We start from the raw sequence: 70650 nt of genomic DNA on the forward strand, positions 1-70650 counted from the left end.
TCGAATTCATTCATTGTATTTATATAGGGTCAAGGAGTGCAGCTGTACAAAATCATCAAAATAAGAGTTAAAATAACCGTTAAATCGTGATTTTTTGTTTGTAACCATTGAAAAGTTTTGTCCTGTTACTTGATCTCTGAATGTTTGTTTTTTGCAATTTTTTGCGTATGCAATCTCGAAGTATATACAAATATGTTTGACGGTTGGATCATTGAAACTAGTTTCGTAGAATGCGTATCACATCAAAACAATAGATTCGCTAACACTTAAGAGTTTATTCATACTTTCATTAATTATAATATAAGAGTGTAAATATTTTAAATTGAAGATCGAGCTCATTCATTGTATTCATATAGGGTCAAGGAGTATAGCTGTAAAAAATCATCAAAATCGAAGTTAAAATAACCGTTAAATCGTGATTTTTTGTTGATAACCGTCGAAAAGTTTTGTCCTGTTACTTGATCTCTGAATGTTTTTTTTTTTGCTGATGTGATATGGAAGCATATACAAACAAGTTTGACGGTTGGATCGTTGAAATTAGTTTCGTAGAATTCGTATCCCATCAAGTTCAATGGTGTGTGTGTATATATATATATATTTATTTATTTATTTATTCAGTAGATTTAAATTTATTTAGTTTGCACGTGTAACACTTAAGAAATTGAATGGTATGTATATTTAAGCCGATCCAATGGTCACTAATTTTTAATATTTAGTTTAATATATATATATATATATATAATTATTATAGTTTTTAGGGGTATAAAATTGTTAAATTAATATATATAATTATTATAGTATTTTTTTAGGATTATAAATTTATAAAATTAATATTTTGCTTATCATGTATCGTGTTACCACATGTATACTTGAACCAACCCGTTATCTTAACAGGTGCTTATCGGATTACCCGATAACGACCAGATTCATTATCGTGTCGACCCAAACACCTGTTAATTTCATGTCGTGTTGTGTCGAGTTGTCGGATCGTGTTGGAAATTGCCAGGCGTACTAAGTCCTGTATCTTTGGACCACTCCACAGGGACTGTTTGCAAACGCATCAGTTAGAAATTTGGCTTCTTTTATTTTGTCCATCTCAATGAGACTGCTTGATGTGATCTTACCCATCCCCACCCATTCGTGCTAGTTGCTACCTATTTTCCATCTTTTTCCTCCTCCCTCTAGTAAATAAAATGCACAAGATATTTTGGATCTTAGTTTCAAGAGTACTTAGTTAATCTTCCCAACTTAAATAATTATCTAGATAAAGTGCTGAATTTAGATGTTTAATCATAGAACTAGCTGACTCCACAAGATCACAACCACTTCAAGGTTTATATATATATATATATATATTATTCTAGTTTAAGTAAGAATTTGTATTGTTGCTAAATTGTATTATACGGTCTAGTGATATTCTTTAAACTTGTAAGTTAGAAATCTTAAGTTCAACTTAGATGGATGATAGCTCGATAACTAACTGTGAATGCCTAATTTTGTAACTTAACCCAAATTTACACTCTCAATATTGTTGTATAGAAAGGAGAGTAAGATTTTCAAATTATCTATCTACTTTAACTCTCTCTCTCTCTAGTGGTAAAGATCACATGCATGCTTGTTGATGTGACTTGTTGGTTGGGTTGATCACTTGGAGTAGATAGATGTGTAAATGTAAAATTGTAATGTAATGTGAAATCCACATATTTACAACTCTGGATTCGACTTTTCCAGTACATGCATGGATGGTGGCCATGTTCACGTTATCTAATGGACTTTGACCTGAAAAAAGGTGGTCGATCGAGCAAAGACGCTTTGTGCTCCTACCTTAAATATTGTAGTATAAGAGAAAAAGGCCAGTTCCATAGCTTAGTTTAGTCCTTTATTTGTTTATTTTATCAACTGACCTAAAACAACTTCCTTTCATCACTACTCAATTAGCCAAGACAAGGTTCAAACCCTAGCTCCTAATAGCTTATTACTACATTCTTAATTATAATAATAATGTAAAATTTGGATGGCTTCAGCGCATGATCAAATGTATTAGGACTAGCTAATTAGCTAAACAATTATCTAACAGAATCTTATTTGTCAACTAAAGAGGGTACACTCCACTTCAATTAAGGAAAATTCAGCATGTGGCTTAATTATACGCTTCTAGTATTCAACAAGTTTGCTCCCTTGATCATATATAGTTGTCCACCATGTTTTTTGTGAAGCCAACTTTCAATATTACTGAAAGGAAAAATTAGTATCCCCTAACTACAAATGTTCATTGACTGAAACCTTATTAGTTTTCAGACTTTGATCGCAGTCCCTAGCATTAATGTATTAAGGAATTTACATTTTTTTTTAGTACATCGATATTTTTACACTAAGGAGAGGAAGAGTTCGGCAAAGCCACACAATGGGCAAACTAATTTAGTATCAAATTCGCCATCCACGAGATTCGAACCTAAGATCTCTCACTTCCAAGTGAAGATGAATATCACCAGATCATAGTACTGACTGACAGGAATTTACATGTTAGTTCCATAATTTTTTAAAATCAAAATGAGTAATTTATTTAGGGTTTTAATACTCACACCTTTATTAAACTTCTAATTAATTTTCAATTCAAAACATTTTCAAAATAAAATACAAATAAGTTTGTACCCATTAATTTTCTATAAAAGATTTTCAATTTTTTAATCTTAAATGTACCATTTCATCTAATTTTTTAATTCTTTTAATCAAAAATTTAACCATTCTTAAAATATCAATTTGTTATATGTAAAATGTACTTTCTTTAGTATAAAATGCACCCTTTTTTTTTATGTATAATCCATTCAATTTTTTCTTCTAATTCATTTTTAAAATTTATATGGGTACATCCTTTTTTGTTGATTTGAGAATGTATCAATGTCAAGTTTAATCGAAAAAAATTTACCAATGTTATTGAGCCTAATATCTATTTCTTTTTGTAGTTTTGAAGAATGTACCACAATTGTAGTTTTGAAGAATGTACCACATTTTGGTGCAATAATTTTTTGGTTAATTTTGATGAATGTACCCACGTTTATATATGTGTGTGTGTGTGTGTGTGTGTACAATATATTTGAGAGTATAATGTATCCTTTAATATAAATAACTAAATTTCAATTTTTAATTTTAAAAATATAATAACCTACATAGAAACACATTATTACATTAACGTCAGAGACTTCAATAAAAAACTGAAAACCAATAAGGTTTCAATCAAATAACATTGATAACTAGAAAGCGCATCCAAAGTCTCTCTTATTGAAATATAAGATGGATGAAGTCCAAATGTGGTTTTATATTCTCCCTCCAAAAGCGGTGTTGAGAAATAAATTCCACATTAAAAAAAGAACCCTAGCACGTGCTTATAAGTAATGGACTACTCTATACATTGCCAATTGGTTTTATGGTATAACCTCAACTTCTTCATGATAACAAAGCAGGTTGTTCATGTGTCAAGCCTAATGCCCACACATGCTCAACATCAACCGATTGGTGTGTCCACATGTCAGGGTTGAAAAATTCACCTTGCGTAAGGGGGTATGTTGAGAAATGAATCCGACACCGGAAAAAAGATAAACCTTGCACGTATTTATAAGTAATTGAATTATTTACCATATTACCAATTGCTCTTACGTGGAACCTCAACTTCTTCATGCTGTTCGCACATGCTCTTGATAACTTTACGCGCCTTAGGAGTTTTTAGTTTTTGTTTATTTTCTTTGCCAACACAACCTACTTTGCAATTAATCTGCCGCGAGAATATTTTAGTGGTCTGACTCAAATCTTTGGTACTAGCAAAAAGACGTAACCATCACAACAGCATATATATGTATTGCAATATTTTAAAAACTGTGTGTTTTGTGAGAAATGGGAAATGATAAAACTGGGAAAATAAGCTGGATTTGTTGATATATGGGTCCCAAATAACTTATCCTGATTAAATAAAGTGTATTGTCACCACTGTTTAATTATTCTTTATTGTTTGCAGTTCCAACTATTACTTTAGTTGAAATAAAAAACTATTATTTTAGTTGTAGATATCTTTCAGTGATCGATTAATAGTAGCTTATGCTAATTACGTGTTTAAAATGACATTAGTATTCTGAGAAATGTTAAGGGGATTTTCTCAAAAAGAGTTTTTTATGAACTTTTTGTCACCTCGCACTTTAACGTCAATTTTCGTGTCAACATTATAAAATATTGTGTCAAATATCATTTTCTCTAGTATTCTAGTCTAGTCATATGAGATATAGCGAGTTGAAGAAAAAGCTTAACCAAGTACTACTTGCAAATTCAATACTTAATTATTAATGAATCATTGTGTGACTTAACTAAATCTCTACTCAAATATAGTTGGATAAAAAAATTATTAAAAAAATTTATAAATCAAAGAATCTATTGGAAAAGGAAAAAGAAAATCAATCTAAATTGCCGGCACGGGACTAGGATGTGATTCATGGGACATTGGTTTGGTATACTTCATAGTCTTTGGTTCAAATTCAAAAAGTAATATTCAAAAAAGAGTGAAATTTGAAAAGAAAAAAGATTATGTAGATTAGGAAAAATTTAGGGTTGGCTTGAAAATGGTTAGACAATTTATAATGTATGTCTTTAGCTTTAACTTGTAATAACCAGGCACGAAAGGTGAAGCACATATAAATCATTGTTTATACTTTGCCTCACCCCTTACGCAAAACCTTTGCTTGCTTCACCTACCTTATTTTCCTTTTTTGATCCAGTCCAGACGTCCTCTCCTTAAAGCCTAGAAATTGCGGAAGATTTTCACATGCTTCTTCTGTTCCATGGAGTCAAATTTTCAATATATATATATACATGCCTTTGTCAATCGGCTCAGTCCCGTTCTCCTGGACTCTATGGCCAAGAAAATTGATGTCATCTACTGTACAATCTAATTAACCGGTTCCGAAAAAAGTAAAACAACAAAAGTTAAATGATCTCATTCATTGGATTAGATCAAATAATAAGTGACCTTAATTTTCTTAAACCATAAGATTCAGGAGAACGAGATTGATATGTGATGTCCTTGTTACATTGGTCAAAAGAAGGTAGAACACTCAAACCCCAAATATTCCAGGGTTAATACGGCTTGTCTATCCCATAAAAATTGTTTCAAACGTTTACGTGTTTGTCTTTAGTTAAATAGAGATATTTAGTACAAACATTTTATTTAGCAAGTGTGCAAAACTCCATCAAATCACACCTTATTAATTAATTAGTACAAAGCATACTCAAAACCCAGGTGTAAGGCCAAGTAGAATCATCGTGTTATCGGAGTAATGTTGTGTTCCATGCATGTCTAGGCAGTTTAGGCAATAATGAAAGAAGAACCCTAAACAAAACATGTTTTAATTTGTACGGACATGCATGGACCTGAAATAGAGCATGCCTTCCATGGCATCATTCGTAAATTTGAGCTCATTAGATTCGATATATATATATATATATATATATATAACATATAGAACATGTTTTTTATTTTTGTTTTTTCCTTAATCTGAATGATAAAATCAAAAATCAGATTTTCACCTCTGCATTTTCTAATAAGGATGCAGACAAAAATATTGGTTAGGTTTGTTTATTTCTTTTTATTTTCTGTTTGCTAGGCAAGGTTTGGGTTTAAGATTTTCCTCATTCTCTCAATAAGTCCTATTTTTATGATGCTTTGGAAAATATGATTTAAAAACTGGCAAACCCAAAATTGAATCTCTAGATGTTCAAGCAGACCTACCAATTGATTAAAAACTAGCTGCCATTTAAAATTGTACAAAAATAATGGAGTAATTTTGGCAATTGAAAAACTAAGACAAACACATCCTAAAATTGTATAACATTAATATCAATTATCAAGTACATTTAGGGCCTGTTTGGTGTTTTTTTTTTATTTACCCAACACTATTTTACTTTAATGTTAAGCAAGTGCTTGGTACGTAATGTTTATTTTAAAAGCAATGATCTTCAGACAATCATCTTTTAAAGCAACCTACATGTTGCTTTTAAAAGTTGTTTTGATAAAAAATGGAGCTAAGCCTTTCTAAATACTTTCAATTCTTATAATACTGTTCATTTTTGAAAATGACATTGTGTAATTTTCTACATACATTTTCCCTCTTGTAGAACAATGTGACCGTCGCTATTTACCACTATAACCACTAACCTTACATCAACATTGCCATTACCACCACCATCATTGCCGCTACTACTACCACCACAATCGTCACCACCACCACCACTAGCACCACAACCATAACTTCCATTACCACCACCATCATTGTTGTCACTGTCCCCAACCACAGCCACCACCACCACCACTACCGCAACCACAACCACAATTGCCACCACTGTCAACTTAACCACAACTACCATTGACACCATCTGCACCCCAATCACCACACGCCACTATTCGCATCACTATTGTACCCTTACTATTGTTGCTGTCACCACCATCACCATCTCTGGCCCCACAGCCACAGCCACAGCTGTCGCCACCACCTATGACTGCAACCACCAACCTTACACCACTGTTTCCATCACCATCACCATCATTGCCACTGCCACCACCAACAACGCTGCAATCGCCACCACTACTGCTGCCACAACCGTTACCTTTGCACCCAACCACCACACCCTATTAGTGGCACCACCACCACATATTCACCATTGACGTTGCCATCACCGCCACTACCCCTACGACTATTGTCGTTGCCGCCACCCCTAATATGTCTATTTTTTGTTATTATATACAATTATACCACTTTTACATCATGATATACCAAATGTTTTTGCACTGTTTTTCATACTTATAACACTTTTAAGAATACAGTTTATCAAACTCTCAACTACTTTATTTTACAGCTGATTATTCTTAAAATACAACATAAGTAGTTTTTTGAAAAGAAAAAAAACACAACAATACCAAACCAACTTTAAGCTACCGACTAATCAAATGTACTTAATTTTACAAGTTATCTTTTTTACACAAACAATGGGATCTTTACCTTCCAAAAACAATGGGATCTTTACAAAATAAATTTACAACTAGTTTCAACACCCACACTAAAATTACATACGTTGTCACAATTGAACTTGTCATAATTAAAACTTCAACTGATAAACATTATATGGTTCTCGTATCTACGAAGCCTATCGCCCTTGTATCTATGAAGTTAAACTTAAGATTAACTCGAACAAAATAAAGACAACTACCAATAAATCTACCGTGTATATCGCCCTTGTATCTACAAAGGTGAATGAGGGCAATGGGGTGTGGACAAAATGAAGGGTATTACGGTAAAAATGGGGGAACATACGAAGGCTCGCCTTCTTAAGGTTAGGTCACATGATTGCTCGTGGCCAAAAATGGTCAGGTGGATATCAGACGTTGTTGACTTAATATTTCGACACGTAGCGTTTTTCGGGTCCTCTGCATTGAGTGCCCCAGTTTGCCAGCCATTTTAAGGTTTTCTCCCATTTCGCTCGCTTTTCTCCTATTGGTCTGTCTCTCTCCCAGTCACCACCTCCCCTCTCACGTGCCAAAATCCTCCTCCCTCTTAATACGTATTTTAAGTGTAAACTTAATATAAGTTTAATTTTGTGAATTATTATTGCATTTAGTTGGGCTACTTAATATTATGGTCTAATAGTATTCCTCTTCATTTGTTAGTGAAAGGTCTTAGGTTCGATTCTCGTCAAAAGAGAAATTGAACCGCATTATTGATACCTCATTGTAAGACTTAGCCCACTTTTCCACCTCCTTAGTGTAAATAATATCGTTTGTTCAAAAAAAAAAAAAACACATCAACTGTTTTTTATTATCTTTTTATTAGATTGTTTTTTTCTAGCTTTTTATTAGATTGTGATAAATGTCATTGAACTATTTTCATGGATGATAGGTAGATTAATTTTTATTTATTTTTGTAGATACCTTTATCACATGTTAAATGTATTTTATCAACATATTGTATATGTATCATATATGTCATATGAATTTTCTTTTAACTATTTTCATGAAAGTGGTTATATCTAAACTACATATTAACAGAACCCTCTTTATCAACCAAAAGATGATGAAAAAACTATTTTATCTTCTATCATAACAAAAAAGTTAAGAACAGTAACGTAATTTCACAAAGCAAAATTTTGTTGTTCTTTATTTAAGCCTCATCTACATGCGATTTCTCATATTTAAAAAATAAAAAATAAAAAAAAATAAACTTCTCTCTCTCTCTTCCACTCTCACGTTCTCTCTCACTCTCTTCCTCTCTCATTCAATTGTATGCGGACATATACTAGTTTAAATTTTGAGTAAAGATGCATAAATCAAGAAATTTAATTAAATTTAAAAAATAGAAAAACTGGACTAAATCTAACAACATCTCAAATTTTTGGTCTTGAATCAAAGTACCCATTCTAAATTATAACACTTGTGATTTTTTTTAATTAAATAAACTTTAAAAATCGGACATACCAATATTGCAAAAGGAGAACATATAAAGGATGAGTTCATTACCATGATGACGTTCTAATCCAATATTGTGTAAGTTTATCTTCACATACATGACATTCCATTATTAAAACTAGATGTTACATAAATAGCGGTGAATTCATTTCATGTTAATTGTTCTCATATCGTACGTAGTAATATAATGTTTCGGTGTACATAAAAATTTATACACTTAATCGTCGGATTCCACCTCTCTCTCAGAGTCACCATTTAATTAGTTGAACTATTAATTTGATTCCTTCTGCTCAATTACTGTCTTATCATTGTTAACCCAATTAGAGTGAGAAATAGAAGGCGAGAGAGAGCGAGAGACTGAGATTATTGAAGATGGTAATAAGTTGAGCTCATAACTATGAAAATACATAGAATTATGTAGAAATAGGAAAATTAGAAAAATAAAACTATATATAAAAAGCAAAAGAGGAAGCTTTTTGCACCCATTGTTGTTGTAGTTGTTTTTGCTAGAGAGAGAGAGAGTCAGATAATTTGATTGGGGAATAGATAAGGAATTCTAGAGAGAGAGAGAGAGAGAGAGAGAGAGAGAAGGAGAGATGGGAAGAGGGAGGGTGGAATTGAAGAGGATAGAGAACAAGATCAACAGACAGGTGACCTTTGCGAAGAGAAGGAACGGACTTTTGAAGAAAGCCTACGAGCTTTCCGTTCTTTGCGATGCCGAGGTTGCTCTCATCATCTTCTCCAATAGAGGAAAGCTGTACGAGTTTTGCAGTAGTTCAAGGTTCTCTCTCTTTTTTTTTTTTAGTTATTTCACCGAAACAACTAAACCCCCGCTTTTTCCCTCCCTCCATTTCTATACCATTTCGGCTATCGCAATTTCTCCCACACGCATACATATATACACTCTCTTTCTCTCTTATTCCTACAAAACTTATTAATTAACTATTTATTTATTTGATTTAATTTCAATTGCTTGTTTTTTTGTTTGTTTCTTCTTCTATGATTTCTGGAGTGCTTTTTTGGATCTCCAAGGCGTTTGCTTGTGTGAACATTTTTTGCTGTTTTCAGTTTTCTCTTGCTGAATCATGAATCTTCATCATCAGGAGCAGCGCTTTGACAAAAGCTCCCTCGTGAAGTTTTTTTTTTTTGGTTTAAAAATTTAAAAATGTCGCCTTTTGTGTTAAATTGTTGAAATTTGATGACTTTTAGCGGCGGTTTTTTTGTTGCCGTTTTGGTGAATGTCTCGGTGTTTTTAGCAGGTTGAGTGTTTCTGCTTCGGCATTGCTGTTAGATCTGCAACAGGAAATAAAGATAAACCCCATCAAAAGAAGATCTCTCATTTCTCATCACTCACTGTTTTTTTTTCACTGCTCTCCATCGATTAAATCCTAGCTAGCTCTCTCTATGCTTTAACCTCTGTGAACTGGGTTTTCCCGAAGCCCTTGCCTATTTCCTTTTCTTAATTCTCTCTCTCTCTCTCTCTCTCTCTCTCTCTCTCTCTCTCTCTCTCTATATGTGCCTTAACTTCTGTGAACTGGGTTTTCCCGAAGCCCTTGCCTTTTTCCTCTTCTTAATTTGCTCACCCTAGCTTTAGCTTCACTCAATCATCCCATTTTTCTTTTATTTTTTTCGTGATTTTTTTTTTTTTATCATAAGAGCCATCTGATCGATCCAAAAGCCTTTGGATCAGCATTTGAAGCTTTCTGATCAGCCAGTTTAGTTAATTAGTATCAGGTTTTCGACTCCGTTTTGTTCTTCACCAGGCCCTCTCTTCTCTCTCCAAAAACCTAGCTGCTTAATGCCTAGCTAGGGTTTTGTTTTACCAAATTCCCTTCTTTTTTTTTCTATTAACAAATTGTTATACTTTGGGGAATTTTCAACTTAATTAACTATTCTATTTCAGGTCTCAGCTGGTTCTCATCTCTGTTCTTACACTGAAAATTTAGGGCGAGAAATCTTTCTATTTAAAAAAAATTAAATTGAGTTTCCTGGAAATATTAATCCAAAAGCAAGAACTTAATTACCCGGTTTTTCCAGTTCCTCATTTGGGTACATTAAATATACAAGATTTCCCTTGTTTTCCACTGGATTAATTTCTTCCTCTCTCTGAAAGACAGATGGTTTTCAATCACATTTTGACATCGGGTAATTAGTACTAAATATCTGCAATTTCTGCCTTGGATCTGACTTTACGTCAAAACTAACTTCTGAATTTTCGACTTGCTTAATTATTACCAGTGCTCTATCTTATCTCAGTAAAATATCTCTTTGTACTTGCACGTATTTTTAGGGCTTAATATTTTCTCGTATACTGTATTAATTATAAGTTCATTATTTAAGTTTAATTTCTATGAGATTGGCTTGATTTTGTCCCTTTTTTCAATTTTTGATTTTTGTTTTTTGGTTTCTCAAATGCATGGTAATGTAAAACCTTCTTAGATCTTGTAGTACCAACTAAATAATAAAGTGTTTGTCTTAATTACGTAATTATTGAAATGTTTTAAGTAAATTTGTACATTATGTTAGATAATATGAAATATGTAAGCTTGAGAAGTAGAGCTTTATAAGCAATATTTACTTATTTATTGTATAAGGTTTAAAGGTATTAAAAGTAGGCTCTCCATAAACATTCATCTTATTCAGCTAACGATAAATTTTCAGGGTAAGACTAAATTCACATCTTAATCTTTTGAATAATCCTATAGAGTCTTGTATATGGGCGAGGAATTTCCCACTTGCTTTTGCTAATTATATGTTTTCCTACACAAAGTGAAGTAGTGACGTTCTAGGATTCATGCAACCGACCCTACTTAGTTGAATGAGGCATTGTTGTTGGTGTTATATGTTTTCCTACACGCATACAAATATAATTACCTGGCTTGTGGTCCATCAATTCATATTTTGTTTGATTTATGCCCTTCAAATAATGTATCAAGGAAAGGCTAATTTGCATGTGTGTTTATGTTGTTGTACAGCATGCTCAAAACTCTTGACAGGTACCAGAAGTGCAACTATGGAGTACCGGAGACAAATGTATCTACAAGGGAGGCCTTGGTAATACATTCAACTCAGTTAATTAGTTTAGATGAAGTTTCTTGCTTGTTACCCTACGTAACAAGGAATATTGAGGGGATACAAAAGAAACCAAACTACTGGCAAGAGAACATTGCATCATGACAAGGATTAATTTCAAACCTATGGATATATAGAATGTTATCAAGAGAGTACAAATGAAAATTGATACTATTTATTAGTGGTTTTTTACTTTTCAAGTAAGATCTTATTGGTACTAACTGTATATGCGTTGTTGGCCTATTGACTAATAACAGCTTGGGAGTTGTTTGATAATCATTTCATTTATAGGTTTTAGTTTTCAAAAATTGAAAACGAAATGATTATCATACGACCCTTAGTTTTTGAAGTCTAGTAATATTGTCTAACATGAATTTTGAGTTATAAATGGTTCTATGGAGTCCATATTGAGTTCGAAACTTCTAAACGGCACCCATCCCAGACCTCAGTACTTTGTTAACCGATAAGGTGGCACTGCACTTATATGTTATTTACATTTGTCTACCTCTTCTCATGTAAGATAGATGCACGTAAAGGAGGGTGTTAATTGATATACATAGTTGACTCATTTTCTAATTAGGGGTTTGGTTATTTTCTAACTACTACTTGTTTCTCTCTCCCTATCTTATTGTTATTTCATAGCTTGATGTTAGTAAAAGACAGTCCCAACATTTTTCTCTGTATCAATGTATTTACTTATACAAATACTTCACTGTTTGCGATTCAAAGAAGCTTAACTTTTTTTCTTGCTATTAAAGAATCTTAGTGTAGGTATTAGACCAAAAATCTGATTAAGGTATGTTGTAGGAGAGGTTTTAGATCAAATATATGTATGACAACCTCCTAATTCATATATCTGTATATCTTTATATTGTTTATCTTTGACCTGAATACATCCTACTTCTCCTGGACCATATGCAGGAATTGAGTAGCCAGCAGGAGTATTTGAAGCTCAAGGCACATTTTGAAGCCCTACAACGAAACCAAAGGTTATTGTCTTTCCGACCTTCAGTTATATAAACGTTAAAGGCTAAAAATTAGGTTTACTAAGTACTAACTTTCTTGTTACTACCTTAGGAATCTCCTTGGAGAAGATCTTGGCCATTTAAGCAGCAAAGAGCTTGAATCACTTGAAAGGCAGCTGGACATATCGCTGAAGCAGATCAGATCGACACGGGTACCTTACCTCATCACCACCTTACAGTTTAAACTGATTTAACATATAGTCTTTTTCTCAATGATTCCTTGAACATTTGGCTGTTTCAAGGTTTTTATTATTGTGCGCTAGATTTTCATGTATTGTCAGGTACTCCATAAATTACTGTTCTAACTTTTTGTGATATGTGACACTGCTTGCATCATGTTGTATTTTGAAAACTATGAAGTGAATGAGACGTGTGCATAAAATCCATGAAAAATCATCCTTTATTGCTAAAAAAAAGAAAGAAAAAAAAAAAGTTACCTAGTGTATATAGAGACTGGGAATCCAAAACCAAGAACACGAAACAGATTTTCCGATTTGGCTCCAAGTGAAGCATGAATGACTTAAACTGATATATCTTGGTATTCTTATGTTACAGACCCAATGCATGCTGGATAAGCTCACAGACCTTCAGCGAAATGTATGAGAACACATATATCCTTATGTATATTCATTTGAGTTTACTCTTCCCATCTTAGCCAACTGAAAGTTTTTGTGCTTTTCGCAATGCATATTCTCCTCATCCTGTACATTTATTTATTTATGGTTTTGATTTTTGCACAGGAACACGTGCTAAACGAAGCAAACAAGACACTGAAACAAAGGGTAGGCAAACGACAATAATTTTCAGCAATTTGGTTTTGAAAGATTATGAATAACTTTCAGCAATTCCGAGTTGCAGGGCGGGGTAATTAAGTTGATTTTGTTTTCAGACGTTGCATGTACCTGACTTTTTGGGTGATCATGCTTTGCAGTTGTTTGAGGGATACCATGTAAATTCACTGCAACTGAATGCAAATGCCGACGAGTACGGCCACCAACAAGCTGCCGACGAGTACGGCCGCCAACAAGCTCAGGCGGCGCAGGGCGATGGCTTCTTCCATCCCTTAGACTGCGAGCCCACTTTACAGATTGGGTATGTACTTGTACTGCATTTTTATAATATAAATAAACTCCCTAAGTTACATAATTAAGGAAACCATTTTGGCCTCCAAACCTGATTAAGTTTATAAAAATCTCCTCTTGTATGAACCAAGAAGGTGGATGCCAAGAAAATACAAGTATTTTTTTAATTATTATATATGCAGGTCTGGGTTTTTTGGATTTAATTAGCGTCTACGCTAAACCCAGTTAATTAGCATTGTAGTTAAGGTGAACATGACTACAACTGGGGGTTTAGGGTTTGAATTAGGCAACTAATGGACCTTTTACACACCTAATTTTGTACAACTAATGTCAGCGACTATTGTACATTTAAGATCCAGATTATGGATAATATTCTCTCTCTGGGGTTTAGGGTTTGAATTAGGCAACTAATGGGCCTTTTACGCACCCAATTTTGTACAACTAATGTCAATGACTATTGTACGTTTAAGATCCAAATTATGGATAATATATTCTCTCTCTCTCTCTCTCTCTCTCTCTCTCTTTGTGGGTTGGGTTGAGTCATCTTTCTAATTGAATTAATATATCTGTAAAATTTTTGCAGATATCAGAATGATCCAATATCCGTGGTGACAGCAGGTCCAAGCGTGAGTAATTACATGGGAGGATGGTTGCCATGATAATAAGTGTATGCATGCATGCATGGTCATCAACAACAGCAGCAGCACCTAGCCATGCATGGTATTTACAATTAATATTGATAAGCAAGATACAATTTATGCATGTCTGTTTTTTATGTTTGACTTTTATTTGACCAAAACGGATCAACGATGATGATCAATTCTCTGTAATTGTATGGATTTATGCCATAATTAACTCTGGACCTTTAAGAGTTGCCAACAATTGTGCGCGCGTGCCTTTTTTTCTTAGCTTGACTTCCTTTGGAATAATCACTACATATAAAAGTATATCGCTTTGCATATGACAATGAGGTTTCTGTTTGTGTCATATCGTCTGGGCATTTTTTTTTAAGTTGTGCAAGGTTGTCTAACCAATTTGTTCTAGGGGTGTAATCTCGGTCTTTCGGCCGAGTTTTGTTGGTCTTAGCCCTGTTTTTTGGCTCCATAGAGAGAGAAATTTTTAATTGTGATGGGAAGACGAGCGGTAAGTTATTAACTTTTTAACACATATATTTCATCATTTATATAATGACACGTGATGTACCACATCATGTGACGGTTACATAGAAAAATCTCTCCCATAAAGATCGGATCTGCCTCAAATACTTTGGGGCAATCTGCCGATGCTTGGTTTTTTATTCGGTCATTACTGTTGCACGTTGAGGACGCTCAGATATCAAAGATTTGTTACTTTTGGAGGAATTTGACTCTATTAGTATTTATGAGGTAGAAGCGTAGAAGCACAAGAGTTAACTGCGGCCCGGACTGACTGGGCTGGAGAGCCTGACCAAATTTGAGTCCCATGCAGTAGAGCGGCCTCGTACTTCCGCAACGTTTGGGAAAATAGGATTTGGATTTTTTTTTCAAGAAAACGAATGAAAATGGTTTGAAAATTTTTTAGTTTTAATGATAAGGACAAAATAAAGGGTAAAATGAATAGTACCAAAATTGACTTTTTAGTTTTTAGTGTAAAAATATGGTTTTTCGTTAAAGTAAATAGTACCGTTGGCTTTTCGTTAAAACTCCCTTTTTTTTTTTTTTTCAAACTTGAAAAAGATGACGACGTTGCGTGTCAATTTTCTTGGCACGATACAAGGCAAAAAAGATCCAGATTCGAGAGCACAGATTTGGATCCTCGCCGGATCCCCTCTCTTGGGATCCTAGGGATCAAGGAATACGGATGGTTGATCAAAAATCGTGTAGTCATAATTTTTTCCTTTTTTATATTTTTCACGTAAAATGAGGCTTCTTTACTTTTAAAAATATAAAACATTTAATTAGAGCTGCACAATTTTTTATCAACAGTCCGTGTGCTTTGATCCTTAGGATCCCCAGGGAGGGGATCACGCGAGGATCCAAATTCCGAGAGCACAACTTTATGGAAAGGGATTCTCTCTTGGTCCTTTCTTTCTAATTCATCAAATTAGAAAATTTGTACCATTGAAATTTGATCTAATAGTTACAAACAGGAATCCACTTTAAAAGTTATAATAACTTCAGCCGTTTGATCAAATTTCAATGGCACGAATTCTTTAATTTGGTAGATTAAGAAAAAGGGATTCGGAAATGATCTTTTTCCCAACTTTATAGCCACAAATGTCAATCGTTGTATTGACAAAAGGGATATAATTCATAAACAATGGGAAGGTGGATATTGGGAATCTAAGACATAAGGAAGACGTTTCATATCATATCCATATCGAAGATTTGTGAATATATGTGTAGCCAAAGCAAGCGACCATGAAATCTTATCACTTAATCATTGATGTTAATTTAACAATATATGTCTGTTCAGCTAAACAAGAAAAGTTTTAGAAACTATAACTGGTGAAGGGTGGTTCATATTAGCCACCAAATTCACGTGGAAGAAGGAAATAGAACCAAACTCACTCAAAAATTACACTAGAATTTTCTCCTTCAATTATAGATATCGTCGTTGCACCAGGTGAGCCGCTTGAGGCCTCCCACGGCCAAATATGAATCAGGTTCGCTAAACCAACTCTTGGTGGTATCAATTCTACATCAGAAAAATAACGGACTTTGCATGTGTTTATAATAGGTGGACTATTCTCTATATTATCAATTGATTTTATATTAGAAACCCTGCCAACTAATCACATGCAACTATATTTTAGTTATTTTTTATGTTTGGCAAACAATAGGTTTTCGTGTTTATTAATCTATTAGTTTCAATGAATTTTTTAGTTGGAGTTTACTAATTTAAGCAAGCATTGTAATAGTTCTCGTTTTGAGTCTTGACCAAAGAAAAAGGCATTTGCTAGTTGGTAGGTCGTCTAATCTTCTAGGCAATTAGATGATAATTAGGGCAACAATCAAAGTTAATTAAACTACAAGATAAATGCTAAGAAAAATCTTTTAACGTGGAACCCTCTATGAATTTTCTATCATTTTACAATTTAATGTTACTTTTCGTACCAACATTAGAAAACATTTTGCTAAAAGTATGCGGCGGTAGAAAATTAATAGTGAGGCTCATTTTTGAGAAAAAAGAAATGCTAAGAAAATTAAATTTGTAAAAAAATAACGTGAAAATTGATTATTGAATTATTACATAAACGCTCTCGTTTTGTTACCATTTGTCAAACTGCAACTTTTGCCGTCGCTGGACTTTTAATAAAAAGTTTTAAAAAATATTAAAATAATTAATTTGAGATCAGCTACATTCTATGCACTATCTAAATAAATTATTAAGATATTGTATATTAATATAAGCCACCCTTATCATGTGAACGCATTCAAACAAGCTGCTTCTTCTTTTTTGTTTTGTTTAAAATGTATTCAAACGTGACAACCCGAATGATTTCACAGATTCTTGTATTGTGCACATTCTAGTACGATATAAGCTAAAATAATGAATTAGAACAAGCAACATTAGGTAACCACTGCCGGTTATATATATTATTAATATGTATTTTATATATTCATTTACATATAGAATCTTTGAGGGATATGAAATGCCACGTGTATGGGACTGAGGCCTCAATAATGAGAAATTTTTAGTTGTAAGGAGAACACTGATGGTACACTTCGTGTTTTTATGTAAGTGGTGGGAAATTTTATTTTTTAAGTTATTAATCTTTTAACACATATATCCTACAATTTATATAAGGACACGTGATGTATCACCTCGTGTGACAGTCACGTTGAAAAATCTCTCCTCAACAATGGCATCCAATTTTTAAGAGTTTAATAATTTTGTGGATCAACTTCAATGATCTGCCTTCAACCACCACGCAACCCAAATTTGGCACCATTTGGTTTACTAGATTTCTCAAATCATAAGCCAAACACACAAAAATGATAACTCACTCCGAATTCAATTATCGGTTTAGTGATATTCATTTTCACTTATAAGTGAGAGGTATCAAATTCAATTCTTGTAAAAGAAGAATTCAAACCACATTATTACTAGCCCGTTCTGTGGTTAGGTCCACCCCTAAATTCTTTTAGTATAGATAATAGTATTTATTCAAAAAAAAATATATTGTCTCCCTTTCGTGCGCACATTTAATATAAAAATTATGATTTCTACTAAAAAATAAATACGAAAAATAAGTAAACCTTACAAGTTGTTTCATTAGCTCCATGATAAAGTATTATGAGTAAATATTATTCTTTTAATGTAGATAATATCATTTGTTCAAAAAAATATATATCGTCTCCCTTTCGTGCGCACATTAAATATAAAAAATTATGATTTATACTAAAAAATAAATACAAAAAATAAGTAAACCTTACAAGTTGTTTCATTAGCTCCATGATAAAGTATTACCAGTAGATATTAGTGGCGAATTTATAAATTTTTCTTAATACCAAATACCAAAATAAAGCATGTACGTTATCTGCACACCATATCTCAATTTCTTTCCAAGCATTTTGTCCAACCCCGAAATGAACATCAAATAAACATTTCGTATTTTTATACATTTAATGTAAAATTATATTCTTATATTAAATGTATACATTAGAAAGAGAGAGAAGAGTTTGAACGCAGAAATGTAGTGAGGTTTTTTTTGTGTGTTTGGCTTATGATTTGGGAAATAGAATCAAACTCACTTAGAAATTACACAACAGTTTTCTCCATCAACTATATTAGTGCTCGTGAGTATTCTTATTTGAATCCACTCTATATATTATTTGAATCTACTCTATGTATTAATCATGGAATGTTAGTAATTTAATTCATCTATTGTTTAAAATGAGTTTAAGGCCTCGTGCTAGGTAAGGATGAGAATATACATTTAAGGATCACCCCTGGGCGATGTGGGATGTTACAATCCACCCCCCTTAGGGGCCCGACGTCCTCGTCGGCACACACGCAACCAGGGTTAGGCTCTGATACCAAATTGTCACATCCCGACCCGGGGCGGATCACTTCCCCGGCCCGCTCCACCACCGTAGCACGATATTGTCCGCTTTGGGCCCCGACCACGCCCTCACGGTTTTGTTTTTGGGAACTCACACGAGAACTTCCCGATGGATCACCCATCCTGGGAGTGCTCTCGTGCACTACTTGCTTAACTTCGGAGTTCCCATGGAACCCGAAGCCAGTGAGCTCCCAAAAGGCCTCGTGCTAGGTAAGGATGAGAATATACATTTAAGGATCACCCCTGGGCGATGTGGGATGTTACAATCCACCCCCCTTAGGGGCCCGACGTCCTCGTCGGTACACACGCGGCTAGGGTTAGGCTCTGATACCAAATTGTCGTTAATGAGTTAATGAATTGCTGATTTAGAGTTTTAACAATTTAAGCAAGCATTGTACAAAGAAAAAGGCCCTTGCTAGTTGGTAGGGGCTCTAATCTCATAGGCAATTAGATTAAGAGCTAGTTGCAACTCGAAATTGCTCTCTTTTCCCCTCTGATTAAGACAACAATCAAGTAATTAATTAAGCTACATTCTAGACATGGAGAAATTAAGTGTGTTGAAAACACAACACGTTATACCAAGTATTATAATATAAGTGGTTAAATTTTTTTTGTTTCAATGTTTAACCACTTATATTATAATATTTGATGTACCAGACTGTTTTTCACACATTGAAAAATCTATATTGTTTATAAATATAAGTCACATTTTTCACGTGAATGCTAAAAAACAATTTTCTTGTTATTTTTTAAGTCTATTCAAAGGTGACAACCCCAATGATTTTACAGATTATTGCTTCTAGCGATGGGCAAAATAACCATGGGCTTGGGTAACCGTGATTATCCGCTCATTTAAAATTTACGGTTACAGTTATGGGTAACCGTTTAGACAAATAAACGATTATAGGTATAACCGTTTATCCGTGAAATTTAAATGGACGGTTATAGGTATTATTCATGGTTATAACGAGTATCCATCGGTTATGGGTATTACCCACGGTTATACGAGTATTCATTTACCCATTTAACTTAATATATGTGAAAATTAAAAAAAAATGATCGCAAGTGTTCGAAATTATAAAATAAAAAAAAAAAAAAAAAAAAAGGGACTTGATAGCTTAAATGTTTTTTTTTCTTCCAAATTTACCCCTGATTGAACCTACAATTACTCAACGACTTTGAAAAACACAGACACAGACGCATACATAAAACAACAAAAATAAAAATAAAAAAATGAAAAATAAAAAAACTAACTGACAGTGGTGGGTGTGGAAAATGAGGCAACACCAAAAGCCCCATATGCGACAGAAAGAGGCAAAGACAGTGAACGAGCTTTGTTAGGTTCTGTCAGGGTAATTTGGAAAAAAAAATATTTACTGTTAGTTGGGCTTTTAATTCAGTTTTTTTTTATATGGCTTTTAATACATCAAAACATTTATACGGTTATATAAGTATTACCCGCGGTTATAACGAGTCGATGATAGTTTGTCATTGAATGTGTTCGAAAGTGTTTAGTTTCGAATTTTTTTTTTTTTGTAATTTTCAAGTTGTTAAAAAAAAATGTAGACGGGTGAAAAAGGAGTAAAGGGGTAAAAAAAGGATAAACGGGTTCAAAAACGAGTAAACGGGTAAATGGGTAAATGGTTATAGTTAAATAGGTACACGGTTATAGATATGGATAATCATTTATAAACGGTTATGGTTATAAGTATAACTATTTATGCAATTACCCAACGGGTAAACGATTATGCGTATACAAACATAAACGATTATGGGTAAATAATCATGGTTCCCGCTCGCCATAACCGTTGCCTATTTCTAAATTTGCATCGTGCGTGTACTGTTATGATAAGTTAATATATATATTATGTATTCATATACATATAGAATGCCACGTATGTGGATTGAGACCTCAAATGTGCCATCCACTTTTTAGGAGTTTAGTAATTTGTGGATCAACTTCAGTGATCTAGCTTCAACCGCCACACACTTAGCGAAATTTGGCTCCATTTGGTTACATGATTTCTAAAATCATAAGCCAACACACAAAAATATAGCTCATTGTGTCTTCAGTTTAAACTCTTTTTTCTTTATGCATATATTCAATATAAAAATATAATTTATACTAAAAAAAATCAACATATAAACAAATCTCACAAACAATAGTTTCATGGGGTGTGATATCCACACACCCCATTTTACTTCTCATCACACCTTTTGAATTTTCGGACCGTCGGATTGGATGAATTGAAGAAGATCAACGGACATAAATTATCAAGGGATATATGAGAAGTAAAATAAAATGTGTGAATAGCACACCCATAGCTTCATTAGCTCTAGGATAAAGTATTATAAATAAATACAAGTGGCAAATTCATAATTTTTTCTTTTAAAGCCAACATAAACGCATACAATATCTCAATTTTTGTTTAAACATTTTACTTTTATGAGTTTTTCTGACCTTCAAAAAAGTAAATTGTTATAATAAAACCACCGACTAATCTTTTTATTAAAAAAAAAACTAGCAGTAAATAAATATGCAATAATACAATATCACGTGAATCACATTAAAAGTGAAATTTCGAACAATAATAATGTCTTCCAATTTGCCATAATTAGTGGGCCCAGTACGTGCCCTTTTCTAGCTCTAAGATCAGAAACTTCCAATAAAATTCAAATCCAGAAATAATAGCATAGTGACAAGTCATCACAGGATAGTCCAACACACACTTAGAAATTACACAATAATTTTCTCCGTCAACTATATTAGTGCTCGTGAGTATTCTTATTTGAATTCACTTTATATATTATTTGAATTTACTCTCGGTATTATCAATTAATTTTAATATTTAATTCATCTATTAGTTTAATGAGTTTTAATGAATTGTTGATTTAGAGTTTTAACAATTTAAGCAAGCGTTGTACAAAGAAGAAGTCCCTTGCTAGTTGGTAGGGGCTCTAATCTCATAGGCAATTAGATTAAGAGCTAGTTGCAACTTGAAATGGCTCTCTTTTCCCTCCTGATTAGGACAACAATCAAGTAATTAATTAAGCTACATTCTAGACATGGAGAAATTAAGTGTGCTGAAAATACAACACGTTATACCAAGTTTTATAATACAAGTGGTTAAATTTTTTTTGTTTCAATGTCTAACCACTTATATTATAATATTTAATGTATATTTTCCACACACTGAAAAATCCATATTGTATATAAATATGTGTCACATTTTTCACGTGATTGCACAAAAACAATTTTCTTGTTATTTTTTAAGTCTATTCAAACGTGACAACCCCAATGATTTTACAGATACATGCATCGTGCATGTACTATCATGATAAGTTAATATATATTATTTTTTTATATACATATAGAATGCCGCGAATATGGATTGAGACCTCAAACGTCCCATCCACTTTTTAGGTGTTCAGTAATTTTGTGCATCAACTTCAGTGATCTAGCTTCAACCACCACGCACTTAGCGAAATTTGGCTCCATTTGATTACAAGATTTCTAAAATTATAAACAAAGATATAACTCATGGTGTCTCCAGTTTAAACTCTTTTATCTCTCTACATATATTCAATATAAATATATAATTTATACTAAAAAATCAATATATTAACAAATATCACAAACAATAGCTTCATTAGCTCCAGGATAAAGTATTATAAACAAATACTAATGGCAAATTCATAATTTTTTCTCTTAAAGCCAAAATAAACGCATATAATATCTCAATTTTTGTTTAAACATTTTACTTTTGTGAGTTTTTCTAGCTCTCAAAAAAGTAAATTGTTATAATAAAACCATCAACTAATTATTTTATTAAAAAATACTAACGTAAATAAATATGCAATAATAATATATCGCATGAATCACATTAAAAATGAAATTTTAAACAATAATAATGTCTTCCAATTTACCATAATTAGTGGGCCCAATACTTGCCCTTTTCTAGCTCTAGAGCAGAAACTTCCAATAAAATTCAAATCCAGAAATAATAGCAAAGTGACAAGTCATCAAAGGATAGTCCAACAAACTCACAAAACACCTTAACCATTGGTTTTGGTTTATTTTATAACAAACGATATTATATACATTAAAGGGAGAGGTAGATGCTAAATCTCACAATAGACTAGTAATAATATAGTTCAAATTCGTCTTTGGCGAAAATCAAATTTAAAATATCTCACTTACAAGTGAAAAAGAATATCATTAGACCGTAGTACTAAGTGGTATTGGTTTTGATTTTCTTTTAACAACAAGAAAAGAAAAGGCTTGTACCATATTTTGGCTGTAATTTTTATTATTAGTATGCAAACCGTCTCCTAATTATGCATCGTCCACCTCATTTTTATTTACGCATCAAACCAACTTCCACAACTAATCCAATTTTAATATTACCTGTAACAATATTTTTTACTGAAGAAATATTTAAAATTATGAGTGCGCTGAATATCTATATGTACAAAACCAGAAGTACAAAAGAGTGAATCATTTATAATTTCAAAATTACCCACTTCTAATTAAGATTTTAGAATAAATTAATTTAATTTTAACAAAATTCTAAACAAATAGTGTCACATCCTGCCCGGATGTGTGCTGACGAGGACATCGGGCTTCTAAGGGGGGTGGATTGTTAGATCCCACATCGCCCATGAGAGTGGATCCTCTAGGCCTTATGTGTATATTCTCATCTCTACCTAGCACGATGCTTTTTGGAAGCTCACTGGTAAAAATAGAACAAAACTACCCACCTATAAAAATATTTTAAAATTTACAATACATATAAAGTCCGAGGCAAATAAAATGAATCACTCGTAATTTCAAAATTACACATTTCTAATTAAATTTAAAGTAAACTAATTTAATTTCAAGGAAAACTAATGAAAATGGTTTGAAAACTTTAAGTTTTAATGATAAAGACAAAATAAAAGGTAAAGTGAATAGTAAACTTTTTAGTGTAAAAATATGATGTTAAGGTAAACAGTAACGTGAATTTTTTATTAAAATTCCCTCTATTTTAAGGGAATTCCAAACCAATGGAATAGAACAAAACTGTCCACCGATAAAAAGTTGTAATTAAGTAAAGAACAAAATATAAACTAGCTAATTGCCCAAGCGAAAGAAGAGTAAGCTGTAAAATACGAAGGCGGTTGTTTGCGGGAGAGGATAAGGTCCCACGTCACCTGGGTCCCGCGCGCTCATCATCACTGGCTGCTACTCCACTCCAATCCATATCGCATTCGCCACGTGCTCACAGCTTACGTGTCGCCCTATCCCAAACGACCTCCGTTGTATTTTTATTTTTTGCTTTTTCCGGATAGCCTCCGCATTAAGCTGACTTTCTCTCTCTTTCTTTCTTTTCTCTCTCTTATTTTCTTCCAATCCAAACAGCCGGTTTTCCGAGGAAATAAAAGGGAAAGGGCGAGGAAAGAAAATCCGGCTTCCTATCTCAGAGATTTTGATAGAAGAAAGAAAGAAACAAACATCCGCCTCTCAAAACTCACCACTTGGATTTTAAATTAGTGAAAATATGACTTTAGCCTTTCAAACTCAATTTTCTTTATATAAAACCCTACCTAACTTTTTTACTCAAAGAAAACCCAATGACTAGGATCCACATAAGCAAATTCATTAACTTCGTATTAATTCACACATTTTACATTTTTCACATGCCTAAAATACCCTATTACATACTTGATGTAGACAATTAATTGTAAGAAAATAGTAAATGATTTTGCAACAAGAAAAAAAAACGACATTAATGTTAAAAATTTATTGCATATTAATTTTTTAGAAAGGTATTGAATTTTCATAAAACTATTCGATTCAGTTTTTTCACCCTACTCTTGAATACTTTTGAATTTATCCTTTTTTTATTAATATATTAGAACATTGTATTTCATTATCTACATGCACATTAATTTACCTACGAACAATTATACCATGGGTGTAATTCGATGTATATTAAGAAGAAATGTAGTTCGATGTATATTAAAAAGAAGAAATAATTTACCTATATTAAGAAGAAATGTAGTTCGATGTATAGTATTAAAAATACTATGTTACACCCATGTTTATACAACAATAAAACGTGCCTAACATATCTAACAATACATGAAAACTAATTTACCTACAAGTGAGAGAAATGTTATTTGGTTGCTTGTAGTATAAATTTTTTCAATAATTGGAAAAATTAAATATAGCTAGGTGTAGTGTAATTTTTTTTTATATAATTAAAACAAATTAATTTACCTACCTACTCTTTGAAATGTTCATTTCCAATGATGCAAAATGTTCATTACCTAACTACAAATTAATTTCCAATAATTTACCTACAACAATTATACCATGGGTGTAATGTAACATCTTTCTTTACAATGATACAAAATATTGTATGTAACAACAACAAAACTTGCCTAACATAAGTACTTGTACATGGAAAATAATTTACCTATAACAAAAGAAATGCAGTTTGATGTATAAAATCAACAATATTATGTTCCACTTATGTTTATACAACAACAAAACGTGTCTAACATATATAACAATACATAGAAAATAATTTACCTACAAGTTAGAGGAATGTTATTTGATTCAAAATATATAATATAGGTGTAGTATTTTTTTTTTTAAATAATTGGAACAAACTAATTTACCTACCAATTAATATGGATAAAATTGCTACAAAATATATCACGAAAAAAAAAACTACTTTTCTAGTTTGACATAGATACGGTTAATGCAAACACTTTTTTCATTTTATTTCACTTTTTCTACTACTTTTAATTTGGCATAAATTTAGGAATTTGGAAAAATGGCATGAGTAAAGATTTAATAGGGATAGTTCAAACGAAAGGGCTTAAACTGATCTTAAAAAGTTTTTAAATTATTACAAAAGCACCTCAATCCAGAAGACAAAGAACCCTCTCCAATCCAATCCCACTTCTTTATCCGATTGCCTCGATTATAGCAAAATTTCGCCGAAATTTCGATTTGGATTTCTCAGGAATTTGGGTTCTTAAGAATTGTTGACCTCAGACCTCAATTTTCCTAATTTTCCCGAGAAAATAAGATAGAAAGATGATGCGGAGGCAGCAGCAGCAGCAACAAGACCAGCAATCCAGGGTTTTCTACGAGCTGTCGGCTCTTGTTCTCAACCTCCTCCGATCTCCTCCCACGCCGATTCAATTCTCCGATAACTCCACGGTGGTGATGCCCCCGACTACGTCTGCGTCGTCGTTGAGGCGGCCGGCGGCGGCGTCGATGGCGCAGATCTCGCCGGCGGGATTCGCGTCGTTGATGCTGGGGATTTCGATGGCTCTGATGCTGTGCGGAACGGTGACTTTCTTCATTGGGTTCATATTGATGCCGTGGGTGCTGGGATTGGTGATGGTGTTGTACGTGGCGGGGATCCTGTCGAGCCTCTCCGTCTTGGGGAAGTCGATTCTTTGCTACGCTTCCGCCCCGTCGACGCCGCGGAAGGACATTCCTGGTAAATTTTATGCCTTTTTTACTTTAGCTCTGAGCGTTTAATGTTTGTTTTTGTCTTTTGTTGGATTAATAATAATCTGCTTCTGTTTTCCTTTACATGGTTTATGTCTCTCGTTGTTGTTCTTGTTGTTGTCTGAAATATTGGTATCAAATTTGTATGGTTTTCGTTTTGTATGCTATCATTTGTTTCCATCTGCTAAATATATTGATTTGGAAGATTATATATTCTTTATGTAGAACTAGAAGGGGGTAATATTTGGAAACGTGTTGATTTAATTTTGGTGTTAAAATGTAATGACTTTGGTCGGAATTCGATTATCGCGTGATTTGGGAAGGATTATAGAACCAGGTAGAAATTTAATCTCAAACCATTTGGTCTGTTAGAGCACGGAGCCGTGTTCTGCATATGCATTAGTATTTGGCTTTACCCTCGGCCCCTCATCTGTATATCAAATTTCGCTTTGATTGCTGTCGCGGTTGTGTCAAATTTCCAACCTTGATCCACCATATAAAACGTCTCTTCTGTGTAAACGATCATTGATGAAAAATTACTAAATTTCGTTTGTCCTCTTTGATTCAAAAAATGATCTTTGAATATGAAAACGCCGTGAAGAAAATTGAGTTGCTTTATCTATTGGTATCCGAGGAATACTTTAGGTTTTCTAAATTTCCAATCTGTTAATTTGGTAGTCCTACAATCTTGTTGTTCCTGGATCAGAAACGCCGTGAAGAGAATTTAAGATAGAACTGTTCACGAAGAGTTTTGGCTTGTTGACATTGAATGTAGATATAGAAAATGATAAATGAAGCATATTTAGTTGGGTTTATTTTATATTTGATAATTAAGGAGGTTTTCTGGGAAGGTAAGGCCTGTGATTACATGTTTGACATTTGTTTGTTTTTTGGGTCATCGTCCCTGCTCTTTCCCCGTCCATTCTATATGAACTGGAAATATTATCTGCTGCCTTGGTTGGTACTTCTCTGGAAGATTGTTAGTAATTCTGTATAAATTTTCTATTGGTGCAGCATGGAAGCTGTTGTGAAGGAGAGGGAGGAGGTGGTTCAAGAGAGTTGAAATGTCGTACGGAAGGACGGAGCAGCAGCACAGATGATGTTCTTGTGAGAGTGGTGCTGTATATAGGGAAGGGAATGTTGTATAGGCAGCTGAGGCCGTAAATTAAATCGAGAGCTTCTTGAAGTAATTGATGCATGAACAGTGGATAAATGTTTTATTAATACTCTACTGCATATGTGGAAATGGCTTCTAAAATAGTGAATTGTTGAAGGATGATGATGATGATAATTCTAAGTAGTTGCATCCAATGAAATTCCTAGTTGGGAGGAGACAGCGGGGGAAGTCGCTTAGCCTCTTCGTTGTTCTGATCTCTCTGTTTTTCAGTACATATACATCTCAATATATCTCTTGTTCTCAAATCTGTAAAAGTTTATAGCTCAGCTCACATCTATTCGTTTTCTGGTTTTTCTTAGTAAGAAATGGAGTAACAGATGATCTTTCACATTGTCTTTTTGGGTGCATATTTGCGTGTTGGGACTGCTTTGTCGTTGTATTTTTGGTCGATCAATGGGAGTGGTTTGTCAACGACAAGGTTGCTTCTTGGTTGTGACTTTGTGGGGGGCAGGGGAGGGATGGCAATTGTGTTTGGGGAATTTAAGGGCATCGCCTTAAATGTACGCAACGCAATCCATCCGGTTGGAGATGAAGGAGGCACGGGATGGGGACCGAATCGTTCCCATAACGAATTTATTTGGTCAGCTGTCGTTTTATTAGCCTTTTCGGTAATGTAGATGAGAGAAATTTAATGGCGTGTGTATTGTTGCAAAGGCAGGTTTCGTGTCAATGATACAACGTAGTACTAAATTTATTTTTACTTGGTACTGTATCAATTTTACAGGACGTTATAGTTATTATGTACTTGTGTCATGTAAGTTTTTTAAAAAACTGAAAGAGGTTGACTGCTGCAATTTATTTTCTTTTTAAGTTGGTCCGGTAGTTTAGTCTATTTCCATTAGTTGCCCGGTGGGAGCGAGAGGCTTGGTATATTTGTTTTGTATGGTTTAGGATCGTTTTATGTCAATTTTTGAGAAAATCTCTCTCATCTCCAGTTACTCGAAATGTCTAAAATACTCCCAGGTATTAGGAGGAAAACGGTGAAGGGGCCATGAAGTTGATGAACGAGAGGAGATGCACACAAGTAGAAATTGATTGAACGAATGATTGAATGAACAAGTCAGTAGGAGTGCATTAAAATGGAAGCGATACAAGTGTACAAGTTACAACGAAGGAAGCTTGTGAAGATGTCAAAAGCCCAAAGGAAAATGATATCAAACTGCCAAGTGTTCTAAAACCGGCAATGGGGTGGTTTTGTCTAGATCTCATTGGCATGGGTCAATCGACTCAGTTCAGCTTGAAAGCAAGCAGGGAAAGGGGCAAATAGTGCTTCACACGCTGGAATATAATTTCGTTTTCTTGATTACATAGTGATTAAGAATTTATAATCATTCAGTTTTAAATTTGATATCAATGCAAAACATTAGAAGCATATACATACATTAATTCTGATTTTTAATATCAAATTTAAAAATAAATGATTATTTATTCATTCGTCATGTAACTATAAAAAATAATCTCTTTTTTGGGCCTACAGTTTTAAAAATTACAGTTTAAGAAATGAGCAAAACATTTTCTTTTGTGATTTTAACGAGTTACTTTGTATATTTGTCATCATGTTATAATTCATAAATAACAAAGAATGACTCTTTAAATGTAAAAAACCAATAACGTTGAACGAAAATTGGAAAATACAAGAAACTCCACACATAAAAAAGAAGTCGAGAGAAGTACATGCTTTCCCCAGGTTAAGAAACACATCCTCACCAATTTTTTTTATCGATCATAAGGAAAAACTTAGAAAATCTAACAGTCCTGCTCAAATTCAAAACAAACAATCTGAACAGGGTTTCAAATAAATTGCCTAACATGCATATTGAAATTAAAAGATATGATAAGCAAATCTCTAAAAAGGAAATTAAGGTAATGGTCATCCAGTGTAGATATGAACACCAATAGCGATGAGGAAGATGGTGAGGAGGCCGAAGAAGATGATGGTGTGCACGAGGATCGATATCCCGCTCGTATGCATGTTCCCAAACTCCACCACCCTGCCCTTCCCCGGCAGTTGGAACAGCAGCCCCGGACTCAGCAGCACGAACAGCACCACCGCTATCACCACGGGCCCCCAATCCGCCATTCTTCACGATATCTGAGATGATCTTCCTGCTGTTTTTTTACTTGTTTGTGTCTAAGTGGAGACCGTCACAAAGAGTTCACCTGTGTGGTATAAAAGGGAAGAAGAAGAAGAAGAGAATCAAAGAGTGTTAGTAACTAAGCAACGGAAGAAAGGAATCAATGTTGAAAAGGAGGAGCATCAGTGTTGATTGTGGATCAAGAAATCTTCTGCCACCTCCTTATATATATATATATATATATATATATATATGAAAATGTTTAATAAGAGCCCTACTTTTTATTATAACTTGTTTATTGTTTATCATCGTATTTGGATTAGAATGGTCGGTGCCTTGTGGAGGATGCTAATTAGACGCATGGAAAAGCAGCAACGTCATGAGGGAAACCCTTTAAACAGCTGTTATTTAATGCTCATTCTGCTTACTCCTTTTTAATCTTGATGGACGATGACACCATAGTCAATTCAAGTTTAATATGTTTTGCAACGGACCATTGTGACCCATGCGTCCATACTATATGATGAACATATATCTAAGTCTTATATGTTCAAAACCAACAGGTCATTACACATATGCTCTGTCTGACGGAACTTCGTTTTGATTACACCTTTAATTAGTTCCACAAAATGTAATAAAACCAATTGCATTTTCACCACAGGGGTTTAATTTAGAAAAATACCAACAAAATGAACAAAAGAAGTCATAAAGCCTATTTTTGGGAAACGTTTGCTATAAGCGATGAAACTTAAGGCTATTATAAAACAATTGAGACCCGCTCGTTTTAATTAAAACCACATTGACCGTAGATTAGTATTTTCAGCTTGTATTCCTTAGTTCAGATTAATTCTGTCCATCCAAATAAGTGAAAAAATTCTACTTCGGCCCTCAGCATTCACATTGACCTTATATTCTTCTTACTAAACATCCGTTGTGCTGCTATATATACTTGCAGTTGATGGAAGTATCAGCTGGCCGGTTGCAGTATTACATGGACCACATCCACTATTTCGTTTAAGGCTGCTTTATTCATGACCATGAATGAGAAAGATTTTTCGGTTTGTCTACGTTATATGTTATTATACAAGTGAAGGATATTTAATAAAATTTTTTTTCCTCAACTTACATAATAACATATGGCGTACTGTGACATCCCACATCGCCCAGGGGAGTGATCCTTAAATGTATATTTTCATCCCTACCTAGCACGAGGCCTTTTGGGAGCTCACTGGCTTCGGGTTCCGTAGGAACTCCGAAGTTAAGCGAGAAGGGGGCTAGAGCAATCCCATGATGGGTGACCCACTGGGAAGTTGCTCGTGAGTTCCCAAAAACAAAACCGTGAGGGAATGGTAAGCCCAAAGCGGACAATATCGTGCTACGGTGGTGGAGCGGGCCCGGGAAGTCGTCCCGCCCGGGCCGGGATGTGACAATTTGGTATCAGAGCCTAACCCTGGTCGTGGTGTGCCGACGAGGACGTCGGGCCCCTAAGGGGGGTGGATTGTGACATCCCACATCGCCCAAGGGAGTGATCCTTAAATGTATATTCTCATCCCTACCTAGCACGAGGCCTTTTGGGAGCTCACTGGCTTCGGGTTCCGTAGGAACTCCGAAGTTAAGCGAGAAGGGGGTTAGAGCAATCCCATGATGGGTGACCCACTGAGAAGTTGCTCGTGAGTTCCCAAAAACAAAACCGTGAGGGAATGGTAAGCCCAAAGCGGACAATATCGTGCTACGGTGGTGGAGCGGGCCCGGGAAGTCGTCCCGCCCGGGCCGGGATGTGACACGTACTGTCCCGTGTTCTGGTATTGAAAAATCTCTCTAGTGAGAGAGAGCTAAGTCAATCAGAAATAAAAGTATGAAACAGGCACATCGAAATTAAAACTTCAACCGTCCAATATTTTACAATTGAAAAACGTTAGGGAGACCACATTTAAACCATCTATCTAATAGAGGTGAGACCTACTTGTATTTTGAACCCCTACTTCATTAGAGAAATGATTTAAATGTAGTATCCCTAATATCACCCGTTACCATTATTTTAATTTCACAACCAAAAACACAACAAAAATAATACAAACCAACATCAATTAAATTATAATCAAGTCCAAACTTATTATTACTAGATAATCCGATAACATTGTAATCGAAGGTTTCAAATGAAGCAACAATAATATTGATGAAACAAAAGTTGATCACATATTGTTCACTAATGGTGTCCCTTTTTACCTCAATCAGTAACGCAGGAGGTGGAGCAACACAAGAGTTTTAGTTAACCGAGATAAAAATGGACCTTGATGGCCAACAAGAAGACGCAAATGAGACCAAAGTAGAGGAGGGAGTGAACCATGATGGCTGCACCACTTGTGTGGAAGCTGCCAAACTCCACACAGCGATGGCGGCCGGGCAGCTGGAACAGTAAGCCCGGAGATAACAAAACGAACAGCACCACTGCCACGCAAACCGGGCCCCAATCCAACATCCTTAAGCTCACTGTATTTGTACTACTGATTTAGAGTTCTCGCAAAGATCATTTGCATGCGGAATAAGGAATCGAGGAAGTATCGGTTGGTAATAATAATAGTAATGCTCCAGTGAGAGTTATGGTAGGACTGGATTTGGGGTTGTATATATATATCGAGAAGACTTTGATGGGAAGGAAACACTGACTGACTGACTGACTGAAACACGATAAAGGGAGAGAGGAGAGTTTGTGGGGCGGAGGGTTGGGGAAACAAGTCACTTGGATTCACTCCCGCCGTCCCATTAAGATCTCTCTCTGTGTTTTTGCTTGCATGTGACAACGAATAAGAGCCAGAGGTTGCTTGTTAGGCTTCTTTCTCATTAATTTAGGGTAATGCTAATAAGACTAAATTTAGATACAAAATTGCAAACTAATTAAATAATATGTCACTAATAGAAATAAGCGCATTTATTAACGCTTAAATAATAATCAAATCATTAACTTCTATGTCATTTAGTTTACAATATTTAGTTTCTAAATTTAGTCTCCAGGGTAATGCTAGGGAGACTAAATCCTGGAGACTAAATTTACAAATTAAATGATGTGTCACCAATATGAATAAACACGTTTATCAACGCTTAAGTAATAAACCAATCATCAACTTCCATGTCCTTTAGTTTTCAAAATTTTGTTTCCCTAGAATTACCCTAACATTAATCTTCATGATGGCCCATCACAAATACTTATGTATATATTTTGTCCACCAACTTATTTCATTAAAAATAAAACACACCAATAAAAAGTGAGACAAGCCTGAAAACAATCCACAACACTAAAGTAAGAGTGCAGCTCATTACAAAAGTAAAATAAGAAAATAAGCCCCAAAAGTGAGCTCATAACATTGCCTGAGTCGAAAACCCTAGATTGGGAAACGAGAACCAGTCTCCTCCACCAAAATAGTCACACCACCATCGCCAAGCTGCCGACACCAGAAAGGCAGGAAGAAGAGCTAACAAACCGAAAGGATGAACAGAAAATAAGGATGGACAAGCCACTTGCTCTAAAAAGCGCTCCCATAATCCTACAAAATGGTGCAAATTGCACTTTAGCAGCTACTGAAACCCAAGGCACGGCTCCAACCGAAGTCCATGGAGGAGGAATTCAAGGAGCTAAAAAGCCGAACCAGGTGGGCAATAGCTCGCAGCTAAGAACAACAATTTGGAAAGAAAAAGGCATGAAACTTTGATTTGTGACAAGGTTTGTCAACAATTGAGACAAAACTCAAGGAAATTGAGGCAAAACTCAAAAACACTGAGACAAGTTCAGAGCAAAACTACCAGAAATCAAGGGCCAAAGAAAAATAAAAGGAAGAAGATGGAGGTTAAGGAAAAAGAAGAATGGGATTAGAAGGAGATTGGGTTGCCATCGACTCCACCCAAGAGAAAGGGCCCGCTGCTGAATGTAAAATTGGGTTTGGGAGATCTTGACTTTGGGAGAGAGGGAGTGGCGCTAGGGTCTTGACTTTACACACACACACACATACGTGTGTGTGTAGCGATATTAGAGGAGGGACTTGAGACATGGAGTGCTGCATTGTCATATGAATTTCAAGTCATTTACATCACAAATAAGTAGTAAATCAGATATTTTAAATTCGATTCCCGTATATGATAATTTTAATATCTATTTGCTTAACCTAGCTAATTTCCCTCCTTAGAGTAGAGTGACAACACAAAACCACGGCTACAAAATGTACTACGGCCTGAAAAATATTAAAATATATACTAATTAAGCTTGCTAATTAGTTTATTGTGAAGTGTAGAGTAGAGTTAGTTGTTTTAAATATTCGATTATACTATGGCCTCCTATTTCATTTCCCCTCCTAAGAAAACAAAATATAACACAAAACCACGGCTACAATCAAAACTAAAATGATCAACATTAAAGGTTGAAAGAGAAGTCCGTCACAATCCGTTATCGCGCACACAAAATGATTGCAGAGTAACCAACAAAAAGCAATCCATATGTTGTGAAATTTGCGTTTCTAAAGATGAGCTTGAATAGTCACTTAGAATTACAGTTTAATGATATTTTTCTCACTTGCAAAAAGTCTTGTATTTAAATATGATAAATGAAGAGTTTAGATCTAAAATATATGGTTGTGCGATAAAAGGATGCGGTTGAAGAGCATATTCATTAATGAAATAGGAAAATGGCGAACGTCACGAATGATTGTACCAAATATGCCAACAAATGGTATATAAACCCAATTTGCCGAATGAGATCTACACTAAATTCACCTACATTAAGAGGAATTCGAATACGGAATCTTGAATGTCATTCGTTTCTGTTTATTATGTAATTTATGCATTAATTACACAAAACTATCTAAATATGAGTCACGCCACAATTTCATACTTCTTATTTTAAACATTGCAATATCATACCTCATTTTATGAATTTGTTTCACTGTCATACCTCTGTCAGCTTTTCTATTAAATGTTATCGTATCAAACATGTGGCTACTTCTTGCCCAACTAGAATTCCAAGCTGACTTTATTAACCACGTGGGCCATCCCATTGATTGACAAGTAGAATTAAGAACAAATTTAAAAAGAAATCTGAAAAACCAAAAAAAAAAAAAAAAAAAAAAAAAAAATTAAGGGCCCTTTTGGTATCCTAGCCAAAAACTTTTATTGTTCCTAAAAATAATTTTCAAATAACATCACTTAAAAACAGTTTTCTTTTAAATCTCAAAATTTCAAAAACCTATGTTTGGTTGAGATTTTAAAAATAATTTTTTTTAGTTTGAATTCAAAATAAGGAAAACTAATGAAAAGAGATTGAAAACCTTAATCAAAAGTACAAAAATGTTTTGTAAATGAATAGTAACAGGAGTGACTTTTTAGAGTAAAATGTCATTTTTTATTAAAGTGAACAGTACCAGGAGTCTTTCGTTAAAACTCTCTTAAAACTACCTTGATTAGAAATTGGAGGAGAGAAGAAATAGTTGGCGAGGAGAGAGAAAGGCAGGGAGAGGGCGAGGAGGTGAGGGAGAGAGTAAAAAAATACGGTGAGAAGGTGAGGAGTGAGAAGAAAGAGAGAGTGATGAGACAAAGGCTGAGGAGAGAGAGAGAGAAGACAGGGTGTGACGTGGGGAGAGAGGAAAGAGAGGGTCAAGAGAGAAAAAAGAAAGGGTTAGGAGAGAGCAATAAAAAGATGTTGAGGAGAAAGTAGAAAAAAACTCTAAAAACTCACTTTTAGTGTTTTTAAGAAATAGCTTATTTTTTAAGTTAGTTTTTGAATCCAATTTTAAAAAAGAGTCATACCCAACAAGAATTCAACGTCTAAAACTCAAAAAGTGTTTTTTAGTTAAAAAAGTTAAACTTAAGTAGGATATCAAACAAGCTCTAAAAAATTAAACTTTGGTTGTTTGCACCCCCACCACCGTCTAGAGAACCCGACCCTAATTTCTCCTTTTTCTCCCTCTCCTACGATCTCCTCTTTTTAGATCTCTTTGTCTAGTTTAATTCGTAAGATTTAAAATTTTTACATAGCAAACCAATCAAGTTTTTGAGTCTTAAAGAAATTTTTTTCAAGAAATGTTTTGAGAAATGATAAAAAATTTCAAATGGGATATCAACACAGGCCCTGAATTTTCTACAAAATTTGGGGTAGTTTAATACCGGTAGATAGGAAATTAGGGATTTGAAAATGGTGACCCCCAAATCTGGAGGTGTAGAGGGGTGCCTGCAATTTTTGTAGCAACCAACCGTCAGTTCTCTACCGTCGAGCAGACTCCGCCAAGCTTTGCTTGTTCAGCGACCAACACGTGCACTCCCCTAACTTGTTCTTTCGAAGCATGTGAGCTCTCAGATCTCTTAATATTGTGTCTCCAAGGTCGTCGTTGTCCGTTGCTCTATCGACAACCTCGTTCTCTGCCAGAAATGTGAACGGGATGGGATGCCCACAATGGCAGCTCTGTCTCCCATCTCGTTCTCTACCAGCTCGACCCGACCCGCAGCTCCAAAACTGGAATATGGGTTTGCCGTCCATGGATTTGTCCTTGGGATGGGTTTGGGCTGCAGGATCTGATGGTGCCCAATCGTAACCAGAACGAGAGGGAGAGAGTTTCTTTTTGTTTAATTAATTTTAATTTTGTGTAGACAAAAAAAAAACATTTATTAATATTTAACTAATTTTTAATTCAGAGAGTGGGCCACACGCTTGTCATATCATCACTTAACAATTAAATTGACAGAAAATTTTACGAAGGTTTGACATTGCAACAAATTTATAAGATAAGGTATGATATTGTAATGTTTAAAACATGAGGTACAAGATTATAGTGCGATCCATAATTAAGATAGTTTTATACAATTTATTCATAAATGTTCCTAATCAGCTGAGAGATTCGTTTTTGTATTTATGTTTTCTTATTGCATTGGGAAGACATGGACCAAATTCATACGGCCAAGTCCAATTTTCATCATTGGAAGTTGGGGTTGATTATTACTGGGCTAATCGCCAAGAGTCCCTTTTTGGGCCTTTCCACGTTTTTAGCCTTTGGATAAGGGATGGTTATGTTTACACCCAAACATTACGTAGCATAATTGAATTTTCCTAAACAGCTTCTCATTTTTGGCGTGTCACAAAAGCTTGTCTGTAACTGTTTTGAGAATGACAAGACTCAAGGCTTGTCTGTAGGTGTTTTGAGAATGACAAGAGGCTTTTAAGAAAACTATTTTTGGGCTACAAATGTATATGAAGTGGGTACTTCTTGTAATAAACACTTCAAGTGTGTCATTTTAAAAGCACTTCAAATTGAGTTATAAACTTCTTTTTTTTTTTGTGTGTAATACATCGCTATTTTTAACTAAGAGGGAGGGGAAGTTCGGTTAAACAACACAATGGATAACTTAATTTGATATCGAATTCGCCATTCACGAGATTCGAACCTAAAACCTCTTACTTTTTAGTAAAAATAAATACTACCAGACCGTAGCATTGAATAACAATCGAGTTTTAAACTTCATCTTAATACTGTTGCATGTATTCCTGTAGCTCTGGGTTGCATCTGTGATTCTGTGGCTGTGGGGATATCGGATCTTGGATATTTCCATCCAAACAAGGAATCTAACGGCACTCGGCACCTGTCCCACGTTTTCTATTTTATTATTATTTAAACAATATTGTGGTCAGCTAAAATTGCAGGCTTCAAAATGACCACAATACCCTCCGGGCAGCTAGAACGTTTGGCGCCTCCACCGACCCGTATTTTCTTCCTCTGCTTCGCGGCCGGTGCAGACCTCAGCACTCATGAGCGTACCGTGAAGCTTCCAACTTTGCATCAATCAATCAATCATTGCCAATCTTGCGCCAGCCCATCGGGACGCGACGCTTCCTAGCCACCGGGCGCAGGAGATAATTCGCTCCTGCTTACGGTTGACTTGCAACCCTTTGTCCTCTCTATCGACCTCCTCGAAGTCTTTTCTTTTATTTTTTTTTGAAGACCTCGAAGTCTTTGGTCGTGCTCTCTGTCGGTTATTTTCTACAAGGCCAACGGTACTCTGCTCACCTGAGATCCGGTTCACGACCGAGATTCCGGTCTCTCCGCCTCCAAACTTCGGCTCTCGAATTTGCTCCGTCGACCGCCTCCGGTTCAAATGCCCGCAAGTAAACCGCTTTCTCTGCAGTTAGTCAATTTTTTATTTTTCGGTAGCTGAGCACGATGCAATCAGGTACGTAGGCCACTGAGCTTGTTCGCAAATACCCAGAAACAAAAAACTAAACTACAATTTTTATAATTTTTATCGAATTTTGAGTACGAAAATGCTAGATCATGTAAAAGATCGAAAATTTTCTGATCCCCTTCGTGTTTATTTGGGTTCTAATCAGGGACATTTGGTTCTGCTTGCAGTTTGTTTAAAGTTTTCTTATGCATCAAAATTTGAACTTTTTGTTGGTGAATTTCTCCCTGCATGAAGTAATTCCAACGTTATGCGACCGTGATTGATTTATCTCTGATTTGTTAATCTATTTTATAACAATTTTAAGTCTTTCCTGCTGCAAACAACAATTTCATAACAATATCAGTGATCTCAAATTTGTATTTGTCTTGTCAATTGAAAACTGTTTGATATTTTCTATGTCATTTGATGTCTCAGGATATAACATAAATGATCTGTTTCAAGAAGCGCAAACCCGTTGGCTGAAGCCAGCTGAAGTGCTCTTCATATTGCAGAACCATGAAAAGTACAAGATCGCACCCCAACCCCCGCAACAGCCTAGTAGTATGTCTCCTGTTTGCTCTTCTTATTGTATTGTAATGTCATGGCTTATTGGCATTGTTGCTTCCACTAGATTTGGAATCCCATTTATTCTTACGTCTTTTTCTTTTGGATTTTGCGACAGGTGGATCTTTATTCCTTTTTAACAAGAGGATCCTTCGTTTCTTTCGTAGAGACGGGCACAATTGGCGTAAAAAGAAGGATGGAAGAACCGTAGGTGAAGCACATGAGCGACTTAAGGTTCGTTAAAGCAATCTATTCAGTTACATTGAAGCTTTCTTTTGTGAAAAGGTCTGTCCTTATAACACATGACAGTTATTTGTTTTCTCGGGTATTTATAAAATGATAAACTTTATCTGTTTGAAATCTTTGGATGGTTCAGCGTTCCGATGGAAATAGTTTTCTAGTCTGCAAAACTTCGTGCTTAATTTTGCTCTGTTTGTATTGTTGCACTAAGCTAATGTTGTTTGTACTACTGAGGCCAGTGTAGTCCTATATTTCAGCTTGAGTAACCAAGTTTTGTATGCATAGGTTGGAAATGTTGAAACGTTAAATTGTTATTACGCACATGGAGAGGACAACCCAAGTTTTCAAAGACGTAGCTATTGGATGCTAGATCCGTGAGTACCCTTGCAATTATTGTCGAGTGCATTTCCCTGAAGAGATATATTTCACAAATTAGAATTTCTTTGGCAGGGCATATGAGCATATTGTACTTGTGCATTATAGAGAAACTAATGAGGTGAGTCTTCAGAACCTGATTATAAACCAGGCATATCTCACTACTCCTTTTCACATGAATTCGCTCTCTCTCCCTCTCCTCACCACCCCTTTCCCACCGGGTTGTGTTAATTTTTTATACAATGATGCATTTCAGGGCAATCCGAGTACTGGATCTTTCGTACAATCACCAGTATCTTCTTCCTTTAGCCACAGTCCAAGCTCTAATACTACTCCCACAGTTAGTGATTTACATGAACCTAATCAGAATCTATCCAGTCCAGGTTCACTAGAAGTTAGTTCAGATATAGTCAACAAAAATCGAAGGGGGAACCTAGAAAATTTATATGGAATGGGGGAGTTGGATAGTTCGACTAAGTTTGATGTTAATCAAGCTTTGCGACAGCTTGAAGAGCAGTTAAGCTTAAATGAGGACAGCTTTGAAGGATTTATGGACGACAATCCAAATACTTCAGATATCCTGGATTATACTGATATCACCAATAAGGATCAGTTTGCTGCCTTCAATGAACCCAGATATGTTGTGCACGATCAGTTCTACAGTGAACCTGCTCAGATGCAAGGTAATGCAGACTATAGTGGTGAGAACTGTAAAATCATTGACCATGAATTCAGAGATGGAAACAAAGAATCTGCTACTTGGAAAGAGTTTCTGGATCCACGGAAGAATTCATCAGTCCTCAAGTCGGAGGAGAAATCTTTATATACATTGGACAGCAATGTGAGTGTTGCTAAAACCTTTTTTACTGCCCACTGTTATTACACCTTTGCTCGGATGAATTTGCTGATAGCTTTTGGCCACTTTGATTGTCTTTTATGCATACACTGGTCCCTTTTGTCTAAGATGGCAATGACCTTTTTATGTTAGTTGTACCTTTAAGCTACTGAGCCATCAATTCATTGTTTTTTTCCCAATCGAAACAGGAAAACTCGCTGTCTTCCTTGAGGAGTGGACCAACTGCAGTGCAGGAGCATCATCAATGGCTAAATTCCAATGAAAATATTGTTGACGATGGTATGATATCCTTTTCTCGTTATGAAAATTGCTTTAACACTTCATTTAGCGCGTATTGAGTATTTTTCAGACTCTAACAAGCTTCACATGTAACCAGATTCTTTGCCACTGCCTCTAGAAGTTGACAGATCCAAGCTGTATCCGTATGATTTTGTGTCTGGAACACATCCAGACTATTATACACAGTTATTTGAGCAAGGCCAGATAGGATCTCTTGATTCTGATATCAGTTTGACTGTTGCACAAAATCAAAAGTTCACTATTCGGGAAATATCTCCAGAGTGGGGTTATGCCACTGAAGCTACAAAGGTATGATTGTTCTCGGTTTTGTCATACCAGCTAGCAAATACTTTCTACCAGGTGCATCTAATGCTTCAAAACTAAAGTTTGAGTATAGGCCCAGAACTCGATGACCCATTATCCAAGTTATCAATACAAGTGTCTATGAAAGCCCTTTCAAACACCAAATATCCTCAACTCTATAAACTTAACTTGACATTTTAATCTTACATTTTCCAAAGAAAATAAAGAGTTCGTATACTGTTAATTTGGATTTTAAATGCATCCCATCTAAACAGCCAGTCACTGTGATCTTTGTTTTGTTCAGTTGTTATGGTGCTAAGTTTCCAACAGTGCATAACCCACTAGGTTTCAGTTTTCTATTTTATAACAAAGTTCTAACATCATACATTCTCCTTTGGATGTTTTATTTCTTTTCAAATTACTTAAAACCAACTTTGCTAGATGCAGGTCGTCATTATTGGATCTTTTCTGTGTGATCCATCAGAATCTGCATGGACTTGTATGTTTGGTGATATCGAAGTCCCTGCTCAGATCATTCAGGAAGGTGTAATCCGTTGTGAAGCTCCTCCTCACCTTCCTAGGAAGGTGACTGTCTGCATTACTGCTGGAAATCGGGTGTCTTGCAGTGAAGTCAGGGAATTTGATTATCGAGTTAAGAGCAGTAGCTGTACTCACAATAATTCACCTCCACAAGAAGCTGCTAAGAGTGCTGAAGAGCTGTTATTACTAGTCAGATTTGTTCAGTTGCTCATGGATGATTCATCAATACAGAAAAGGGAAAGTGTCGGATCTGAGTCCCTGAGGAAATTGAAAGCTGATGATGATTCATGGAGTAGTATCATTGAAGCCTTGTTACTCGGCAGTGGAAGTTCATCTAGTACCATATATTGGCTTCTGGAAGAGCTACTGAAAGACAAGTTGCAGCAATGGCTTTCTTCCAGATCCCATGAATTTGACCAGAATGGTTGTTCCTTGTCCAAGAAAGAGCAAGTGATAATACACATGGTTGCTGGTTTGGGGTTTGCATGGGCCTTAAACCCGATACTAAATTGTGGAGTCAATATAAACTTCCGCGACATAAATGGATGGACTGCTCTACATTGGACTGCTCGTTTTGGAAGGTAATGAAACTTTCCTTTTCTCTGAGTGTTAGCAAAGGGGTGATGCACATGGGTTGTCATCGGTATTATTAGTTTGGATTTGTTTTTGTTTAAGATTAAGGTTGATTACTAAGCTTAACTTTTGGATTTGTCTAATCTCATAGAGGCTAGCTCTTGTTGTGGATCATTGAAACTTTCTTATTCTTAACAGGGAAAAGATGGCTGCCGTACTTTTAGCTTCTGGTGCATCAGCTGGAGCGGTGACAGATCCCAGTTCCCAAGATCCAGTTGGCAAAACTGCGGCATCTATTGCAGCAACCAATGGGCATAAGGGACTTGCAGGTTATCTTTCAGAGCTGTCACTGACTAGCCATCTGTCATCCCTTATGCTGGAAGAAAGTGAATTTTCCAAAGGTTCAGCTGAGTTTGAAGCAGAATTAACAGTAAACAGCATCTCAAATAGAAGCCTTGAGGGCAGTGAGGATCAGGTGTCACTTAAAAACACCTTGGCTGCAGTCCGGAATGCAGCTCAGGCTGCAGCACGCATACAGTCTGCTTTCCGGGCGCATTCTTTCAGAAAACGGCAACATAAAGAAGCTGGTGTTAGTATAGATGACTATGGTATCAGTTCAGATGACATTCAAGGGCTTTCAGCGTTGTCAAAGCTAACCTTTCGCAATCCGCGTGATTACAATTCAGCTGCAATATCTATTCAAAAGAAATATCGAGGGTACAAAAGCCGAAAAGATTTCCTCACTCTCCGCCAGAAAGTCGTGAAGATACAGGTACCTCACCTTTTGGACTCAGGAATACAATTCATATGCAAAAGAAGTCGTCGTCTTTTTTACCTTTTTCATTTTAACGAAATGCAACACACGCATATAAGTTCAGAATGTTGATGTTTTTCTAGTTAGTAAAATGAATTACTTTTTTCTCTTGGCAGGCGTATGTGCGAGGTTATCAGGTGAGGAAGCACTACAAGGTAATTTGCTGGGCTGTTGGAATTTTGGACAAGGTTGTACTTAGGTGGCGAAGGAAAGGAGTTGGTTTGCGTGGCTTTCGGCAGGAGACAAAGTCGAGAGACAGTGAAGATGAAGATATTCTCAAGGTGTTCCGCAAACAGAAAGTCAATGTAGCCGTTGACGAGGCTGTCTCGCGTGTGCTGTCCATGGTCGAGTCTCCAGAGGCACGCCAGCAATATCATCGTATGCTGACACGGCACCATCAAGCTAAGGTAAGAAAACAAGCAACAAATCGTTGGTGAGGGAACATTCCGTGGACTTGAATTTAGCTAATCGCAGAAGAACATATGTTTCACTTGCAGGCTGAACTAGGAGGCACTAGCGGCGAAGGTGCTGAAGCAGATGCACCAAATTCCGGTGGCAATAACTTGAACGTAGACGACACTGATATGTACCTATTCACATAGAAGCAAGCAGTATCTGATGATTCCAACTTAAGTAACTTTATTTGGTTGATGAAAATCTTGCTGATAAATGGTAGACGTTTTATGGGTTCTGACTTCTGAGTTTGTACATGATGATCCGATCTGACCTGGGTTATGTAAAGGGATGTTTGTTTGATGAATCATGAGCATATGTTTTGAAATATATGTTGTTGATGTAAATGCTCCGACCGACATTTGTCAGTTGTTGATTCGGCCTACGCTCCTCTCTCTTGAGAGGAAAACTTACATGCGTCGGAATAATTCGATGTTAAACTGTTAGCCTATAGTCACTCGAGCCAAATACCTAAACAATACTATCGTGACACGTGTGCATAGTTGTGAGCATTTTTTACTATGAGGTTTAAGACCTTGCGCAATGATGTAGATTAAAGCTTAAAAATTTAATCCAGAGAAATTTAAGCCATAATTTAGAAATTGTTAAATCCCAAGTTGTTACAGAGTGCTTTAGTCTAATTTACTTCTCAGTAAATTTTTTAAAAATAAATTTTACGTAGATTTTCATTATTTATATTTTATGAACTTTTTAATTTATAAATATTTAAATTTTAAAAAACAATAAAAAATTACACAGCATAAATCATTCTTAAACACAATTTCACGCACATATGCACCGCATAAAACATTAAAGTCATGAAAATGAAAATTGGGTTCAACTCATTTGTTAGTTTCAACTATACATAAGTATTTATAGATTTTTTGGATAAAAATTGATTTAAATATTTTATTTAATTGGTTTAGCTGTTAGATTTAATTTTGGATCATTAATTTTTATTGGGTAAATTACATTTTACCCTTTCAGATTTGAAGTCGATTTCAATTCCTTACAACATCTTTAAAACATTTTAATTTCATATATTGACTTATCATTTTATTTCAATTTCATACATCTGTTAGAAAATCCGTTAAGTGATGATATGGTGCTGACATGGCTATCAAATTTGTACCACGTGGTAAAAAAAATAATTTTTTATGTATTTAAAATATTATAATAATTTATCCTATATAAAAATAAAAAACCAAAACAAAACACAAACCTAGAAAACCCATCCCCCCTCCCGACCCACATCCCTTCCCTTCCCTACAACCCCAACCCCCCATCCCACCTCACCCCCACCTCCACCTCCCCCGCAACCCACCCCACCCCATCCCCACCTCTCTCGCAAGTCCCCCACGCGAGTTTGAATTTTTACAGATGGTGGCGCGCGGCGGAGGAGACGATGAGGGGATATAGCGGAGAGGACTGCACGTACTGAAGGGACGATTTTTTTTTCGAGGAGTCGTTCCAAAGCTGCAGTAATTACGTCAGTACGCTAAGGCAGACGCCGGGCTGGTTCTTGGATCAGGTCCTGACTCGGTCGGCAGACAGCACGAAGCTGGTGGAGATGAGGCGCGAAGTCATAACGAGATTAAGAAGACGCTCAACTGATGGGACCTCATTTGGTTTGGACTTGGCGTTGTCATCGGTGCGGGAATATTCATGCTCACCGGACTGGAGGTCAAAAATCACGCGGGCCCTGTCGTCGTGCTGTCGTACGTCTTCTCGGGGGAGGTGGGGGGGTGGTGGGATGGGGGGTTTAGGTTGGGGAAGGGAGGTGGTCGGGGGGATGGGTTTTCTGGGTTTGTGTTATGTTTTATTTATTTTTTTAATAGGGTAAATTATTATAATATTCTAAAAGTATAAAAAAATATTTTTTTTGCGCACAAATTTGGCAGTCACCACTTAATGAATTTTCTAACAGACATATAAAATTGAAATAAAATGATGGATTTGGATCCTAAGGATTAACACACGTGCACCAGTTGATCAAAAATCGTGCGGTCACAATTAAATATTTTTTATATTTTTAAAAGTAAAGTAACCTCGTTTTAAGTAAAAAATATAAAAAAGGCAAAAATTGTGGTCACACGATTTTTTATCAACGGTCCACGTGCGTTAATTCCTAGAGAGGGATCCGGCGAGGATTCAAATCCTAAAATGATAAGTTAATGTATGAAATTAAAATGTTTTAAAGATGTTATAAGAAATTAAAATCAATCCCAAACTAAAAGATAAAATGTAATTTACCCATTTTTATTTTACCGTCAAATTTACTCCTATTCAATTTCGGCCGTTTGATTTAATATAGTTAGGAAAAAAATGGCCAACCTTGATCGAAGAAGAGAGTCGTGGGGCTCGTATCAAGTGGCGAGCGCTGGACCCAGCGGCTGACGCTTTGTCGCGTGGCTTCCGTGAGGCGCCTTAGTGCGCTGCGGGTGGAATCTAGAATTAACGAAAAGGGTTCGAGACTTTGAGTTTTCTCTCTCTCATCTCTCTCTCATCTCTCTCTCCAGGTGAGATATTACAACGTAACCTATGGATTCGAAAGATGAGAACATGGAGCTGATAAATGAGGCAATCAAGAGGCTCTTAGAGGAGAGGAAAAACAGTAAATCCTCCGCCGGCGAGGGCGTTTCCCAAGGTGGTGGTGATGACGATGATGGTGATAAAGATGAGGACCGCCTCCTCCTCCACCGATTGCTCTCCCAGGTCAGATCACCGGCCATCTCAACTAGTTCTCTATCTATTTCCCCTCGTATCGTTTCTTTTCTGATAAGGGAGTAACTTTCATGACACGTTACAATATTACCACGCCAGATGATATCATGATACAATTATTTAAAGCCAAACTTACACATATCATCGTGTCATTTGCGCGCCTCAAATGCATAAACATATTAACGAATTGCCATTGAGACTCCAAAATACTTCAAATTTTTGTCGATTTTCGTTACGATAGGTTGCATGATGAATATTTTGAGGTATTTCAATTCAGTCTCATTTCTATTGACAGTTGGAATCATTAAAAGGCAATGGCGAGCTTCGGAACTCGGAAACTTCAACCAAAACGGAAGAGGAAACGTCCTCTAAAGACGGCGAATTGAAGCCGGAAAATGAGAGTTGTGGCAAAGCAGATGGCGGTGGGGCTGAAATTGATACGGAAAAAATTGTGAGAGAAGTAAACAAGGTGAAGAAACAGAACAGCATCACTCACTGGCTGCTTTCTATCATGATTGTGCTCACTGTCGCCTGGCAAGCCTCTGAGGCGACTTTCCTTTGGAAACTCAACGAGGGATTCAGACACCCCTTTCGATGCATCGGAGGGATGCTGACGGGGAACGGGAAGGACTCGGAAGAGCGCCACCGGGGTGAGTCTCCTTCTCTTCCTTCACTCCAAATACCTGAGTTCCCCTTGCCAGATATTAGTCTAAGTGAAAAGCATTGAATTTTTCAACAAAACTGTGAATATTATTATTAATGTTTGTCTCTTTTTAGTTTTTTTTCCTTCTTGCGGTGATTTTATAAGTCACTTCAGTATATGCGTCAACTTGTGTATTACCGAACATAACATATGAGTATGTTTGGGATTGTCTTGATGGATATTGTCGATGGACCGTAAGATTGGTTGATTAAATAGATAATTGAAAGTTATCCAAAGGATGGGATCACTTGGAAATTTTGTTCAAGTGTGGCACATAATACCACCCTTTGTTGAAATGTGAGTGATAATCTTGTCTTTCTCTGTAGTTCAACCGGAAAATGTCATTATAACGCCGGAGCTTCCGTCTGCCATCGGCATCACGTCGAAAATCTGAAAACGAAAACCGTAAAAACAAGTATGATTAGCATATGGAAACAGAGATTACAAGCATAAAGATGAATATGCCAACAAAAGAAGACACGGCCCAACACTGCAATAATAGGTTCTCTTCTTTTTTCTTGACAAGGGGATGTTTAGATGGAACTTTCATCCTTCCCAGCAGGCAGTGCGGAAGAAAATCCTTTACCTCCTCATGCAGAGACCGTTTGGTCATTCGTATGAATTAAAAAAATTCATGGTTCACTGTGAAGATGCTACTTATCACTATAACTGTTGATCAGTTCGACACATATGGTTTTCAAATCATTTTTCAGAAATACATCTTGGTTGATAAAGAAAATGAACGATAAGGCAAGAACGCCGCTGGCCGGGACCCAACTCTCCCGAACAATGGTGCCGATTATGTGCGTGTACATTCAGCACGACACGATTGAACTTCTCTTGCACAGTTGGGAAAACTGAAACAAACCAGCCAAACCAATCCAATCCAGGCACTTTGGTCAGTTATCCAGAATTTTTGCCATTCCTACTAAACGTAACTTGTTGGAAAAGAGAGCTAGAAAGAAAAAACCAAAGAAAATCTCCCTTGCCGTTGCAAAATTTATTTGAGTGAAAACAGCTGCGTTATCGATACTACTATCAGCCGTTCATGCACATGTGGTTTGATAGCAAATTCCCACCAAGCAATCACTAGATATTACAGCAAAACAGAAAATTTATATGAGGATTAGTCTTCAAACCTCCAATAACTGTATTCATTTAGACAATTACCCAGCAAGGTAAGCATCATCCATTTAACCAATAATAATCTCTGAAATTTTCTCTAAATTTAGAGAAAAAAACCACATTCAACAACACTAAACACACCACCAACCCAAAGACCGAAAGTTCAACCTGCAATAGAGAGAAATGTGTTTCGTAATCTCATCTTCACGCATAGTTCAACCGGAAAATGTCATTGAGAACGTAGAAGCTTCCCTGTTGAGTCGGCATCAGATGGAACATCTGGAAATGAAATACAAAACTATGATTAGGTAGAAGCCAGCTGAAGATGGAAACAAAAACTAGTAAACTACAATGTAAAGATAAATATTTCAAGATGTTCACAATCCTGCGTAAATGGTAAATCACATGCATATTGGATTCGATAAAGGAAGACACATGCCAGCACCCTATTATTTAAAATAAGTAAACATAGTAGAACACTCATTTGCAACAGGTTTAAGAACAATTTTTCGGGAATCTTGGAATTATTTATCTGAAACACATACATCCGCATAAAATTTTCATGTATAAGTGAACAGCTGTTGAGGTCCTGATGAAGCAAAGCGATAATGACAACACCATGAGATGGCTCTTAATGTTAATACAAGAAGCAGGGAGCAAAGAACATGGTATAATGATAAACAGGGATGCAAGACAACAACAAGACGCAGAATGGAGCGCTTATCCCTTATGGGGCACCTGAAAACACACAATGTCATATCCCAAAGCAGGAGGGAGGGGAGGGCGATAAAACTAATGCTGGAATTCTATCATGTGTTTGATGGCTGAGTGCAAGCAAAAAGTAGCCACAGTCACATGCCAAAGAAATGCATATATACCAACAACAATCACGAACTGTCACTCAGTCAGTGCATCACACATCATGACGGAAGCAGAAAACCAAGGGAACCAATATAATTAGCATACTTAGGTTTGCCGAGTTTTTATCTATCAGTTAACTTTCTTGACAAGAATAGCAAATCAAGCAGTTTCAAATCGTTAATCACTACACGTTGTCCAAGATCCCTGTAAAACGGGTGGCCATTAAGCAAAAGGTGATACAAAACCCTTCATAATACCTACAAAGCAATTAGAGTCAAGAGAGATAACGGATAGACATAAATAGAATTCCAAACAATAAATACCAATCAATGAAATCAAAAATACATAACAACAACGTAAAACTTTCTATGACGTGAAACTAGAAGACGACGAATTTCGTGGACCTATATGCCATAATTTAGGCCACAGGAAAATGAAACAACTATTTAGTAAAACTGAGAATTCAATAGAGAATTCCTTTGCAACATAGAGAAAACAGTACTTTTATGCACACGGTTCAACATAAGAAGAAGCCAATATCTAATTAACAACAAAAGGCATCGTTAAATCGACTAAGAATCTTCAATTGATGTGTATAAATAAAAAGAAACACCAAACGAGCACAAAATCCACAGCATTGAAACATGTGAGCTCCAATCAAACTCAAATATAAAAGAAACAAAATCAGAATATTCAAAGCTACAAATGTCCGTCTCCGCGAGTAATCCGCTGAGTGAGTGAAACCTGCATAAGCACACACGGGTGAATGATGAATCCGAATGAAATTGCAATCACACAAGCTAAAAACGCATGCATCTAATCATAAGGTCCACAAATCAAATCACATACAGACAAACACCTGGTAAATCATACCAAATACAGTCAATCAATGATTGCAGTTCCAATATCGGATTTGCATACTCGAGTTTCGAGTAGATCGGGAACTAAACCTCGATCACAGAGGCTAAAATCACTAAAATCATACCCAAGAAAACTCATAATCCTACTTATAGCAACAGCAGAAACGCAACGACAATCAAATCGTCACAACAACCACCAATCGCACGCCGGTTTAGCAGCAGATCAGCAAATGAGTCACATCTAAAACCCTAAAATCGCCGCAAAAGATTTAAACAAAGACGAGGTAAGCAATATTATACCTGGCTGAACTTGAGAGCGTGCTGTTCACCGGAGAGCTGCAGATTGCCGCTGACGAAGACGAGCATGCCGCCGACGGGGCCAGAGGGCTGGCAATCGACGGTGGTGATGCTGTGCTGACACTGCTGGAAAGGGAGGCTGGTGAGCTTGGCCACGATGTTTTGTGACCCTTGGATCTTCTGACCTTCGAAGGTCAACATCGAGCTTTCCTGGTACAGATTCGCCAAGGCCGCGCGGTTGGCGTCGAACAACGTGTAGTAGTGCTCAACGAAGGCCTTGGAAAGTGCGTCTGGATCCATCGCCGTCGCACCTGAACGCCACGCCGCAGAGGAGACTCGACTGTGAAATTTGTTAGAAGGGACTGCTGCAAAACAAAGCGATGGGAGGAGACGGAGCGAGTAGGGACAACTTGTGACCGAGTGGGCAGTTTTTATATATATATTTATATTTCAATTATTTGAGTTTTGCGGGGTCAAATTATAATTATCATAAATTTTGAATTATCAATCCTAATCCAAAAGTATTGCCGCGTGACTATAACGCTGGTTGTTATTATTATTTTTGTTTTTTATTCTAGACTTTGGAGCAAGTTTTGTAGTGATCCGCATTACTAGTTTTTATGATAATTCTATAATTTTTTTGTTCTTTCGTACCAGCGATATTGAAGAAGAGAGAATTTTTGTGTTTCGGTGCATGAATAAACGTGCAACTTGATCTTGAGAAATATAAAAGTGAAAGAGAAGTAGGATTTTAATACGATTTCATATACGAATCAATGTTGTTTTGGTGCAATTATCTGGAATAATTAGGTTTCGACATTTGATTGCAGAAACAATCAGTTTTTACAATATTGTGTGGTCATTATGTCATCGTTCAGTCATCGATATATGATTAGTTTTTATCAAATTGTCATTGTATCATCATTGTGTAGTCGTTCTAGCAACGTTCACTTCTACAATCAACCATTAAAAACTAATCATTCTAACTACGTACTATTACAAAAAAGAGCATGTTATCGGGGCTCACCATTGTTTGATAAGAAAATAATTCTATTTCGACAAACTAGGTACTTTTAAAAAACAGAGTATGTTATTAGGGCTTGGCATCGAATATCCACATGTCAAAAGTTCGATATCTGCAATAGACTCGGACAATAAAAATCGACTTTCTCAAATTATCAACATTGTATGGTTACATCAAATCTAAAAGGAAAAAAATGGCCGACTACATATCTTTATTGAGGTTGTAATTTACAATGTGCATTCTCCAACAGCTTCCCAGGAAAGGCTACAACATCCTCCTTCCTGCCAAATCAATCTCTACATAATACACAGATGCTAAGTAAAGTGTGACAGATCTTCAACGATGCGAGCTTCTATTATTACATTCAGAATCAGAATCAGAATCGGAATCCAAACCCAGAGCTTTAACGTCGTCGGTTCTCTTGAACTTTAACCGGAACTCAAAATTCCAGGCTACCGATTTCAGTGGAAGAAGCTTGGAGATGGATCAACTTTACAAGGAGAATGAACCGGCTTTGATATCTGGCTCACAAAAATAAATACAAGGGAAAAGAAAACTGACTTGGATCACAAGTGATCGAGCAGGGCTCCTATATACACTCTCTGTGACAAAAGAAATGTTCTCCTGAAAAAATTAGCCAATGGGCAGTGTGTTGTCAGTTCCTGACGGCACGCGCGATGATTTCATCAAATTTTCGTACATTTTCTTCTAATGTTCCACAATGAAAATATATGGAGCATTGGAGCGCGCAAACTAAATCTTCGTCAATAAAAACTTACTCCGAGGAAAATTCTGAATGCATTTACAGTGTCTTGGAGAAACGGTGTGCTGATGCCATCAGCAACTCATCAGTTCAAGTCCTCACTACGCGTTTCCAGTTGTAGTAGATTGGAAAAAACGTGAAACTTCGCGATAAAGCTGTTCAGCTTCGAATGGTTTTGAAACATATCCATCCATTCCGCACCTTGTGCATTCCTCATGGGTTGCCTGAATTACATCAGCAGTCATGGCCAGAATGGGTACATGCCATGCTTGAATATTTTCATAATCCTCCACAGAAACTTCGCCATGTTGAATACTGTTGCTGATATTGCATTCCACGTCACGTATTCTCCTTGTAGCTTCAAACCTGTGGGGGGAAGAAATGGAACTTATAAATGTCGTGACAAAATTAATCCAGGATAGCTCAAATGGATCAAAATTACCAAAAAATGGCCAAGTATACAACCGAAATAGAGATTTTACATGGCTACCTTCAATATAAGACGACTTGCAAAAACTGAACTTGCTAAGAAGTAAGCCTCGCAGGTTAAATATTATTTTTAAATCTTAAGTTATCTGACATTTCAGTGAGGTTTTCAAATTGAAAGCTTTCAAAACTAAAAGCATCACTCACCCATCCATCTCTGGCATCTGGATATCCATGAAGCAGGCATCGAAATGGTGGGGTGGTGTAAGCAGTGAGATTGCCTTTTTACCACTGTCTGCACAGATCACCTCTGCCCCATACTTTTTCAAAGCACCGGCAGCTACTCTGAGATTCACATTATTATCATCTATAATAAGAATTTTCCTTCCGAGCAGAAGATTGCGGAGAGACAAACTTGGGAGCTCCCCGTTCCGGAGATTTCCCTTGTTACCAACTCCCATGGCTCTTTGCAGTGAGGCAGCGAGCATGCTTGCCCTGAGAGGTTTCATGATGACGGTTGGGGTAGAGACACCTGAAGTTGCAGAGCTTATTCTGCATGAGCTACTAGAATTGGCAAGAATGAACAGTTTTGGAGGAACCCGTCCATCAATTTTCCGTAAATTACTGACAAAGAGAGCTGAAGTTCCTGAATCTTTATTCCAGACTTCCTGTTCAACAAGGACCATATTGATAGTTGTACTCCCACAGCTTATGCTAGCTAAACCCTGATTCAAATCAGAAACTACTTCAACACAAATTCCAAGCCGTTGGATATGATAACTTGACATCTTGGCCCTAACAGGTCTTTGGTCCACTACTAATGCCGTCATGCCATTAAATTCTGAGGATGCAGCATTTGACTGGCTGTTGATTTGCTCGATGGTTAACTCATTTGAACTGGAGCTGGCATTGGTGAAAACAGCAGTAAATGTAAATGTGGAACCAATCTTCGGAATGCTAACAAACCCGATTTCCCCTTCCATGAGGCCAACCAAACACTTGCTTATGCTTAGTCCAATTCCTGTGCCTCCATGTGTACGTGAGATGGATGGTCCCACCTGCATAAAAGGAGTGAAAACACGAGGTTGGGCTTCTGGAGGGATTCCTACTCCTGTGTCCTCAACAGATACAATAATATTGATGAGGTCAGATGAGGATGAAAAACGGCTCGCAGATCCATCTTGACCAAAACACCGAAATCCTCCCCAACTGCGGCGTTTATCTGCAACGGGGAAACCACTCAAAGTGTTCTTCGATGATGATTCAGTCTCAACGCCTATTGAGCCGATCAGCTCCTCGACAAGATGAACCGTCACAAAGATGTGTCCTTTCTCTGTGAACTGTATATAAAATAAACAATGTCATTGCCATTTTATACAGAATGCGGCCAACATGGCTTAAATAGAATTAATTTCCCGTATTTAACAAAGCCTAATATACGGTTTGATACATAAAGATATGCAGGGGTACATTTATCCACTCTCATGATTTTACTCTGTTTAACAAATAGTTGAGAACCCACTAGACACTTACTTTGATTGAATTCCCCATGAGATTAGTGATAATCTGCCGAAACCGTCCAGGATCACCAATAAGCATATCAGGAACCTGATCTGAGATGTATACTGCCAACTGCTCTCCCCAAAAATTTGGTCATGAAAATTTCAAAAGTTCAGTTATTAGACAATGAAAACTTAGATCAGAAAACCATACATAAAACAGTGGAAAATGTTTTTTGTTCTGGGGAAGTAGTGGGGGTGGAAACATTATTTACCTCTACTCCTTTTTCTTGAGACTTCCCCGAAAAGAGTGACAAAACATCATCCAGAATAGCTCGCAGATCAAAACGCACCGCCTCAAGCTCCAGCTTACCAGATTCAATCTTTGCCTGGTCCAATACCTCATTTATAAGTGAGACTAGAGCTTTTCCACTTCCCTGGGCAGTTCGGACATAATCTAGTTGAGTAACATCCAGGTTTGTGTCCATTAGCATGTGTAACATTCCTGAAAAGGGACAGGATTGTCAAATACTCAAAGTTCAGCAAGCTTTCTTTTGGCTGTAGTTTTGCTCTAAAATCTTGAGCAATGCTGGGACATGATTTTAAACAAATAACAGCAGCAGTCTCGCGAACTCACCTAGGACACCATTCATTGGGGTTCTGATCTCGTGTGAAACAGTTGCAAGAAACTACAGAGGATTAAGATCTGATTAGGCACAAGCATAGTACAATTCCAAACAAAATTTTCCTGCATTAACTAAAGTCAGAAAGTACCTGAGATTTGGCAACATCAGCTGCCTCAGCCTGTTTTTTGAGCTCCATCATCTTATGGAAATCATCCTCCACTTTGGCAATCCTATTTACAGTTGCATGGAAAATGTAGCCAACAAGCAATGCAATCACGAGGATCCCAATAGAAGTTGTAATGGCTAACCACGGCCAAGGTGGCTTATGTTTGAACCTGCATAAAGAAGAAACTCAGCTTCTGAATACAGTTCTACAAGACTTTCTAGATGCCTAGGTCCCTCAGAAACAGTGTGATCAGAATAAGAAACACAAACATAACATTTCCTAGTCTCAGTCCCATTACCAGAGACCAAGGAGAGGCCTATATAACATAGAAGCTCAACCCTAAAAAGTATAAGGCACAAGACTTAGTAGTTACCTGCACCGCATTTCATGGTTCCTTAAGGGATCTCCAAAACTTAAGGAGCTGATGCGCTGCAATCCATCATCTGAAACATTTGAACCGTACATGCTGATTGGATGCGACTGATTGGTAGTATCATACACGTTCACAAGGATGGTTTGCTTGCTAGCAAGTTGTTGAAGTAACTTCTCCACCAGTGACTCAATATGAAAGATTCCACCGAGATACCTGGTTGGCAGAAACAACAGGATTACAAAACCTTCTTCTAAAGTATAACCACTTTGAGTGTTCTGAGTCCAGCAAAGCAATTCTGTCTGCTGATATCCCTTCAAGGCCTTGATGATACCATAAAGGAATGTGGACATGCTTTTTATTGGCGGAAGACTTGTATTATGCTTTTATTAATAACATGTTCTCATTCAAAGAAAGCATACCCATCAGTCGCTTGAATTCTTTCGTTTGGAGTTGCATTTGAGGGCAGATCTCTTTTGTAGACAGCAAATGTCAGTATTACTCCAAGTCTGTTTGTTTTAAGCAGCCGAAAAGGAGCAGTAAGAACCCCCTTTCCCGATTCTCTTGCACGCAACACGTTTTGTCGATCTTCCTGTTGAAACGCAAATGAACGAAACTTCACGATTGAGGATTGCAAATCAGGAAACCAAATTTTTCTACATAGCATGAGACAATGTCAAGAGCTTTCTAAATTTCTAATATAAAGGTACTATCATCTAAATTTTGGATACATCAGGACTGCAAAGTAAAAGTAAAAGATCCTAGACAACTACCAATTAACATGCTGCTTAATTAAGATAATAGAATTCGACTGGATCTACCAGTATAGTTGTTAAATGAATCGTGACAAGTTGACGAAAGAAACTAGATAAGGAAATACCTTCCCGGTCAGCATATCAAAAGAGATGACATGTCTAACGGTATCCTGTGCAAAGATAACAGGAGCATATTCTTCCTGAATTGGGGAAGGTTCCAAGGCTTCTGGGGCATAGTCATTCTTATGAACCTGGTTCTGTTCGAGGGTATCCATTCTCTTGATAGTCCAGCCCTGTTGCTTCTCAAATTGTTCTTTTTCCGAGTGGAGCACCCTTACAGCATATGCCACGCCACTTGTGAGGGGTCTCTCGAAAGCAGTTCTTTCAGTGTACCGCGCAAAAGTTTTCTGCAGGCTCGAAAGTTAGGATGTTCCATCAACTAGATAACAAGCATCATAGCTACAGAATGCTCAGATCTGAATATCTGAAACTAAATTAAGCTAAACATATCAAATTAACACCGGTTGAGAAACCGGTACAAAATTCTTCGAATTTAAAGCAAATCCCCACATGAACAAAATGCATCAACTAGCAAACCAGTTAATTAACAGACAGGGGTAGGTACTCATTAAGTACCCTCAATTAATATCAATCCGAGTGACATGAAACACCAATTAGCCTATACACATCAAAAGCATCAATGACACAATCAATTAAAACATATTTACCATCCTAAATTGCTCCACGTTGACAGATGATCTCTTTACCTGATCAATGGCCGACGGATACTTTCCGTGGTGGAATGTCGAGATCAGTATCGACATGGCCTGGATATGGTTCATGCTGACATTAAACTGATCCTGCAACATCCTCGCCCTCTCATCACACATACTTGCAAGAGTCTCCTTCCTCTTCTCACTGGCCTGTGAGCTCATGTACCACAAGATCCAGAGGCTCCCAATTGTCCACCCAACCACCCACGAAAACAAAAGCCTCCTCCACCACGTTTTTCGGACTCTCTTCGACCCGATATACTGGTAGTAATGGTGGCGGATCTTGCTGATGTTCATTGGGATTTTCTCCCACCATTTGAGGCACATATTAGCAGCTTCACCAAGCAAACCTACCTTGGTGTCTGTCACAATCCCACCAGTGAGGTACCAGTTCATGGAAATTACAGATACAATCCAGCAACATAGCATCCAAAGCAGATGCCCCACCTTTAAACCGAACTCAAATACATGGAATAAACTCATCCACCACAGCAGTGAACCAAGCAAGTTAACCACAAACAGTGCCAAGAGGTCAAATGAATTCTAGAGAGAGAAAGAATGAAGAGAGAGAGAGAGAGAGAGAGAGAGAGAGAGGGAGGGAGAAGGAGACACCAGCTATCAAATCAACAGGAACTGTCCAGCAAAACCCAACATTTAGAAGTAAAAAATTCCAAGCTTGGAAGAACAAACCCACCGACCTTGAATTCACTGCAACCAGGAAGATTTTGGGATTCTGGGGACGATGTGTGTGGTGTGGTGGGTGTGGGAAGAAGTTATCTTATCCACAACCAAATAACTTCAACTTTGGGTGCGCAGGAACCAAAAACAGGACACCCAAAATCAGGAAAAGACAATAAATTTACTAACAGCACTCCAAAGAACAAGAGAATCCCAAGATTCTGTCTGTTTTTTTCTAAATTCTAACAAGAGTTTGATTTGATTATCCTCTTCAGCCACCAACCAAAACCCAAAACAAGCAAATGCGACAGCAAAGATTCCAACTTTGGTAATCAAACCAACAGAGAATCTGACAGGAAAATCCTAGTTAAGGAGTGAGTACTTAAATTCCTGAATTCAAACCAAACCCAGTTCGAGCATGTGTGTTTTGTTTGTTAACGTTTGACTATTGAGCACACCCAGCTGCAAAGATCTATGCAGAGAAGAAGCACTGACAGTACAATAAGGAATGAAGATAATGGTGGAAGTAGCAACTTTGGGAGTGGAAGAAGAACAAGAAGCCAGCAGGTTTGGATGATTCATGGACATTAAGAATTAGGAAGAAGAATCCGTGAGAGAGAAAATATTGGAAGAATATGGTGGTAGAAATGTCTGCTAGCGCAGCCCATTATCTCCATCCAAAACATCCACCCAGGAGAAAATAAAAAAATTAATTAAACAAAAACAAAACCAAATAATTATATAAATTTGTTTACATGGAAAGATGGATAAATATATTTAGAAGAAATGTTGGACGACCGTTGATACACATGTTGTAATAAGATTGATCGATAATACTTACTTATAGTAAAAATCAAATCTACATGTTGATTTAAGTTGAATAATAATATCACGTAAACGTGTTTCGGTGCCTCAGAAAACTACTCGATGTTTAGAAATGAAGGGCAGTAAAGGTACACACTCCCACTGAAGCAGAAGTAGCTGCATTATTTCTCCAACTTTCCTATGGCGTTCACAACTTCACATCCATATCCATCAAATGCCCCAGTTGACAAATTCTACACGCTATGGGTGCCAATTCGTTAGCTCTATGCGTTTGTAAGGCTGTACTTTTCGATGACAAAAGTACCCTTTGCATGGGGGTCTAATTTCTTTCTTTGACATCTTTGCCTCGGTGCTTTGTACCGAATGGCATTAGATGCCCCATACTTTTCCAAAATTGCATTTGGAGGACCAATAGTCAAAAGAGTTGGTAAAAGATAGAAGGGCCAATGATAGGAACTTGTGGGAGGTGCCATTGTGCTATCTTCTATCCGATTCCTATCCCTGTTTTTGTTCTGGAATCTAAACCAATGTTTGGTTGCAGGCTTAGGGTTTTTTTTATTCTCTGTTTTCGGATTATGGATTGGCATTGATTGGTTCTTTATTCTAATTTTATACTATAAGAATTTGGAACGAAAATCATGAAAATACAAAAGAAAAAAGTGTAGAAGACAACAGACAAAGCCGTGTTTCATTTGCTTCATGTCTGTAATTTTTTTGGTGGCATACAAGAACACATTGATTTGTAACCAAAACTTGGAGTGGGCAAATGTCTGATTCGGCTAACTCCACCTCTAATTTCAACTATATAATATAACTGAGTTAGTTTGGTTTGGTACGTGACAAAATCCAATAATTAAGCTTATCTAGAGAAAAACCAATCTTTAGTTTTTTTTTCAACTCGATTTCGACTAGTTCACTAGTTAACCGGTTTAGGATCCACCTTAATTATGATTTGTATGGTGCCTCAACTCAAAAACTCAAGCTCGTTACATTGAAGGCAAAGCTAATAAGGTCTTTGTCTTATGTGTCGCTCCACCAAGGTTTGAGTCATGCTATCAGCAGTCTCGTTGGTGTGCAATCTGTAAATTTCTACATAAATTCGTACCGATGACAGCTGACAATTAAGTGTCACATGTAAATCCGTTTGGCTTGAAATTATGGGCATGCATTGGCGATGATGGTGAGTAACCAATCTCATCTTAAACTTTTATCCATAAAAAAGCTAATAAGTTGAAAGAAAATGTTAAAAGTAAAGTTAAAACCAACCCCACCAATGACAAAGAGAGTTTTGTGTACATGTGTTGATGTTACCAATCCCTCCAGGTCTAGTAGGAAGCAACAAACAAACAAGAAACAAAAGTTGGACAAGGAACCAGGCATGGAAGCAAATACAACCAAAATGTAAGGGCTAAATTGTCAACGAAGAAGATAAGCTAGGGGAGGTGGTTAGACGACAACATGTGGCAGAAGCGTAAAAGTGTGAGAAAGCAGGGGCGAGAACAAAAGGGCACTTTAATCAAGGCTTGTCACGAAGTGATTAGGCCATCACTACTACCCACTTACTTTTTTCTGGTGAGCTCCTTGTGAAAGCGACCCGTCCCACGTCAGCGCACCGGTTCTATGCCGCTGGCCAATCAGAATGTCCAAAATGTAATGTGCGTAATGGCCTTGCTTGCTACGTGTCACGTGTGGGGGGAGACGATTGGAAATGTGAGCATCTCTCTCTCTCCCCTCTCTGCGCTTCGTTTCGGGCTAAATTTGTCGGAGTCCAGCTCAGCATTGTGTTCGTATATAATCAACTCTGTAAAACTGAAAAAATTGCCTCTTCATCGCAGCTTTTATTGACTGGTAACTTTTAATCTTTTTCCTCAGATAATTTAATATGTTTTTTCCTTGTAGAATATTGGATCATTTCTTTCATTTTACAATCTATTTTCATGCTTGATTTATTACTTTTCGATCAACTTCCATAGACTGTTCTTGGTTCTAAAATTGTCTTTTAAGGACTTAAGTCGTGCTTAATTTGACCTTAGTAAAGATGTAAACATTATTTTCCATTGCAGCCATTCATAGCTCATAGCACTTCTCGTTCTAACTTTTCAGCACCGAGCAGGTGTCGTGCTCTGTACATCACATGATTATTTCCCTAAGTGAGGCATTTTCTAAACCAATTAGATAGAGTATAGAAGGGTCTAATTGCATATAAATATGAAAGAGTGCACTGAGGGTCTCCCTACAAAAAGTACCACAACCTACTAAAAGTTTGAATTTTTTTATAAAATGATATTATAATTTATTTTAATTCATAAGAAGTATTTAAATTTGAGTGCAAATAAATCAGACAAATTATTCTTAACTCACACATGTCGTTACTTCATTAATTAATAGTAAATAGTGAATTTTATTCAAGTGACACCTATGCATATGCAAAATTACTACATGAACTTCCAAATAGTTAAAATGAATTAATTTGTCTTATATATGGTGTAGAATAAATTTGGGTATATAAATGGAACCCACTTAGTTATTAGTACCATTTCTAGGTCCTATTAATAAAATAATAATAATAATAATAAGGAATTGTTATTAGCATTCAAAAAATCTCATTTCGCACTTCAAATTTTCCATAATTAGAAAGAAAAATACACTTGTGAGGAGTGTAGAATGAGATTTTTGGAGTGCTAATAACAATTCCCTAACAATAATAATAATAATATATAATTCGAATACACTAACGGAAAAGGATCTTCTCTGGATTCTCTTTGTGGGGATCCGGGGATCAATCAATCACGTTTGTTTATCGTACATCGTGTGATCATTTTTTGTTAAATACTATTTATATTCAATTTTAAATTTTAAATATTTTATAACCGCATGATGTACAATGAACGTATTTGATTGATTGATACCCCAGATCTCCACAAAGAGAATCCGGCAAGGATCCTTTTCCTAGGATAACAACAATGTGTGAGTCATTTCGAGGGGCCTATTAGCAAAAAAATAATATATATATATATATATATATATAATTTGAATAAAATAATAACACTTGTTTGCTGAAAAAAAAATAATAACAACATGTGACAATTTTTAATATCCATCGAAAAAATTACTCTTAAAATTATATATTTTACTTCGTCGTACCTGGACATTGAACATGGTTGCGATGATGGATACCTCAAAACAAATTTATTCTGGAGATGCTAAGACTAGGTCTAATTAAACTTCCTTATTTTACTTTCTAATTTATTAAAAAACTGCTTTTTATGTTAAATAAATGACACAAAATCGTAATAATAAATAAATTACGAGGAAATTAATTAAACAAATATATAATTATCCCCAGAGAAGGAAACCGGGCAGCTTACTTCTTCATCTGGTACAACCGTACAAGCAGCCTCCGCCAAAAATGGTGGCTGTCCAAATCTCTTTTCTCTTTTCCTTTTCATATTTGTGCTGGTTTGGTATTCTTCAACTCAAAAATCCAAATGCTTGCAACCCGTACCATACACACAATTAACATCACCATCACAAGCTTCGTATATTTGCCCAAACAAAGGACAAAATTAATAACCACCTAACTCTTTCATAAACGCGTAGGGTATTACAGTTGTTGATCAATGTAAATTTCTTCGTTAGAACTTTTCGGTAGTAGTCGTGATTAGGCTTTATCTAGGTTTAATTCCTTGATTCCTACCCATTGGATTATTTGCTATGAGTTTTTGGCGGGTGATTAACGCTAGCGGAGCCCTCGACCCGAAAATTAAGAAGCATATGATTAAGATTAATGATATATTAATCCACAAGAAATACTTTGACGAATATAGTTGGAAGCTTCGGTCAGCAAAAGACATAGAGATGGAGTTTAAAACTTTAAATTATAACATAGAGCCTTGATAGGGTTTTCAACAGGAAAGGTCAAAGACAGAACAAATTTTCAATAACCCACCTAATTTTTAAAAATTAAAATAATAATAATTGATTTACAAACAATAATAATAATGATTAATAAAACATAATTAGGTCACTCTCAACAAAGCTCCCTTTGAATCCTTGTTTTTCATTAACAAACAAACTAGGCGTCAGAGATTACGGCATCCTACCCGCCCAAAGGACGAACACGACTCCACGTCATCAACAAAAAGAGAATAAAGAGTTAAAGTTGTCTATGAAATGAAGCATCTCTCTTAATCCTACTTAACCTAATTATTAATCTAATGATCAAGAAAATAAAGTAACTTGAGTTCATTTACGTTTCGATATTTAATATATACTTGTTTGATTCTTGCAAGCCATGTTACGATGCTGCTTGCTGGCTGCCACCAATGAAAGATGCTCTCGTGTAATTGAAGACATTACACGACAAACATTTATTGAACATATAATATATTTTTTTAATAAGCGATAAATATTTGTCGGACGAGTGATATCATTGAAACTATTAACTATGCTTTGATTGCAACTTGCAAGGGAGAATACCTGTATTACAACTTTGAAGTGTTCTTGCACTTAGCGGGTTGTGAGGAGTTGTACCACATTTACAAGTTAAGCGGTACGATATTTTATTGTCACTTGATTTTGGAATAGAATCTCAACGCTATTTACGGTATCATAATTAATTTATCTACGTATAAAGTTTGAAAATCACATATGCTTCACGTAATCCAATAAAATTACTCATTAATTTGTTAGATTATTTCCTACATTACTAATTAATTTTGAATTAAAGCCTCAATTTCATTCGGCGGCACGTTGTGGACCCTTAAATTGTATAAACGTAGAAGGGTGGTGATTGATGGAAAATGGCATGTGTGGATTTTTCGAGTTTTAAATTAAACATCGCATTAATTAATGAATGAGATTAGAATAATTGAGAATTATTGTTGAAGGTGGATCAACAAAGCCCTATTAATTTAGTGTCTGCGTGATAGATATGTGGCTACATGCTCGACGGTGGAAATTTGCCACATTGTATTGCTTTTCTCTTAACTTGCTTCCAACCTAACAGCTCAACACTCGTCGGACCAAAAGAATAAATTGTCACTAAAAAGTTATAAGTTTATTTAAGCATGGAAGTGCAGATAGTGCAATAATTAAGCACGCAATATTCAACGAAAATATGAGAATTAAAGTTGATTAATCGTGAATGTAAGTATATTTAGCACTACTTCTTGAATACCATTAATGTGTGGTAGTAAAAATCCACCGTCTTCAATCTTGACGAATTTGCACTTACAAAATAATAAACACATTCAATCAATGACTAAGCCACAAATGCTAGGTGGGGGATTGACCAATGGATCTCTGATGCTTAAGTCAGTATCTCTGAAAAGAGTGAGTGTATGCGTAACATAAAGCTTACCAAAAACTAGTAGAGATGAGGTATTTATAGGAAGGTGGCCAGCCATAGTACGTTTATGGGCCATTTTGATTCAGGTCCAAAAAATTCAGCTGTTTTTGAATTGGGTCCAATTTTATTTGATTTTCTATTGCACCTGTTTTGCCCCTCAAAATTTTTTTTTAAAATTCTTTAAATTTGAATTTTTAAAATTTGAATTTTTAAAATTTGAATCTTCAAATACCTTTATCTACCTGTTTTCTAATTAAAAAGACATTATTACAAATTTTATAAGTTTATCAAAAATTAAAAGAAACATTGCTAGAGGTAGATAAAAAATTTGTGATGTAGGTAATCTATAATAGAGGTAGCCTACGAACAAAAACCTATTGTATAGATAGATAATACAAAATAATCTATGATACAGATAGACTATGAACAAAAACTTATTGTATAGGTAGATAACTCAGTTAATTTGTGATATATAGGTAGATAAACACAATTAATCTTAGATAGATTATCAACAAAATATGTAATATATAGGTAGATAAATACAATTATTCATGATACATGCACAATATAATATAAAAAGATAAAATTAAAAAATTAAAAAAGGACAAGTGATATAGGTAGATAAAAACAAAAACAAAATCGTGAAGAAAAATGATATTGAGGGAGGAAACACTAGAGAAAATGCTAATTCGATAGAACTTCAAAGTTAAAAATATATATATAAAAAGGAGAATGAAGCCAAAAAAAAAAAAAGGAGACGAAGAACCTAAAGCACAAGATTGACAAATACAATTTTTTTTTTTTTAAAACCAATCAAATCATCCTTATGAAAGGAGGAGCAGAAGAAGAATATTATGGTAGAAGACTACTGGGAAAAATAACGGAGGAAGAGAAAGATATTGTGAGGGAGAAACAAGAAAAGAGAAATGAACGATTTGGGGAAGGAGAAGAAAAAAACGAGATTTAAATCCCTAATCCTATAATTAAGGATAAAATTAACATTAATCATAAACTTAAAAAAAAACAGTAATTACTTAATTGGTCAATTTAAGGGTAAATTGGCAAAAGAATACAAATAAGTTTATGTGGACAATGAATCACTGGACCTAACCTAAAAATTAAACAAAATTGGACTATAACTAATAATGGCTCATAAAATTGGACTCATATTAAGTTTCCCCTAGGTTTATACTCTATACGTGGCGGCTTCCTATTGACCAAGGTGTATCTTCCGTATGATGGATGAGGAAAGAATAATCCCAAAGATATTAGCTAGAATAATATCTTGAGATGATGAGGTAAGTATTCTTGATTGATTGATGAGATTCTTTACTTGTTTAAGTATCATTTTCCATGCCACGAGCATAAAAGCTTGGAGATATCATCGTTAGCTGCTCAAGCTTTCAGGGATGTTGAATTGCGTGTTGGGATATTTATGAACCTTGTCCATTTAATGAGGACAATCTTGTTTTGTTTGGAGAAAAATACACTTCTTGTCTCCAAAATTTTTGAAATTATTTTTTCTCCACAATTAACACAATCGTGCAAGCGACACTTGTCCACAACTGCATATTAAATTTGGAGGCAGATTCTCTGCCCTCCCACTTCTAGTGCCCTCTATTTGTGTGGTCACGGTTAAGCCACATCAACATTTTATATTACTATTCTTTTTTGTCTTATTATCTCTGTAAAAAAACAATATAAAATGTTAACGTAGCTTAACCGTGATCACATAAAACAGGAAGACACGGAAGGACACGAAAATGAGAGGGCAGAGAATCTGCCTCCATTAAATTTTGAGTGCAATTACTTTCTGGAATACTTGGAAACCGTTTTCCAAGGAGAAAAAGAACAAAAAAATTATTGTCCCAAGTGTACGAATTACAAAACCATTATGTAGTCGAATTCAATGGGTTTGGTCCCATAAGATATAGCTACATGCTCCACGTACCCATTCTTCTGCTGTCTCGCCAGTTGTGAATTGGATCAAACCTCCCTTTGGCTCTTTGAAAATCAATGTAGATGGCGCATGGTGTGAAGATAGCAGGACGGGGGGTGTGGGCATCATTTTTCGTGATGATAGGGGCTCGTTTGTGGCTGCTCATGTCATTCGATTTCGCTTCGTGTTCTCTCCCCTCCAAGCGGAAGCTTTGGCTGCTCGGGAAGACTTGTCGTTGGCAATGGAAAAGTGGTTTTAATGATTTCATTTTTGAGTGTGATTCTCTCCAGATCGTGAAAACCCTTCTTGAGAACTCTCTAAATATGCCCAACTTGAGACATATTATCGAAGACTCTAAGGCTTCTTGAGACATATTATCGAAGACTCTAAGGCTTCTCCTTCCATGAACACTGGAGCTTCGGTTGCCCATATCTGTCATCAAGGCAATGGTACCGCTCATCGCCCTGCCCGCTCTGCCCTTAGTATGGATGAAAGCTCCTATTCATGCCCCCCCCGCCCGCCCCCACCCAGTTTATTGTAAATTTGCTAGTTGTTGATTGTCTGTAAGGTGGCCTCTTCTCAATTTTGTAACTGGCTTCCTTATCAATGAAATCTATCATATCGTTGCTATTAAAAAAAAAAATCAACTCGAAAAGGGATCCTCTCCGAATCTATACATCTGGAGCCCAGAGATAAAATAATCTTGATCTTTAAAATTTGAACAACGGCTAAAAGCAGATAAGTTAGTAAAAACTTTTAAAAGTTACAGTAATTTTTTGTCGTATGATCAAATTTTAAAATCCCGGATCCTTTGATCCTTGGCCTCTAAATGCATAGATCTAAAGATGATCTCTTCCCTTAATTTATCGGCCTGGAATACAATAAACTATCTACATACTCGTATTGTATAGTTGGTACCGCCAAGCCTCTCTCTCTTCAAACTCGCACAACAAATCTAAAAATCAAGATCGTCATCGGTAAATATGCACATGGTCGTTGTCGGCGAGTATACACATTGATTCTTAGCATTTTAGTTATTATCGGTCAATCAATCAAATAAAATTGGAGTTGACGAATTGAATCGAACACGAATTTCCAATTCAAATATAGCCAACAGTGGGAATCCCATTAAACCAAAGTTGCTTTGTTTCCGTTGACAAGGTTGAAGAGAGGGGAGAGAGAGAGAGAGGGAGAATGAGATTCGTCAGTGGCGACGAGGGTGCTGGTTGCGGCTGCGTTACTGGAGAGTTTTGGCTCTGTCATTTTTTATTCATTTGCAACACAAAATAGTAAGACTTAACATAGTTAAAAGCTCCGTTAAGTAAGAGGACACCGGTTGATCAAACGAAGATGAGACGTGAAGGAGACTAGCATGACTGCGGCCAATTTTTCTTATTTAATTAATATTTGTAGGACCCACTTTTCAAAACAAATCAATCAAACCTCGGTTTTATGATATATGATTGATGCCCTACTAGAACCCACACAACAAAATATTTAAAAAATAAAAAGAAATCAATTTGTTTCATATGTCAAAATTAGAGCATAAAATTTCTATGCCAATCAAATTCACTTATCGATTAGAGCTTCTATTAAATCTTATGTAACATTCAACTTAGAATTTAACATCTTCATTAAAGATGCTTTTAGGATGTCAAAATGCCAGACTACTAGTACATTGTAATCTTTTGCCACAACAATGAAGGGCACATTTGGGTTTGTTTTATGAGAAAGAATCGTACAACTGTAACATTTTCGTTGCATGAAAGTACTTTCTCGAATCCTTAATCGACAGTATTTACTAATAAGTTCGAGTAAAAAAGAAAGCCCTTCTAAAATCATGAAGAATGGAAATGCATAGTGGGCGGGTGTAGATGAATGGGTCCGCCGGGCAGAAGCCGGTCACGATCAGCACGCAGGCATGGCAAAATGGTTGCTTGCTTCAATCATTCCTTACCAGTCACATAATTACATGCAACATGCAAAGTATACATATGCTATATGTGTCAGAAACTCCACACATACTAACCGTAGATATTTGTAAAATGGTAAAAATCCAACGGCAGAGGATTCCCCAAGTGTTTAAGGTTCATTGAATGGATCCTAATAGGTTGTTTGTATCCAGCAAAAGTGCAAAACAATGAGAGCAACTTTCCATCTCACACTCACCCAAATAACAAATAAGGCATCTCATGATTGACCCACAATGGCAAATCATCTCCAGTTAAAATCGTCAAAATTTGAAGCCCCTAAAATTTGACTGCTTGTCCCAGTATTGCAAGCAAATGGGACAAAGTTCAAAATTCAAATATTAATGTACAAACTTCCCCTCGAAGATATTTATGTGAGGAAAACTTTACAATCACGAACTTCGTTTATTTTTTGAAATTTTTTTTTATTGCAAACGATATTACTACTTTAAGCTATATTAACAGAATCATAAATGTTTGAACTTGTAACGCACTGTACTGGAGAAAGAGACCTTATTTACTATGACAATTCTTCACTGAATTTATTTCTAATCTTTGAATTAAATCGGAAAACTGTTAAAGGACATAAATAATCAGGGGTGTCATTACTATTTCACATTTAATTTTTCTCTTTAATGTGTATATGTGATAGTTCTTCTTGGAAGGCTAGGTGTATTGCTAATCTTGGCGTTGGTCAGGTGATTGAAGATGGCTTTAGGTAAGGGTGTTAGGAATTTGATTGTGGAGTCTGATGGTATCCTCCTCCTAAAATCCACTCGTTTTTGTTAGACGATATTTGTGAAGTTTCAGACAGAGCGTTGTTTGTTTTGGGTTGTTTAGTCACGTTCATTAACCAAAAAGAAAAAAGAAACACTTTGACCTTAATATTTTAGAAGAAAAAAAATACACTAAATAAATTATAACTAAGAATCAATTACACATGACAAATGGCTAACTAATGGAGGATTTTCTCTAATTGAACACTTGAAGTGTTTTTATTAATGTAAAATTTACAATTTGATATATTTTTTTTAAATTACTTTCATGAAACCCTCTTTTTCCTTTATCATACGCATTAACATATCTCATCGATGTGAAGCACGTAGTTATGAATCTATCATCATAAATTACCTTGAAATCAATAGTTAATGCAATTGTTGAAAGATTTTTTAGTGTATCAGAAACATGTTTGGTACATTAAATGTTATAAGATTTTTTTTTTTTCCAAATTAAATGTCATAATATAAGGGGGGGGGAGAAATTTTCTTGTGTACATTAAATTTCTTGTACATCAAGTGTCAAAATATAAGTGTACATCAAATGTATTAAATGTCTTGTAGAATAGGGATGATTCATAAAGAAACTTATTTCTCCAAAACCTATCATTTTTTTGGAATTTGGAAAGAAAACGATCTGTTCATGGCTTATTCATCTTCATTCTTTGACTAGAAAGTTACCTAAATTTTGTTCCCCAGCATACATTATGAAGGAGAAATGTCTAAATGACTATTTTCTTTCCTAATCCTTCAAATTTTCATTTATAAAAGATAAATGTTAAAGGAGGCCGTTTGATACCTATATTAGTTTTTGGCTTTCACTTTTCCTTTTCACAAAAAATGAAAAACTAAAATCTTGTGAGGTGATGTGATGTGCCAAAGCGTCTTCATTTAAAAAGAAACAAAAACAAAAAATAAAAATAAACACAAAATGATTATTAAACGACCTACCTAAACTCAATCAAAAGAGAATCTCTACTTAAACTTAGTGCGCCCACGTTTTATCATCTTAAGTAGGACAAATATGCATATAACCCACCTACCACAGCCAGCACTATCCTGATAGGAGCCCTAGAGAAGCCAAGTACAAGGCTCCTCTAGGCTATAACATAGGGAGTGTTTTGAATCTTTAAGCTTCAAAATATTAATCTTTTGGCCTATTTTATGATTTTAATTGTCATATTCCACTTAACAAATGAAAATTTTGAATCTTAAGGCTACTTTTAAGGAAAATAAGAGCTAATAAATGTTAAATAAACTCATCACTTTAACCAATATTATAAAGTGAGGGGGAGGACCAATTAGAAATGGAGGAAATGAGGGGAAGGGAGATAGGGGACAGACATACCAGATCACTTTGTCCGGTTTTCTTCTTCGACCCGACCCATGTCTACAACAATTTTCGATGGGTTTTCCGTCCATTTTTCCGGCGATTCATAACCGTCCACCCCTACCAAACAACTCCCTAGCCTTGCCTCATTCATTTCCACCCAAAACCCACCTCGATTGAATCCCGATTTGAGGAGAACTGAACCCGTGGTGCTTGGGCTTAATTCCGAAGGTCCCGACCACCACCACCACAAAAAGGCTTCTCTCAACCCCAGGAACAAAGCCCAAGCAGTGGTGGAGGCGTCGGAGCTCGTTTGGAAGCCGAATCGAAGCACACCTTTGTCTATGGTTTCTGACGGTCCAAGGATGATTTCAGGCGTTTCTCTGGTGAATTGGACTTTGGCCCAGGTATGAAAATTTATCCCTCATTGAGATCTACAAATCTGTAAATGTTGGTAATTTTTTGAAATAGTTGAATTTTCTGGTGAGTCGGGGCAGCTTGTGGGTCAAAACCTCACCTGACCTTTATAGGCTAATTTTGATGCCCCGATTCCATATTTGACATCCGTTTAGTGAAATTCCAATGTTTTAATATAGTTTCGTATTTGGCCGTCACAGGGTTATTATATAAATTGACGATCCGACCATTGTATCGACACCAAACTTAAATATGTAATAGTACATAATATTTGAAAATAATATGAACTTATGGATCGAGAATCCGATGTACGAATCTTTCTGAATTGGATTTCTAAGTTTGTAAAATCAAACATTGACCACCACTTAATCTTAGCGATTAGCGGAGATCCAACCGATGGATCATAATGAAGTTTTAGTATGTTGTTCTAGAAGCACAATGTGGACTTTAGGAAGTTACGGATCAGAAGTCTGATAAGTGGATCTTTCGGTTTAGATTTCTAAGGTTGTGGACCCTACTCTTGATCTTGATCGACGGTTGACTTTTTAGTTAACTAGCCTGAGTTCTTCTAGCATGTTACTGATCTTAGAGTGTTGTTGACATTCTATGGAGCTTATTGGGCTCAGCGTGATGACGTGTCCTTGTTTGACACGTGCCTCGATTTACATACTAGTGGTGCCATATTGTGTATACTTGGTTATTAAATGTGATTTCTATTGAATTGTTGTTTTTATTTTTAGGCATCGATTTATGTGATTTGATTGTGAATTGGAAATATTTATGAAAGGTGATTTGACGTGCATATTTGAAATGTGGTTTGATTTGTATGTTTGGCATGATGTGATGAAATGTGAGGGCTAATAGTGGACTATGAACCCATTGTCATGGGGTTTGTTGCTTCGAAACTTGTTTCACATATTGTATCATTATTTCATTTCTCGCTTCGTTGAACCGTTCTAATTTTGTACATTGTGCTTTGTTCCATTTCTTGTTTCGTTAAGCTTTTGTATTTTCAGTACTTGTTTCATGTCTTCTTCTTCGAGCGTTGCTATATTTCTTGGACTTCCACTCGATTCCGTTAGTGATCTGAAACTGGGTTTCCACTGGGGTTCCGTTGAGTGGTATGGTTCCTTGCTCCGTCTGGATTCCGTTGAGTGATCCAGAATCTTATCCAGCTTGAATTTCATTGAGTGGTTCAATATGCATTGTACTCTGCTATTCCGTTAAGTGGTCCGAAATCGTATCTTCTCGAATTCTGTTGAGAGATACGAAATCCCTTCAACTCCGCGATTCTGTTGAGTGGTCTGGAATTTTATCCTGGTCTAGATTCCATTGAGTGGTTCGGAATCCCTTTTGGTATGGATTTCGTTAAGCAGTCCGAAATCGCATCATTTGACTTGTTGGTTCCTTAGATTCGATTTCAGCTTTAGAGATGTAAGCTTCGGCCGAACTGTGTCGCTCTAGCCCTGCATTTCGGTGTATGATACGTGTTAATGATTGATGTGATTGTGGAATAATGTTGGTTGTGGTTGTTGTCATTATGATTAGACTCATTGACCAATGTGGCTAGAGATTATGTTGCGCTTCATCGAATGTTCCTCATGATGTTGCATGCCTGTTGTGTGGTATTATGTTGAGACATAGTGATTTATGTGATGATTGTTAGAGGGTAATGAAAGACGAACTACGAATGACTTAATCCCTGTTTAGGATAC

At 36.1% G+C, this 70650-nt stretch overlaps 8 protein-coding genes across 12 annotated transcripts; 4 read left to right on the forward strand and 4 right to left on the reverse strand.

Moving 5' to 3' along the window:
• Positions 1-8843: 8843 nt before the first annotated feature.
• Positions 8844-14558, forward strand: LOC103961438 (agamous-like MADS-box protein MADS4). 2 transcript variants are annotated; one of them, XM_009373981.3, is made up of 8 exons: positions 8844-9278; positions 11473-11551; positions 12491-12558; positions 12647-12746; positions 13150-13191; positions 13335-13376; positions 13526-13686; positions 14260-14558. In XM_009373981.3, exons 1-8 carry the CDS (start codon positions 9094-9096, stop codon positions 14333-14335), a joined length of 753 nt encoding a protein of 250 aa, XP_009372256.2. In that variant the 5' UTR covers positions 8844-9093; the 3' UTR covers positions 14336-14558. The 2 variants fall into 2 exon arrangements, with proteins under 2 accessions (XP_009372256.2, XP_048430748.1); XM_048574791.1 differs by lacking the exon at positions 8844-9278 and adding an exon at positions 9435-10642.
• Positions 14559-25620: 11062 nt separating this feature from the next.
• LOC103961440 lies at positions 25621-27658 on the forward strand. Its single transcript, XM_009373982.3, has 2 exons — positions 25621-26225; positions 27251-27658. The coding sequence occupies exons 1-2, from the start codon at positions 25814-25816 to the stop codon at positions 27265-27267; spliced, it is 429 nt and encodes a 142-aa protein (XP_009372257.2). The 5' UTR covers positions 25621-25813; the 3' UTR covers positions 27268-27658.
• Positions 27659-28460: 802 nt separating this feature from the next.
• LOC103961442 lies at positions 28461-29643 on the reverse strand. Its single transcript, XM_009373985.3, has one exon. It carries the CDS (start codon positions 29491-29493, stop codon positions 29284-29286), a length of 210 nt encoding a protein of 69 aa, XP_009372260.1. The 5' UTR covers positions 29494-29643; the 3' UTR covers positions 28461-29283.
• Positions 29644-31708: 2065 nt separating this feature from the next.
• On the reverse strand, positions 31709-32296 carry LOC103961441. Its single transcript, XM_009373983.2, has one exon. The coding sequence runs from the start codon at positions 31965-31967 to the stop codon at positions 31758-31760; it is 210 nt and encodes a 69-aa protein (XP_009372258.1). The 5' UTR covers positions 31968-32296; the 3' UTR covers positions 31709-31757.
• A 4937-nt stretch (positions 32297-37233) lies between these two features.
• On the forward strand, positions 37234-43008 carry LOC103961443 (calmodulin-binding transcription activator 4). Of its 2 annotated transcripts, none has more exons than XM_048574722.1 (12): positions 37234-37690; positions 38117-38242; positions 38364-38479; positions 38771-38859; positions 38936-38981; positions 39117-39701; positions 39905-39995; positions 40093-40304; positions 40740-41419; positions 41610-42183; positions 42342-42632; positions 42723-43008. In XM_048574722.1, the coding sequence occupies exons 1-12, from the start codon at positions 37681-37683 to the stop codon at positions 42825-42827; spliced, it is 2925 nt and encodes a 974-aa protein (XP_048430679.1). In that variant the 5' UTR covers positions 37234-37680; the 3' UTR covers positions 42828-43008. The 2 variants fall into 2 exon arrangements, with proteins under 2 accessions (XP_048430679.1, XP_009372262.2); XM_009373987.3 differs by having other exon boundaries at positions 40746-41419.
• Positions 43009-45013: 2005 nt separating this feature from the next.
• On the forward strand, positions 45014-47353 carry LOC103961444. 2 transcript variants are annotated; one of them, XM_048574734.1, is made up of 3 exons: positions 45014-45393; positions 45698-46052; positions 46432-47353. In XM_048574734.1, exons 1-3 carry the CDS (start codon positions 45220-45222, stop codon positions 46497-46499), a joined length of 597 nt encoding a protein of 198 aa, XP_048430691.1. In that variant the 5' UTR covers positions 45014-45219; the 3' UTR covers positions 46500-47353. The 2 variants fall into 2 exon arrangements, with proteins under 2 accessions (XP_048430691.1, XP_009372263.1); XM_009373988.3 differs by lacking the exon at positions 46432-47353 and having other exon boundaries at positions 45015-45393; positions 45698-46271.
• Positions 47202-49647, reverse strand: LOC103961445 (nuclear transport factor 2B-like). The gene is made up of 2 exons (XM_009373989.3): positions 49252-49647; positions 47202-47509 (listed from the first exon to the last, which is right to left on the reverse strand). Exons 1-2 carry the CDS (start codon positions 49546-49548, stop codon positions 47435-47437), a joined length of 372 nt encoding a protein of 123 aa, XP_009372264.1. The 5' UTR covers positions 49549-49647; the 3' UTR covers positions 47202-47434.
• Positions 49648-50398: 751 nt separating this feature from the next.
• On the reverse strand, positions 50399-57326 carry LOC103961446 (histidine kinase 3). Of its 2 annotated transcripts, XR_007254750.1 has the most exons (11): positions 55645-57326; positions 55003-55284; positions 54545-54714; positions 54126-54338; positions 53735-53921; positions 53598-53649; positions 53236-53465; positions 52995-53093; positions 51669-52801; positions 51052-51401; positions 50399-50896 (listed from the first exon to the last, which is right to left on the reverse strand). XR_007254750.1 is itself a non-coding variant. In XM_009373990.3 (10 exons), the coding sequence occupies exons 1-10, from the start codon at positions 56131-56133 to the stop codon at positions 51137-51139; spliced, it is 3120 nt and encodes a 1039-aa protein (XP_009372265.2). In that variant the 5' UTR covers positions 56134-57326; the 3' UTR covers positions 50399-51136. The 2 variants fall into 2 exon arrangements, 1 of the variants encoding a protein (XP_009372265.2); XM_009373990.3 differs by having other exon boundaries at positions 50399-51401.
• Positions 57327-70650: the final 13324 nt, after the last annotated feature.

The sequence above is a fragment of a genome, unplaced genomic scaffold, assembly GCF_019419815.1.
Source record: "Pyrus x bretschneideri cultivar Hongxiangsu unplaced genomic scaffold, Pyrus_bretschneideri_v1 Contig74, whole genome shotgun sequence".
Taxonomy (NCBI): Eukaryota; Viridiplantae; Streptophyta; class Magnoliopsida; order Rosales; family Rosaceae; genus Pyrus; species Pyrus x bretschneideri.

What these genes read in the sequence shown, in the direction of transcription:
- LOC103961438 (XM_009373981.3), top strand. Translation starts at nt 9,094, where the DNA reads ATGGGAAGAGGGAGGGTGGAATTGAAGAGGATAGAGAACAAGATCAAC. An exon ending in GCCCTACAACGAAACCAAAG is followed by an intron (nt 12,559 to 12,646) that starts GTTATTGTCTTT and finishes TTACTACCTTAG; the next exon opens with GAATCTCCTTGGAGAAGATC. An exon ending in TCACAGACCTTCAGCGAAAT is followed by an intron (nt 13,192 to 13,334) that starts GTATGAGAACAC and finishes ATTTTTGCACAG; the next exon opens with GAACACGTGCTAAACGAAGC.
- LOC103961440 (XM_009373982.3), top strand. Translation starts at nt 25,814, where the DNA reads ATGATGCGGAGGCAGCAGCAGCAGCAACAAGACCAGCAATCCAGGGTT.
- LOC103961442 (XM_009373985.3), bottom strand. Translation starts at nt 29,493, where the DNA reads ATGGCGGATTGGGGGCCCGTGGTGATAGCGGTGGTGCTGTTCGTGCTG.
- LOC103961441 (XM_009373983.2), bottom strand. Translation starts at nt 31,967, where the DNA reads ATGTTGGATTGGGGCCCGGTTTGCGTGGCAGTGGTGCTGTTCGTTTTG.
- LOC103961443 (XM_048574722.1), top strand. An exon ending in TGGACTGCTCGTTTTGGAAG is followed by an intron (nt 41,420 to 41,609) that starts GTAATGAAACTT and finishes TATTCTTAACAG; the next exon opens with GGAAAAGATGGCTGCCGTAC. An exon ending in CACGGCACCATCAAGCTAAG is followed by an intron (nt 42,633 to 42,722) that starts GTAAGAAAACAA and finishes TTTCACTTGCAG; the next exon opens with GCTGAACTAGGAGGCACTAG.
- LOC103961444 (XM_009373988.3), top strand. Translation starts at nt 45,220, where the DNA reads ATGGATTCGAAAGATGAGAACATGGAGCTGATAAATGAGGCAATCAAG. An exon ending in TCCACCGATTGCTCTCCCAG is followed by an intron (nt 45,394 to 45,697) that starts GTCAGATCACCG and finishes TTCTATTGACAG; the next exon opens with TTGGAATCATTAAAAGGCAA.
- LOC103961445 (XM_009373989.3), bottom strand. Translation starts at nt 49,548, where the DNA reads ATGGATCCAGACGCACTTTCCAAGGCCTTCGTTGAGCACTACTACACG. An exon ending in ACGCTCTCAAGTTCAGCCAG is followed by an intron (nt 47,510 to 49,251) that starts GTATAATATTGC and finishes TTTCATTTCCAG; the next exon opens with ATGTTCCATCTGATGCCGAC.
- LOC103961446 (XM_009373990.3), bottom strand. Translation starts at nt 56,133, where the DNA reads ATGAGTTTATTCCATGTATTTGAGTTCGGTTTAAAGGTGGGGCATCTG. An exon ending in CCCAATGAATGGTGTCCTAG is followed by an intron (nt 53,466 to 53,597) that starts GTGAGTTCGCGA and finishes GTCCCTTTTCAG; the next exon opens with GAATGTTACACATGCTAATG. An exon ending in CTCAAGAAAAAGGAGTAGAG is followed by an intron (nt 53,094 to 53,235) that starts GTAAATAATGTT and finishes TGGGGAGAGCAG; the next exon opens with TTGGCAGTATACATCTCAGA.